Source organism: Molothrus aeneus, chromosome 6 (genome assembly GCF_037042795.1).
Source record: "Molothrus aeneus isolate 106 chromosome 6, BPBGC_Maene_1.0, whole genome shotgun sequence".
Lineage (NCBI taxonomy): Eukaryota > Metazoa > Chordata > Aves > Passeriformes > Icteridae > Molothrus > Molothrus aeneus.
This window is the reverse complement of record NC_089651.1, coordinates 54,176,684-54,243,667: the sequence shown is the minus strand read 5'-3', so window position 1 is coordinate 54,243,667 and position 66,984 is coordinate 54,176,684. Positions and strand designations below refer to the sequence as shown.

Below are 66,984 nucleotides of genomic sequence, written 5' to 3'. Positions count from 1 at the left end.
TGCAAGTAAAATTAACCCTTTGAACGAGAACTGAGGTGAGTGTGAAGAAGATGCTTGGCACCTATGTGAGGCTGCTCAAGTTTTGGGCTGGATTTCTGGAAGCCCAAGAGTGGATACTGCACACCTTGAGCTTCAGATATTCATCTTTTCCCCAGCCAGACCAAGAGAGCTGATGTCACAGACATGTTTTATGAAAAATCCTTTCCTTAGGACTTTTTCTCCTGAGAAGCTGAGAGGCCTCAGGAACAAAATGTAAGCAATGGTTATCTGCTGCTGTGGAATGCAACAGGTGCATCTGTGATTGGTCTCATGTGATTGTTTCTAATTAATGGCCAATCACAGCCCAGCTGGCTCAGACTCTCAGACACAAGCATTTGTTATGATTCCAATTCCTTTCTTTCCTTTCAAGCCTTCTGATGAAATCCTTTCTTCTATTCTTTTAGTATAGTTTTAATGTAATATATGTCATAAAATAATAAATCAAGCCTTTTGAAACATGGAGTCAGAGAGATCCTCATCTCTTCCCTCTTCCTGGGACCCCTGTGAACACCACCACAAGCTGAGAGGGCAGAGCTGGTGGGACCAGCCCCAGCCTGGAAGCTGTTTCAGGCATATCCTGTAACAGGATGGTCCAGTGCTGGTGCAATGCTGGACCATCCCCTTTGCTTCCCAGCACCCAGTGATGTGCAGCAGCTTCCAAGCCTCAAGCTGGGCTTACACCAACCTGCTCAGAGTGGTGGAGCTTAATAGGTTTTGTACCCAAAGATTTCCTCTTCCTTGGGAAGATCTGCTTTCCAGAACCTACCAAAACCCCTTCAGATTTTGTGAAAATACAAGCCTTTAAAAATAGCTCAACTCCTCACCTAGGCAGAGACCCACTTGAAGTCATAAGCTATTTTTTAAAACCTTGACCATAATCTCTGAAAGGATGCTGCCTTCTGCATAACCCAGGCAGTCCTGGCAGGTCTGTGGGGTGGAAGCTGTGCCTGTGCACACGAGCTGTGTGTGGCACTGTGTGACAGGGTCACAGTGGCCCTGCAAGAGTGAACTGGCTCACTCCTCACTCATGCATCAGCAGCAAAACTGGGAGCTCAGTGCTGGTGGCAGGACCTTTATCAGCAGTGATGAATGGCAGGGGGGATTTTCATCTCTTTGATTAATTTTGCTGGGCTGACAGAAAGATCACATCTCGGCTCTTGTGCCCGGAGATTGAGTGAGGGAAGGTCTGGATGAACCAACTTTACTTCTGCAATCCCAAAACCTCAAGCCCACACAGCTCCTGCATGCCTGAGGGTGGGAAGTGCTGGTGGGCTTGGGGAAGCAACACTTGTGCTGTCAGGCTGGGAAGAGAAACAGTGATGGGTCAGAAGTCATTGTGTTTGTAAAGGAAACACTGAGGCAGGAACAATCCATTTGCTTACAGGAAGAATATCCCTCCCTTCTGTGGATGTTTGGAAAATAAAGGCAGGGTGAATTTGACCTGTTTTTTGATATTTACTGCCTTGAGAGATGGAGGTTTGCCATCCAGGGCTGCTGTGGCTGTTGTGTGGCTGGGGAGGAGGGAGTCAGACTGCAGCAGTCTGGAGAGTGTCACAAGTGCCACAGGGGGCATGAACCTTCCTGGACAGAGGCTCAGGGTGAGCGTTTTGAGCAGATGGAGCTTTTCCTTTGCTTATCACCTCTTTCTTTCTGCCATGGTTCATTCATTCTCCTCACCTCTCCCCCAACACTGCTTCTGAGCATCTCTGTCCTCAGTGACCTGGGTCACCTATACAGGGCAATTCCTTGGTTTTCTTTCTGTCAAAAGCAGTTATTCCTGACTTAGCTGATTCCTCTCTCCCCCTCATGCCCTCCTGTATAGCCACAATAAGGATCTGGATACCTTATCTTGAGATAGCTACCTACAGTCTGAGTCTGAACATTTTTTTATTAGAGCAATGCAAATCTAATGTTGCTTCACTGCTCAAGAGAAAACTCATTCCTACCTCCCCTTACAGCACTGTGATCTACTTCCTCATGCTCCAAGGGCATAATATGTGATATTTCAGCTGTGACCATGAACTCAGCAGATGAAGGGACCTCCAGCAGTCCCAAAAGCACAGAATCTTTTTCCCCACATTACTGTTACAAACAGTGCAGCATGATAAGCAAAAGGGTGGAATATGCTGATTTTTTCTCCAGTCCCATGGGATGTTATAGTCTCCCTATGGGTCCTGAGATACTGAGTTATCTTGCACTTAATCCATTATTAGACTGTGGAGTCCCAGGCACAAATCCTAAAGAGGGCAGCAGAATCGAACCCAGACCTTTGTCTATGGCTGGCCAAAGTAGTGCTGGTGCTGCTGAAGCAATGCTGGTGCTGCTAATTGAATGTGCTTTATGTACAGGAGCAGTTCAGCTCACACCCAGAACATGCTGCACATCCTTTGGTGATGTACAAACCGACTGGGACAATTTACAATGGTGATTTTTCCACTGACGGGTGAATTAATGCTCTCTATTATAGGCATTTAATCAATGCCAGCTCCCTAAGTCTCTGAACAGGCCACCAAGATGGAAGATTGATTGGCCTGAATGCATCATATATAAAACAGGGATACTTCATAAGAGCATAAATGAGGTGTTTGTTTCCCAAAGCCACAAAGACAGCTCTGTGGTGGGGAGTGTTGACAGCCACTTGCTGAGACACAATGAAGGGACAAGACCTGGGTTTAATGTGGGGGTTTTTGTCTTGATTTTGTCTTGGGTTTTTTCAAAGCAAGGCTGAAATTGCCTAGAGATGGGGAGGAAGATCCTTCCAGCTGTGCACATAGGCAGGGCTGTTTGCTTGGAAGGGATCCTGGTGATCCCTGCACTGCCTCTGTGGCTGATGGAGCTGCTGCTCCCAGATGCTGCTGACCTTTGCAGCAAAGTTCGCAGTTAATCACAAAGTGCTGAATTTTGGCTTCATATTTACACAAGCAGCCAAAACTTCAGAGGAGTTGGTCCTCCAACCGCTTTTCAATGTCATTTTTCATTTTATTCAGAGCAATATAAAGATTTCTTCTTAACTCAGCCAGGAGGCTTAGCCTCATTTCCAAGCTGTGGTTTGGATACCCAGGGGTGTGGAAAGGATATTCCTGGGATCTTGGGAATCCTGGGTCTGTCTGAGTGTGCCCATGCTCTTAACTGGGACAAATCCCAAATAAAATATATGAACACAGGTCCCCCTGAAAGATGTATTAAATGTCTGCTTGTATCTCACATGAGAAATGGGTTAAAGCACACAGAGGGTCAGTTTGCTTTACTTCTAACCTTTACAAAGTCATCAAGTTGAAGAACTAAGCACTGATTTGATTTGGAAACTGAGACTCATCCTAAATCAATGGGATAAAGTATACCTTTTATTAATATGGCTAAACACACCCCTAGCTGCATAAGTTAAAGGGGAACACATAAATTGATGGTCACTGTCAGGATCCTGAACCCCAACTGCCCGTGAGGCTTGGGAGGCTCAGACACTTAAACCTTAATCATGCTTAAAATGGGATTTAACTGTCCATGTACCTTAAAATTACATTTCCTTTGGCTTCTGTCAGGTCTGTGAGCCTATGATTAGAAAATCAGTCTAACTTCACAGCTGGAAAGATTGTCACCATACTCCTCCCAAGTAGATGGCCAGGGCCACTCAGTTTCTGATGGAAAGACAGAGAGCTCAATAAATAAAACTTGGCATATTGAAACTTCATGACTTTACTTCCTCAGAGTATTTTGGATACACCACTGAAAAAAGCCTAAAACAGGAGTTTGTGGTAATGTTTCTGGGGCAGCAGGGAAGCAGTAGCATCCTTTTAATGCATTCTGACTCTTTGTGCTCCAGAGCTCAGTCCAGGGATCAGCACAGGTTTTTATCCTTAGTTCTGAAAAGTTCTGCTTTGTGAGCTGGTTTATCTGCTCAATAAGACACACAAGGGTATCATTTGAAGCCCAATAAATTCATACTTCCCACATTCAGTGGCACATGGTCCTTAGGCTCCCAGTTAAGAACTCACAAGCATGAGGTGCTGTGCTGTAAGTCACACTCTTTCACAGCTCCTGAATTAATTACAAAGCACTAAAAATGTGAAATAACAAAAATAATTACTGTAATAAACTAATGAAGTGAAATATGTTTTGCTGAAATTAAAGAAGTTGAGAAATCCAAACATTACCCTGTGTGGGGGGACTAATTACAGTGTGAGGTATGGGATGGTAATGATGACTTCTGCTGTACTGCTCTGCTTCTGAGGTCAGATCCTAATTGTACGAGGAATAAAAAAAAAAATGCTTGTTTGTGTAACACTTCCAACGAGTTTATTTGTCTCTGTGAAATCTGAAATCCCTCACTGCTGTGGGATATCAGCCTAGGTGGATTGGACTTCAGTGGTCCCTGTGGATCCCTTCCGTCTCAGGATCTTCTAAAATTTTAGGATTTTATGATTCTGTTTACAGTGAGCCAGACCTGGGAAACAGCAGAGACTACATACAAAGTCTCCTGTTGTGTGGGGAGAGGGAGATGCTGAAGGGACTGGAGCATTTCTCTTATGGGGAAAGGCTGAGGGAGCTGGGCCTGTCCAGCCTGGAGAGGAGATGGCTGAGAGGGAACCTCATTGATGTCTGTCAGTACCTGAAGGGAGGTGCCAGAGCATGGACCAGGCTCTGCTCTGTGGTGCCCAGCAACAGGGCAAGAGGCAAGGGGCAGAAACTGATGCCCAGGAACTCCCACCTGAATATGAGGAAGAACTTTCCTGTGCAGGTGACTGTGGATGGGAACAGACTGCCCAAAGAGGGTGTGCAGTCTCCTTCACTGGAGAGATCCCTGAACTGTCTGGACACAATCCTGTGCCATGTGCTCTGGGATGACCCTGCTTGAGCAGAGAGGCTGGACCAGATGACCTCCTGTAGTCCCCTCCAACCTGACCCAGGCTGTGATTCTGTGATTCTGCATCACCACTCCAGCACTCTCAGCTGTCTCATCCTCTTCTGTTGTGTCCTTGGAGTGAGCCATGTGCTGTGGATGTGGATCTGAGCCATGTGCTGTGGATGTGGATCCAAGCTCTGCAGTGACAGTGGCCATGGGGCACCGTGTAGGACCATTCCCAAGTCACTTGCAGCACGTGTTGCACGTGCCATCTCTGTCACTGTAAGGCCACAGGAGGGGCTCCATGCAGAGAGCCACCATCCACCTTGCAAGGACCTCCTCCTGCAGCAGCCATGTGGAGCTTGTGAGCTGGTCAGTGCTGTTACATGGACTTGAATGGGAAATATTCATCTGTGTTGGAGACAGTGATGATTTCTATATGAGAAGCATGAAATGCAGTTTCCTTCTGTCTTTTAGTCCTTTGTTTTGTGAGGGAGACACCTATGAGAGCTGTTTTGTTCCACACCTCATACTCCTGCAAAGGCTGGAGAGCTGGCAAAAGGAGGGAATGGGAAATATGGCTGTGTATGCAAAGACAGCATGGACACCCAGGCACCTGAAATGCTTTTATTTGTTTGGGTTTTTTGGTTTATTTTGCTTTTTGTTTGTTTGTGTTTGTTGTTGTTATTGTTTTGGTTTTATTTGGGTTTTTTCTCCATGAAAAACAGGCTTTAATACATCAGTCTCATGCATTTGACTTCTAAAAATCATTGTTTAGACTTCTGAAATTGGCAACAAAATAGCATGCTTGGTGTCTCTTCTGCATGCACTGGATGTATTATAAAAGTCATAAGGACAGCAATTTTCTCTGATAATGCAGTCAGGCAGAGTCAGATTTGCCTTGTTGACAGTAGCTAACATAAATTGGATCTGTAACATACATAAATGTTGTCTTTAAAATCCTAAAAAAATCCTGTCTTTAAAACCACACTTAGAAGTTCCTGTGGCATCAACCTGTTTGTTAAAATTGCATTTGGAGCAATATCCCCATGGATCCCCAGTAAAAAATCCAAAATTTACAGCACTGTGGAAATAAGCAGCTCTATAGGACTGTGGCCTTAACTGGCAAAACACCAAGAGCAGAAATAGTGCCATTGTCTGCCCTCTGACAGACCCACTGCAGCAGTGCTTGGTAATTTTTAATACTGCTTTTCATGGATATTAAACTTTTTTCTATAGATTTTTTGTGTTTTTAAGTGTCACACATGATCTCAGCTGTCAGGGCCCAGTTCATCCACCACAGGGAGAACTTGTGCTTTTCCCTCGGTGTTACCTGGCTATAAAATGGCATCTGGGCATGGCAGCTACTCACTAATCTGTGAAACCAAGAATGAGAATTGTGTTTAATGGGCCTGTTCAGAAATCCTGCAGTCAGGATTTCACAGTGTCTGGGGTTGCTGCTGATTGTGGGCTGCCATGCAGGGAACTGTGATTTGAAAAGGTGCCCAATTGTTGTTAGGATTGGCTCTTGCTATTATTCTTGTTTGTAAAAATACATTTACAGTAAGACCAGGCATTTTAATTGGTATTTTAAAATGCCAGTTAAGGGAAAAGCCTCAGAGTTTTGCCCTGCTCTCATTCTTCATCACTGGAGTTAAAAGAAGTTAAAGCCACCAATGGCTATACCAGGTTTCAGCACAGGACTGGGTTAATGAGAAAGCAAATGTTTGATAGCACTAATGCCCTGGTAAACTCCATGAGCACATCTCTGCTAAACCTGGGCTGGGGGGAGCAGGATTCAATCTGTGTCTGGTTTCCATCCCTGCTCACATGCACCCTCTGAATGCCTGCAACAGTGAGTCTTCACTGCAAAATAAATCTGCCTGTAGTTTGTGCTTAATTCCACTGTCCCTTACAGTCTGGGCATGGGTTCATTGAGGAGACAGAACACTGACTTATTCCCACCCATGGTACCCAGGACTCAGTGAAAGGAAAGATTTTGTAAATATTGCAGAGGCTTTTATGGAATCTCCCCATCAATCACATGCCTTACCTGGGTTTACTTTGCAGAAGTCTTTGACCTGGATGCTTTCTGAAGCTTCCAATAGAGTAAAACTGTGGAGTACGAAAAAAAAACCCTTGGGGACCAAGAGTGTCTCTCCAAATGTCCTAGAATCTTCAAATGGTGTGGGTTGGAAGGGAGGTTGAAGGTTTTAATTCCAGCCTGCTCTGCCATGTCCAGGGACACCTCATACCTGACCAGGTTCCTCAAAGCCCCATCCACCCTGACCTTGAGTATTTCCAGGGATGGGGCATCCAAAGCTTCTCTAGGAAAAATCTGCCACTTGCTCACCACCCTTACAGCAAAGAATTTTTTCCTACTATCTAATCTAAACCTACTCTCTTTCAGTTTAAAACCATTACCTCTTGTCCTATCACTCCATGTCCTTGGCAAAAGTCTGTCTCTGGTTGTTTTTTAGCCCCTCCAGGTATTGGAAGGCTGCTAGAAGTGCCACCTTGGAGGAGGCAGCCCTGGTGCAGATGTGTCCAGCTGTGTGTTCTTGGGGAGGTGCTGAAGGAGAGGTCCAGGTGTAGCTAACAGCATTTGCCCAAAACTGCAGATTGTCCTTTAGGGTCATGTTAGAGGCTGGCACTTGCCCTTGCACAGATAAAAAGAAATTTCTTGTTTAGGATTATCAGATTTCCAGCTACTCTGCAGAAACAGCTGTCAGCAAGTCTGTGGCAGCAGATGCTGGGATGTATTCAGTGTGCTCTGGGCTAATCTGCTGCTCTGCCCTCCCCAGTTACAGTCGTTTTTTGCTATCACAGGAGGAAGCTTGGACAAATACTGTGATAAGAATGTGCATCAAAGTTGCCTGGGTCCTTCCAGAGAGAGGGGCCTTAGGCAGATACTCACTTTTCCAGTCAATTGACTCTATTTAAAGAGTTCTGTCAAGACAATCCATGCTTTGTTTTCCCACTACTCCACGGGCATTGTCAGGGTAGATTGCCTCAAAAGAGCAGGAAAGAAACCTGGGGGGGACAGAGGCTGCTTAGAGGTGACAGCAAAAGGATCACACAGCCTGAACTGCACTCCAGTAATCTCCAGCTACCTGGGCCTCCAGCTTGCTGGCAGATTGGTGTAAATTGTGGCATAACTTGCAAATATACCATCTTTTTGTATGTGCATTATGCTTTTGGGTGTATGAGAAAGGATCTGCCAGCCAATCCACAGGGCTAGCTGCTCCTGAAATCCTTTGGCATCCCAGTTGGAATTTTAAATACAAAAACTGTGAATACTCAGCCACTAAAACTCAGACTCAGAAGAAGCACCTAATGTTGTCCAGTTTTATGTGGCTTTCTCAGCAGCAGTTCTGGTTTGAGCACATCTCCCAGTTCAGGCTTTGAAAGTTAAAAAAGTCACCATTTGTAAGGGCATCTTCTCTCCTTCCTATCTGGAAATATACAGAGCTGGCCTTGCTGAGAGAAACTCACAGGTGGTCTTTGGGACTAATGCCCCCTTGGACATGATGCCCTTTTGTTTCTCTGTGAGATGAATGTAATTCCTGACTGAAATCATACAAGGACAAACCCAACACCATTTCTGCTTGCTGACCTGTAACCACAGCATTGGCACAGTCTGAATTTCAGAACAGACCACCTTAGAAACCTCAGATTATTTTTATATCTGTATTTTTTTTAATAAAAGCCAAAATGAGCAGAAAGAAAAGTAGTTATGGATCTTCACTCAAATTAATGTCCTGTATTGTGGGAAACCCAGCCATTAGAGAACTGACATGACAGATGTGAAATCAGAAGCAAAAATGAAGCTGGTTCCTGGATTTTCTCTGTCCAGTAAAGACTCAGGAAAAGTTGCTTGACATGTGGCCTTAATGTCTGTGTCTTCCTCAGAGCTGTCATGCAAAGTCACAGTGAATGGAAAGAAGATATTGAAGAAAAATGTTGTTCATATGTTCATATAATCTATCTAAAAACAAGATGAGTGATGTCTTAAAAATGTTTCTGTGCCTGTAGACAGAGTCAAGGTTACTTGCTTAGATACAACATTCACATTGCTGACTTTTTTTGGCAAGAAAAATTCACTTGTTTGTGGTGATGATGTAACTGGATTTAGAAAAATATTGTAGCAAAACACAAACCAGAGAAGGAAAGGCTGTGTTTATATTGCACTGCATTTTGTGGTCAGTTATTATTAAAGGCAAATGCACATTTTGAAAAGCAGTTCAGGTCTCTCAAAAGAATCATCTGTGTGAGCTGACAGGAAAGGTTTACAGAGCAGCATTTCACCGTGTTTTCATTGTGTCTGGTGAGGATGCTGTGCAAATTCATTGTTTGCCTTGATCTGGAAAGACCTGCCCCTGGAGAGGAAGAGGAGGAAGCAAGACACAATAACTATGGTTTCTGAGAAACTTTGCAAGGAAATTAAACAATAACAGAGTAGAAGATCAACAGTTCTAGGTAAACAAAATGTCAATATGTTGATTTTACATATGTGGGAATTTTCATCTGTATGTTATAAAGGTCCCACAGCTAATGCTGTGATTTGTTTTCTCCTTTCAAATCAAGGTAAAGATTAGCTGTAGTGTCTGTGGAAGGAATTGATCAGAATTCCCATATTAAATACAAAAATATGATTCTCATGGTGACAGTCTGGATAGAAAGTTAATTTCTTTTCAATTTCCATGTGCAAACATACCAACATGATTATTTTTCTTTCAGCAACACCTGGGATAAGTCTATACCACAGAGCAAAGCTGTTGGCTACCCCAAAACAAACTCCTTTGCTTTTTGGTGTAAGTACTGCACTTCTGCTGACTCTTGCAGTTTTTTCCCCACATTCATTCATGTTTTCCTTGATTCTAATGTTTTCAGCTCGAGTGGAAAACAAAAAATCTGTAGTTTCAGTTTCTACCCCCTTCCTGCCTTGTGATCACTGTGGCCAAAATGGTGATTTCCTGCTTGGTTTCTACCCTGGTAGAATTTAGGACTGGAAAAATAGTTTTGCTGAGGCCATAAACAGATGTTGCTCTGCTGCAGCAGGGTTGTCATGGTCCTGACCACCTCCTGTTTCAGAGATGGGCATTGAGTTGCAATCCCATCCCTCTAGGATAGGATGTGAGCCTCCAACAAATGATCATCCCAGCTCATGAATGCACAGAGTGCTCATAAAATCAGGGCTGGAATTCCTAAATTGGCCATAGGTGGTCCCCAGACTGTTGTAATGTGCTGGTCTGTCTGCTGTCATGGATGCACTCTCTGAACCTCTCTCTCCCCCCTGGCCAGACAATCACTTCTTCCAGGATCCACAGAGCAGCACTTACACTGAAATTTGTTCTATTTCATTCTGTTAAGTTCACTCGATGCTCTCTCTTGCACAGAATGCAAGATTACCCTGTAGAATAAAATAAAGGAATTAATTGACATTTTAATTAATTGCAAGTTTTAATTAATATTCACCAGAGTGACAAGTGTTCTGGAATGCAAAACAGGAGTAATTTCTGAGGAAAAGGGGAAAAGGCCCAGCAGTTTCTGTTCAGGTTAAATGAAGACCTTGTAGCTGAATATATATGAGGTATCTGCTGACTCCATTCAACACCTGAAGTTCACTCATTTTGAAACAGCACAGACAGATCTGTGTTAACGATACCAGGGCTGTGAGCAGGGCTCAGGGATGGAGGACACTGAGTAGAAAGCATGACCTGTAACTTGACCAGCTCCATGTTTAATGCTCTTGGTTGAGCTCAGGCACCACAGACAGCGAGGTCAGGGAATGGACATGGCAGATGTCAGGTCCATTCCCTGTCTTCTCCCCACTTTTTGCAGCCTGCCTTCTCCCATGGGCTGAAGTTGCTCCAGGTAGGAACCCACAGGACACCTGGAGCCTGTCAATGACTCTGCAGGAGCTGAGGCTGTCATAAAGTGTTGCAGGGATGTGCTGTGTTTTATTTGCATAGTGAGGATCCCTTTCCTGAATTGCTATAAAAACTGGCCTGTAATTTTCTCCCAGGCACGAACTATAGCCTTCGACAAAGCTGTGAAAGATGGGATCCTTTTACTCACTGTAGGTAAAGAGGGGTAATGTAAATTATCCCTCTATATAACTTAATATTCACTTTGAAATGCAGTTTCTTTGTCAGCAATACTCCCCTGATTTCAAGGGATTTTGTGCCTACAGCCTGTGACTTTAAAGGATGGGACAGGATGTAGATGTACTACAGGCAGGGTCAAATGTTTGACAAAATAAAGAAACCAATCTTTTTCTCTTTTTGCCCCCAGATTTTAAGCAGCTGTAGATCTTCCTGGAAAGAGATGAACTAAGAGCAGTGAAGAGCTCCCCATTCTGCCTTTGCAGCATAAATATCTGGACCTTTTGCAGAGATAATAGAGTATTCCCCAAAATTATCTTACTGCTAAAACACAGTTCTTAGCTCATTTGACTTCACAGCAGATTTGAAATCATGAAGGTGGAAAAGACTTTGTGTTCCTTGGCTGTTCTCTGAAACAGAAATTTCCCTTCCCCAATGGAAGGCATGATCACACATCACATCAGGCTGGCCCAATTATTCATTTTCATAATAAGAGACCTCTCTCTCCTTCCTCTGTCCTCACCTCTACCTGCAGCAGACCTGGTCTGCAGGCCTGACCCTTGCACGAGCCAATGCAGCTTTTTTGCTGCATTCATTTTCTGCCAGGATGGTGAATTCACTCAGTCCCACAAGGAAAACCACCCCAGTCACAAAGAAGAAGAACACATAGCTGGGAGAATGGGAGAAAGAAGACATATAAGATGCAATGACCATTAGAATCAGACTGAGATACTCTAACATTTTATCTGGAAAAACTCTCCTGGGTTGCAAATGATCTGTTGGAGCACCAGAGCAGTCCTGGCAGAGGCTGAGCCGGCTCCTTCGGAGGGCTGAACCTGCTCCTTTGTTCAGTCATGCTCTCTCATTGATGGTGGTGATACCTTCCAAGATGCCAGGGAATTGTCCCAGTCCTCTGGTGACCTCTGGGTGATAAGAACCCCCTTTGTTTTGAGTTAGGTCTACACTCAAGTGCTTTGGATTCTGCTGGGAGGAACCTGGGGACCATCCTTGGGTTTCTCTGTTGTTGGTTGTGTGGTGTAACAGGAGAGGAGGAGTAGCTGGAGTGGGATTTCTCTGTCCACCTGGCAGCTAAGCTGTAGGTTACACTCTGAGGCAAAGAAGACTTCTTGGCTCTCCCACTGTGAGGAAAAGATTAAGCTGAAATCACTGAGGAAGGGAACAAGGTAAACAGTCACCAAACCTGATCTTTTGGCCACTACAGCACTCCGGAAATCGAGAAAACCAACTGACTTCAGGATGAGAGTGCAGTTCCCTCTGTGCATCATCTATGCAAAACCAGACCCTAAACAGCAAAAGAATTTACTGTAATCCCATCTTTGCCAATTAAGTGTCTTCTGCTTCTAAATGGAAAGAAACTTCAATGTTAATTTTAAAATATTGCTGGCATTTATCATAGTAATTACTTTAGCCATGTAAAACTCCAGACACCATAAATACTGTTGATACTATAGATTAAAAGCTCCCAAGGCACGTGTTACTGATGCTACAAAATGCACAAGGAGACAAGGATATTCTCCAAGCTCAGCATTTGTTGGACTCTTGCAAAGCCATTTGAGCACACAGTTGCCTCATCAGATTTCTGAAAATGACTGATGTTCCCTGTCAGAAGCCATCCATCTTTATCAGTGACTGTATTTTGGAGGAGCACACCTGGGCAAACACACTCACGAGCTCTGATATGAACACATGCTTCACTGCAATTACATTTTCCAATCAGTAACTTTTAAAGATGGGAAAAGTTTATTTCAGGGACACTGAATTGTCATGATCTTCACTTTCCAAATTCTCAGGCTCTAAAAATCAGATCTCTTTGATCTTTTGTAGGTATTGTGGGTATAGAACCCATAAATGAATCATTCAGAATTGCAAATCAGCTCAGAAAATGTCCATCCTAATCTACTGCTCTGGACCTCTGCACCAAAAGGCAATGAATGGTGTCTGTGTAAGGAGGAAAAGAAGAGTCTTTATCAGACACATTGCTCCAGGGAACAGGCTTGGAAAGCTGGAGAGGGTGAGAATTTAGGCATATCAGCAGTCAGCTGTAATCTGGTACCAAATCAAACTGTGAGGTACTTGAAACCAGAAATTGGCCAAGTTTACAGAGGTAAAGTGTGACCATTTTTGTAACAATCTGATGGGAATATTATTTATAACACTACTGATTATAGGCACATCTGACAGAGAAACTTTGCTGCCTTTCTGTGAATATTACTAAAGGGTAATGTCTCCAAAGAAGTGAAAGTGGTTTCTGTTAATTTGCCTGTGGTCTCTCCCTATAGAGACCCTGCCCCTTCAGCAGGTGGTGGCACTGACAAAGGGGTTTTGGGGTTATGCTTCCAGCAGGTTTTCCTGCTGACAGGAGGAGGCTGAGTGGAGCCTGCATGAAGCAGGAGCTGGCTGAGCCCTTGGAAGCAGCAAGATACATGCACAGTGATGTGTATTGAGTAAAACACACATTTATCACTCCATTGCTTTTTATTAATAGGAGGAAAGATACTAAAAAATAACTCAACCCCAAGACACAGAATGGAGATAAAGCTGTTTTATAGCAGCTGAAAGCATGTGGAAAAATTGTTGCATAGCTGGAACTTATTTGGCACTAGGGAAAATATTTGTTGAGCTGCCAGTAAAACTGCAGAAGAGGAAATGCTTATAAGAAGGGATCCAAACAAGCACTGAGCTTTCTTCCCTTGAAAATCAAGGTCAAATAGAGCATTTGAAATCATTAGAAATAAGTGAAAGAACAGGTCATATTGTCACTGGGAATGACTCAGACAACAATTGGAAGTACAATGTGTTTGCTGTGGTAATCACATTTGTAAGGACCCAAAAACTTTCTGCCACCTATGGAACAGCCCAGGGTTTATTTCTTGAGCATTCTGATTGGCTTAGCTTGGGCAGAGTTTCCCAAAATTCGGCTTGTGTGGCCTGAGGGGTGAGCTCTGCCTGCAGTACTGTCACTCTTGCTGATGCTCAGCCCAAGGGGAGATTTCCCTGCCCATCTCCCTCCACCCAGGAGATGTGGCAGCATGCTCTGGCACAGACCTGGCCAGCTGCTGCAATGCAGGGCATTGAACACTGTCTGGCTAATCTGGCTGCTTTAAAGGATGCATCTTCTGCTGAAGAAAACTGCATCCAATTTGCTTTCATATGGAAGCATTGGCTCAACATAAGCACTTTGTGTCCTGTGGCTGCAGTGGTTTTTTCCTAAATATAAGATACAAACCCAGCTGCTCAGAACATTGATATAGAAAGTATTCAGTGGCAGTAAGAAATCCCAGGCAGTCAGTGCACTAGAAAGTTTAATGTTGTAGGCTGCTTTTGATTTTCACTAGAGTTACATTGGGGATTTTTCAGATGACAAGCTGACTTCAGGAACAGAAAAAAAGCTCTGTATATTTTGGCATTATTTGAAACCTTCTTTTATTTTGTATTGCATTTCATACAAGAGAAATAGGGGGTTTCTTTGTTGTTTTCAAAGCAAAATACGCATTTTGCTCGGTTTCTATGGGCTCTAACTAAGAGTCTTCTGTGATCATCTTTTGCAGCCAGTGTGTTGCTGGTTTTTTAAGAACTTGTGGTCATTATGGAAGATAAATGACAGTCCTTGGAGCCCATGGCTGAAGCACACATTAGTCACTAGTAAATGATGTATAAAAAATATTCAGCTTGCAAAAAGATAATGGTGGTTCCTATTTGAAAATGCAGAAAAATGCACATATCTGGAGCACAAAAGTGTCTCATCAATATCTCTGTGAGTAGAAAACTAACCTGTCAAGAAGAAAATGTTGAAAAGATGGGGATATTTATGCACTTGCAGCACTGATCGTAATGATCTAAAGGACTATTAAAGCAAACTTAAAACATTAGATACTGGGAGTAGACCACATAATTGTTTTTTTCCATGCAGCCTAGGAATGCTCTAAAAAAACTCAGTAAGGAATTGCTCATTCCACATCTTTGACCTCCAGTGATCCTGCCTTTCTCCATTTCATTGTTATCTGTAAATTTAATAGCCCTTCCTGATCTGACCTTTTACTAACAGCAAAGTCCTTCACCCCCTGCAGTGCTGGAGCTCAGGACTGGGGCAGGGAGGGAGCCCAGGTGTCAGGAGCCTGTCTTGGTGAGACAGCCACAGGGCAGGGCTGTGGTGGCCTCATGGCTGCCCTGTTCCCTGGCCCTCTTCCCCCAGATGGCATCTCCCAGATGAGACATCAGCCCTGCATCACACAGAAAATCTCATTGCTTTCCCAGAAAAGGGCAATTCTGCCTTTTCCCCTGGTGGGGAATTTGGTGCATCTTTCCCAGTGTAGGGCTCCAGCCCCAGGCTGGGCTTGGCACCAGGCTGGGCTGAGTGAGTCACATCACAGGGCCAGGGGTTGGGGTGTGGTGGGAGGGGGAGCTGCCTGCCAAGTGGGGGCAATCCACTTTTAGCCAGTGCTTTAAATCCTTGTGGACCTGTTCTTCTCACCTGCCACTCCTGTCTCTGTAATCCAGCTTAAGGGAGAACCTTTTCTTTGTGGGTTACCAGTAGGGTTGAACTGGCTTGCTGGTGTTGCTGTTGGTGCTGCTGGCAGACCCTACTTGATCCACTCATCTAAAAACCCCAAATATTGATGTATATCTATAAATTACCCAGCTTGATTTTCTGCTGGTTGTGTGAGATCAGCAAGAGATCCTCCCTGGAGCAGGAGAATGGGAGGAAAGGAGAAATGGGGCAGACACTGCAGGACCACCCCTTCCCAAGTCAGTGAACCACTGATGCAGCCCATCTGTGCTTTTAAACTATTGCTTACCCACTTGGAGGGCTGGGACTCAGACCTAGATGGAAAAGTCAATCAATCAGGTTAATTTTAATTTTCTTTTTCATTAGTAACTACAAAATCTGCAGAAAAATGAGAAAAATGCCAAAAATGAGAAAAACTCCTTCACAAGAGGCCTTTCTGTATGGGCAATGCTCTCTTGTCACTCTGTGCCTCTACTGACTGATCTCAGAGATATTCACCTTTAGCTCCTTCCTGACACTCCCTGCTGTAAAGGAGGTGATACAACACCATAACCTGAAGGGTTATATATTCCTCCTTTTACAGGAAAAGCCTGTAGGGTGCAAAAGAAAAATCCTTCTGTGGCTCTGGACATCAGTAAATGATGTGTGTCAGTCAGTCAGGTGCTGCCCAACTGCTCAGAACAGGAGCTGGGGTCTCTCAGCTGTGTTTGAGGAGTCTGTCACAGCTGTCCTGTTGCAGCAGAGATAGCACTGACTCTCTCTGAGTGCTTCTCTTCATCCTTTACAGCTGAAAAGGCTCCCAGAGCTTTGAAATTTTGATCCTCAGCCCTTTTTTTCCAACTTTTATAACCCATGGAAACGAGGAGATATTCTGTGTGAAGGGGAGCTTGCAGAATTCATCTTTCTCCTGCCAAAGGTGCCCTGTGTGGTCTGCACTGGGGGGGTTGAAGCTTTAACTCTCAGCAGAGCTGGAAGAAGCTCTTTGGCATCACACAGCAAAACAACAAATTGAACCTGCCCACCCTCTGACCTGTGCAGCTCTGCTGGAATGAGAAGCAGTCAAATTCAGCATGCTGCAACTTTATTATTAGAAAACAGAAAGAAATCTCTTTAGCAACACGTTATTTACTTCAGAAATAACCTTGAGTTGTCAGCTGGAGAGAAATATGCTCCTTTTCTGTATCCATTTCACATTTCCCTGGCTTCCAAGGTTCAAATCTGAGGCAGTTTCTGCTGCTGTGGGAGAAACAACAGCCTGTGCTGAGTGCCTGGTAAAGGTATTTATAGGTGTTCATTTAGAGTCAAAGAAAGTGCTGTGGCATTATGTTTTCTAGACACAAAGAACAGCTCCATGTTTTCAGCTAAAATGTTTTTCATTTGAAATGAAGACAGCATCATAAAAAGTACAAAATCCAACTCACACTGAGGAAGCTTGCAGAGCATTTTTCTTGTGAGCTCTGCTGCAGGAACAATGACAGCAAAATTGTTTCTTTGCCAGGAGTACAGGAAGACACTTTAGGAACTCAGTCCCCAGCCAGCAAAGGTACTTAGCTCATGGCTGCTCATTAGAGCAGGTTGGAAAAGCTACTTGCTGTCATCCATGACATTGCTGTTTTGAAAGAGTGGGTAACAAAATACCCTGAAGTTTTCACTGAAAATGGGGAAGGTGGGAGGGATTCTGGAAGTGCCATCCTCTTGTTCATATCTCTTCCCCTCCTCTGTCTCCCTGCTGCCACACTGCTGGGGTACCTGGGGTGGAAATAACCTTCCAGGCTGCCTTACTTTGCATGAAAGGTTTTATATTTGTGCCCTGCATCCTACAGAGTAAGGAAGATTTATACAAAGAAAAGGAGAGTAGAAAAACAACTAAATAGACTGGAACCTGCCTGGATTGCCTTATGTAAAACAAACAAAACCCCATATGTGTCAATTGGGAATATTTTAATTTTAATGCATCCTTATGTGGTTTGAGTAAAGTCAACACAAGCAGCTGACTGTGGAGATTAAAAAACTTATAAAACACAAACCTCAGCCAGCAGAAATCATCACAGAATTATTTTAAATGCTTCATATGTGGGGCTGAAGTGCACCCATGAACTGTTGTGGAGAAAATAAAATAACTGTGAGGCAGGATGCTGGGGGAAGCCTAGTAAGGTTTTATAGCCTCTCTCTATGGCCAATATGATTTTATGAGCTAAATTTTCTATTGCACGTCTCAACAAGTTGCCCCTTAGCCACTGGCAGTCCTTATAGCTTATATATTTTTCTCTCTTTCCACTTTCTTCCCCTCTAAGGAAGAGAAAATGTGACCTCTGAACAGTTTAGTTGAGAATACAACTTTTGGGGTGCTGGGAGGCAGCCTTTTGATGGCCAAGGAAATGCACTGGGAGAAGAGACTTTACTGAGCCTTGTGGCCCTTTCCAGTCCTGGTGAATCTCTCCTGGAAGTGCTTGGAAGGGAAGAACAAACTGTGCCCTAAAGGAACTGTATGGGACCAATCTTCCCACTCTTCACTAGATACACTGGGGAAAGTCAAGGTTTCTGAGCTCAGGCAAATGGCTTCTAACCTATGATCATTGCCTGGAAATTAAAAGGTTACAAGACAGACAGTGACTTTTGGAAAATAATGTCCTGTAAAATACTAAAAATTTGAGCTAATTAAAGCTACATCATCCTTTGGGAATGGGTCATTTGTATGTTTGTTCCAAGACTAAATTTGGATTTTTGTGGATGCCTGCCAGCAGTGATGAGTAGGTTATATATTTGTTTTAAAACATCTCCAGGATTTCAGCTTACAAATGGAAATGGAGAAAAGAGGCAGATTTTACTGGAATAAATAAAACCCTGTGGTCTAATGTGTCATTTGAATAAATTACATTAATTACATAATATATTGGACATTTTTTGTGCTGGGTTTTGACAGGGTTGGCCTCCAAATTATAAACTACACTGGAGAAGTTATCACTAGATTGAAGACCCTAAGTCACATCAGCAAAGTAACATTACCAGCATCACATTTTTGTTAATTTCTGGTGCAAAGTCAAACAAAGCAGTAAAATTGCAGCATGACAGGGGAAAGAAAGGCAGTGGGAACAGCCTCTGCAGTACTCACAGTGTGAATTTAGAAAAATACCTTTGGGGAGGTGGGAGGTGTTTGCCATGCCAGGTAATTCTTCTCCCAGTGGTCAGGAATTGACACAAGAGCAATGAAGTGCAGGGTGTTTTCATTCAGTCAAACAGCTTCTCACTCAATGCTCTCAGCTTTCAGGCATCCCATTCCTCCCTCCTCAGAGGCAGCACAGACCCTGCCATGGAGCAGGCAATGGCATCCAACTCCTCCCTCACACTGCCTGGATCACTGGAACATTGCTCCTTTAGGTCCTTCTCTTTATTTCTTTCCAAAAAAAGTGTCCACAACCTTAAATCCTGAATCACTTTAGCAAAACAAGAAGGAAGGTGAGGCTGCCTTGGTTTGAAGCTGCTCTCCTGGTGCACTGTGAGGAGAAGATGGAAGATCATTCAGTGAGAGCATCCTTGTCGCAGACATCTTTCATGAAAAATCCTTTCTTAGGATTTTTCCTTGTGAGAAGCTGCAGTTTCAGGAACCAAAGTAAACAATGGTTATCTGCTGCTGTGGAATGCAACAGATGGATCCGTGATTGGTCTCCTGTGGGTGTTTGGATTTCTTGACCACTCATGGCAGAGCTGGCTCTTGCTCTGTCCGAGACACAGATCTTTGTTATTCATTCTTTTCTATTCTTAGCTTAGCTAGCATCTGAAGAAACCCTTCCTTTCTATTGCTTTTTAGTATAGTCTTAATGTAACATATATCATAAAATAATAAATCAAGCCTTCTGATCATGGAGTCAACATTCTCGTCTCTTCTTCATCCTGAAAACCCTTGTGACCACAGTCACACATCCTCACCCACAGAGCTCCCAGAGAGGCTGAACCAGAGAATCCTAATTGCAAAATGTCATCAAATATCCCCTGAGGTGGATAAACAGTGGATATCCACTGTTTTATGCTTGCCATCTCTTCAGAGTTGCCTGCCCCCCTCCTGGCAGCAGAGGGGTGATGGTGCTGAGAGCTGGCATGTGCTGAAGGCCTTGCCATGGGATAAATAAAATATTCACGTGTTTGAGAGATGTATTTCCCTCATACTTGGGTGCTGCAGGTCAGAGCTTCTTCTCAGTGGTGAGGCACAAATCCCAAACAGCTGCCTTGCCTGTGAAAGTGTGTGTCAGATTCTTTTTGCATCAGTGTGAGAAGTACCAGGGAATCTGATGCCTTCTACAAACTGTTTGGAAGCTGTTGGTTCAGGAGGAGAACCATTGCCAGGCTTTAGGGATTGCTATTTATACATGTATTTTAAACAGCAGTTGTTCTCGGAAAATCTGATTTAAAAATAGCATTATGCCTTTGTATTCCTCTGACTTCCAGATGAGATGCTCTGTGTTCCCAAGGATTTGTTTGGGTTTACTCCTCTCTAAGTGCCAACACTAGAAATTCAATCTCAGTTCTGAGAGCGAACTACATCCTTGTCTTCTCACTTGTCCTCACCAGTAATAAAAACCTAAAGATCAAAGCCTGCCCTTGGTGACATCTCTGCAACCTCTTTATTTGCAGTGATCAGCTCTCAGTTGGAATCCTGTCAACACTTCTGTCCTGGGGGCCTGAGGAAGGCCAGGACCCAGATTGCTCCTTGTGTTTTGTCTTCCTTGACAGCAAAAGAAAACCAAATGCAAGGCAATTTCAAAAGGACAGGGATGGGGATGTGATTACATGTGATTACGTGTGCTATCACCTGACTGTTACTGGGTGTAGTATTGTGTCAGTGTTGTTCATTTGCTGAGAAGGTGCTGATTTTAAGGAAAAATTTTGCATTTCAGTGCACCTGGACTGACAAGTGCCAAAGTTGATGTTCCCAACAATTGTCTCTTAAGGCCAGGGAGCAGAGGAAACGAACTCTGAAGCCTCCAATCCATGGCTTTAAACCTGAGGAATTGAAAGGCCAGTGACACTCCCTCAGGCTGCAGCTCCTTCTCTCCCCTCACACCACTTCCCTGGCCCCAAAAGGACACCCTGATACTGTTGAGGCAGGGATGGGAACAAAAGACTCCAGCCTTCAGAAGGTGAACCAGAAGTTTTAGTGAAAAGTAGCACATCTTTTTATGATGCAACACGCCGAGGTGAGACTTGATTGGTCTCAAAGTAAAAACCTCTCACACTATTGGTGAACTATGAATAGCACACTCTGGAGAATCATATCTATCAACAATGGTTACAGAAAGAAAGAAAATAATTGTTTTAATTCTTTTCTCTAAGTTTCCCAGGCTCGGCCTGGGAGAAATTATCTTTGTTCTTCCTTTGACTGAACTGAGAATATCCACACACCCCTGTGGTGGTGTTTGCAGGGGGCTCAGGAAGAGGGAAGAGACGAGAATGTTGACTCCATGTTTCAGAAGGCTTGATTTATTATTTTATGTTATATATTATATTAAAACTATACTAAAAGAATAGAAGAAAGGATTTCATCAGAAAGCTAGCTAAGAATAGAAAAGGAATGATAACAAAATCCCGTGACTGACTGAGACAGTCTGGTGAGCTGTGCTTGGCCATTAATGGACTGTGATTGGCCATTAATTAGAAACAACCACATGAGACCAATCCCAGATGCACCTGTTGCATTCCACAGCAGCAGATAACCATTGATTACATTTTGCTCCTGAGGCCTCTCAGCTCCTCAGGAGAAAAAATCTTAAGGAAAGGATTTTTCTTAAAACATGTCTGTGACACACCCCCACAGAAAACAGACTGAGACACCCCATTACACAAGCTGCTCAAGCAGTTCATGAGCATTTCAGACATGACATGCTCAAATTTAATAACTTATTGAAACAGGTCCTGCTGGCATCCAGGTTGTGCTTTCTGCCCTGGAGGTGGCAGGGAGGGCTTGCAGTGCCCCGTGGCTCTGAGCCATGCCTGGAGAGCCTTGCAGCTCACAGGGCTGCCCATGCTGTGCTGGCTGCAGGTTCCAGCCCTCATCTTGCTGGCACCAAAGCTGTGCCCAGCCTGAGACGTGAATTGAATCTTGTTGGGAGCTAATGGAGTGAGGAATTTGACACACCTTTCCCTTCTCTCTAGATGGGAGCCATATGGCTCCTGACTCTTGCAGCGTTCCTCAGACTGAAGATGAATGAGCATTAACATATGTTCCCTGGAGTAATTAAAAATGTGATCATAAGCAGAGTCTGACTCACTGAAGGCAGATTGTTGTTATCAGGGAAAAACTGAAGTCAGGGCAGTGCTTCAGAGGTGAGCACCTACCTGGGGTCCCAGGTGCAGGTAAGGGTGCAGGAGTTTGCATTCAGCATTGGTAATGAGGAAAAAGGGAGGAGATGGGAAACAGGAGGGAGATGTGTTTGATGTAAAACCCATTGGCTTAAAGCACTCTCAAGGAAATTTGAATTAAAGCATTTCAAGGGTTTGAGCAGACGTGGCTGCTGCAGCTTAGCTTGGTGAGGCAACTCACTGAACCAGAGGAATTTAGTTCTGTGCCCAAGTCCTAAGAAATTCCAGTTGCTGAAAAGGGCAAAATTTGAGGGATGTTTGAGAGTTTCCCTGGAATGCACCTGAGGACTGGAGACAGAGAGGCAATCTCTAAGGCTGGGGGAAGAGGTTTTATGTGTCTCTGAAAAGAGCTGTATTCCACAGCCTGGCTCTACCAGCAATAGAGACACAGAAATATCCAAGGGAAATTCAAGTAACCCATCATGGAAAGCTCTCTGAAAAAGGAAGAAGTTTCCTGTTTTCCATCTCTCCTGAGAGAAAGAAGTGACTGAGTGTGAGGAGAAACCAAAATAGTCAATGGCTTAAACACTGTTAAGATCATTGGAAGACTTCAGAGCAGAGGACAAATTTTAGGAAACCAAATTATGAAAGGCTAATCTGAACCCAAGGAGATGTTTGGCAGTGCTGGGTTAATGGTTGGACTTCATGAATTTAGAGATCTTTCCCAACCTAAACTGTTCCATGATTCTGTGAAGGTGGTGGGAAAACTAATAATATCAAATGTAGGAGAATTTCACCTCAGGAAATACAATATTAATAAGGGTATAGGGTATTTTAAAGGTTTTAAAGTGAAAATTTTCAGTTGGTGTTCATGAATGTTACAGAACAGATGTTCTTCAGCTGATTCAAGGTTCTCCTTGCTTATCACTGGGAAATTATAGACAACGTGTGTTGACTTCTTCAAATTAATGAGATATGTTAACAGGAAAAAAATAAAAAAAGAAAGAAACAGGCTATTAAAACCAAGTTAACATCAATAACACCCCCATGATCGACCATATCTCTCTGAATTCAGTGCTGGATCTGAGGGCACCAGCTACTTTATTTCCTGTTTTAGAGAGCAGACATTTTTATTTAAATTACTTTTGTAGAGAATTTCCAAATGTATCATAGGTCAAAAGGCAAGCAGAATAAAAGGGAAATTTTATATAAATCATTTATTGCAAATACTTTGCTTAGTGAATGATGAACCAGAATAACAGAATGGATTTAGATCTTCTGCCCCTCTAGGTCGTGATTTATTACTGCCTGCAGGTCCTTTACCATTCTTCACCCACTCATGTCTCCATAAAATGTCTTGAAAAAAAAGTGAATAATATCCCAAGTCCTGTTGTCCAGGGACTGTCAAATGGGTGGAGAAAAAAATGCATCAAAATGTAAACTCCACTCTGCAATGTAATGGTAGGGCATGATTTGCATAAATATTGTTTGCAAAGAGCAATTAGCACTTCATTTACATTCAGTGAAGTAGCAATTTGCACATTTTCAGGAAACAATTTCTTTACCCATATGTGCAAATTTTGTGCACTGCAATTGACACGCTAATAAAAAGATCTTAATAGACCAATTTTTTTTTATTTTATATCACAGTGTTCTGAAATATTGATTCACTCTCCTGAAATATTGATTCAGTGGGCTATTTGTAAAAACAGAAAAATGCAGATTTGAATTTTTAAAACTTGCTTTCTAGAAAAAAAATCAGAATTAATTTCAGATGTGTGCAATCTTCATGCTCTTTAAGTGGTATTTTAATGGGTATCTTTGTCAGAGAAATATAATAAGCATTATTAAAAAGCATTAGCAAATTCAGTCTCCTAATCTGCAATAACAATGAGTATATTTGCATATTGCAGTATGGAAATAATACAGTCCATTTCCTAGTGTCGATATCAAACTCAATTCTTCATTAAATGTTAATAAAAATATTTCACATTTATATAGCATTTTCTCCAGAATGAAGAAACTTCCTAATTAAGAGACAAATTTCATACTTACAGCAAATGCAGAGAATTTTTATAAATAACAAAAATTTACTTGGGAGTTGGACAGGAAAAGAGCAGCCCAGTGAGTTCAGCCAGCTGTTCTCAATGGGCATTTCTGGCCTCTGCAGCAGGAGAAATTGATGTTAAGTGATTTATTTAGACCTCCTGCAGCTGTGTCACTAACAATTGCTCTTTTTGTTTAGTTTCCTTCACTGCTTTGTCATTTCTCCTATGAGATGCACATTTGGGGAGAGGTAGGGATTGGGGTTGGGTTGTGCTGTGCTTGGTAGCTTTTGGAGGAGAGAAATCTTTTGGGCCAAGGTTGCTGATATCTGGAACATTGCATTTTTCCATTCTCAATCCGAGTTTCCTGGATTTTGGAGGTTGTTCAGTTGCCCTTTCTGGAAGGGTAAGCATGAGGACACAGCAGCAGAGGATGCAGATGTTCATGGTTCTCCCTGCCAAACAGGCTGGACACAGGCTGCCCCTGCTCTGCAAGCCAACATGTCCTGGATGGCAGGTCCTAGCAGGAGACCCTCAAATGGAAATATTTTCTAAATTGGCCCTAGTTATGAGTTCAGGCAGTCAAATGCTCAAAATTCTGCCTGTTACTCTTCAGAGGCAATGCAAGTGAAACATCCAAAACATCACAGGGCACCTTTGAAAACCTTCCTCATAGTGTGCATTTAAATAAAAGGCATCATGTATCAATCTTTGAACAATCACAAGGAAAATGAATAGCAAATATGACAACAAACAGCAAAGCCCCCACTAAATCCCAGTTTTATGTGCTTATTAAAGCAATTGTTACAATAATGATCTTGTATTCTTTGCCTTTTCATCTCTGGCACAAGAGAAGGGATCATTATGGTTGCACCCAGGAGTGTGACATCCAGATCTATTTTGAGGTCTCATTATTGTTGGTGTTGTCTTTTTACTTCACAAATCACATATTTCTATTTCATCTCCTGTGTCAGGTATTCAAAGCTCTGCTTTGATCAGTGTAAATTGCATGTGCCCCTCACATAAGGTGGGACCTCTGTTTGAACTTACTAAGTAGTTAATTTTGAGATCTCACGTGAATCTCTGATTTACTCATCATTGGTTTACTCTCTTTTTATTTAACCTTTTTTTCCTTCTTTTTCTGTTTTTTCCTATTTTTCTTCTTCTTCCTCTTATTCTTCTTTGTCTCATTTTTATTTTTAGTATCCTACAGAATCTCTGAGGCCTTTGGCAATATTAGCCCCTAATACAGCTGTGTCCCAGCCATGCAGTAGCTTCTGGGGTGCTCAGGACTTACCCAAGCAGTGGGTGTTTTCCTCCCTGTACAGATTTTAAACTAAAAGTCCAGCACATCATTTTCTACATTACAGTCAAAAAACACCCTAATGAGAAGGGGAATAAATTCCTGAACCTTTAATGTTTCTATAGCCTCAGTGGGACCACATTTTGCAAATGTTTCATAACACTACAAGAGAGGCTAATGATAAGAAAGCAGTAATGACACAAGAAATTTAGGTGTCCTCTGACCTTCAGAAAGCCCATGGGTTTATTGTTTGCAAAACAAATAGATGTATCCAATTTTCTGTTGATTAAGAATAACTAAATCCAGTGACAGCAACTGATCCATGAGCAGGAATGGCTGTGGCCAGCCTGTGTAGGTAGCTGGCAGGTACCTGGGGCTTGGGCTGAAAGATGGAAACTGATCTCTGCAAAACCACCTGGATTATGTGGTTTCATCTGCTGAGTTGAAAACTGCACCAAGCCAAGAATGTGATGATCTGGGGCTCTTTTAAAAAAAAAAAAATCCCCTTCTTTCACAGTAGCCTTGAGAGATGATGTTCCAGGTCAGACCTCCTGCTGGCTGTTTTTAGGTTGGTACCAGCGCCTTCAGCTGAGAAGCTGAGCTGAGGAACGTCTGTCTCCATCTCACATATGAGCAATGTGCCTAGTGAAGCCGCAATAAAAGACAGAGCTGTTTGAGGGCCACACCCATCTGATTTCCCACAAAGTCTTTGTATCTGGTGTTTGACTGGGGCTGGCTCTCAGTTTTCCCAGCTACCTGCCCAATGTGCATTTTGGTGGTGGGACTGAAGCTGACAGTCTTTAGGATGCTGAGTGTGGGCTGTGACATGATTGTGTGGTAAAGAAGCCACAAGACCCTTGTACTTTACCCTTTAGCTATGGCTCTAGAATCAGTTTAAATCTAGTTTTCCCCATTATAGCTGCATTGCCCCATCTACAACCACTAGAAAAAACACATTTTAATGTTTTGGGTTTTTTCTTGCTGTCTCATCAGAAGTAAACAGTCACCATGACTGTTAAGTCCTGGAGACAGAAATTCCTCCTGTCTCCAGGAATTAAGGATGTGCTTCTGTCCTGATTTATTCACTTTTGAGACAGAGTTTAATTTTGCAAAATGTCTCTCTCCTCAGCCTTTGCATTTATTTTTGGCAGGAGCAGTTGCCTGCGGCAGGAGCACCAAAGACTGGCTCAGTGTTAATAGTTGTCAGGGAAAATGAAGAGGCTATTTCTCACAGCAGACTTTCACCCTGCATGACAAATGCTGGTATGAGCAGATTAAAAATCAGTGCATGGTACAATATGTCACACATAAAGCAGCTCCATGTTATTAATTGGCATGCTACCCATTAGCTGCCCTCAGTATCTGCTTCTGTGAGTGGAACAGGAGCTGGTGAAATCAGGTGGGTCAGAACCTCCTCTGGTATAGAGTTGTGCAGCAGTGATGGAATAATTGAGGTGTGTCACAGACATCTTCTATGAAAAATCCTTTCCTTAGGATTTTTCCTCCTGAGAAGCTGAGAGACCTCAGGAACAAAATGCAAACAGTGATTATCTGCTGCTCTGGAATGCAACAGGTGGAGCTGTGATTGGTCCATGTTGGTTGTTTTTGATTGATGGCCAATCACAGTCAGCTGGCTTGGACTCTCTGTCCGAGACAGAAGCTTTTGTTATCATTCTTTCTTTTTCTTTTCTTAGCTAGCCTTCTGATGAAATCCTTTCTTCTATTCTTTTAGTATAGTTTTAATATAATATATATCATAAAATAATAAATCAAGCCTTCTGAAACATGGAGTCAGATCCTCATCTCTTCCCTCATCCTGGGACCCCTGTGAATGCAGTCACAGAGGTGTTCTGATTTGTAGCACCCCGTTGCTTGAATAAGGTTTGAGATGCTTTTTTCCCCCCTAAAATGTTATTCAACCTGCATTTTATTAGAATGAACAGCAGAGATACTCTGTGATATGTGTTCCCCTGAACCCTAAACCCTTTTTAACCACAATGGGTCATTTAAAACCATGATGTGATTTAGAGAGGGTTTTTTTCCTCTTTTCTGCTGTTTTTTGTGACAGATTAATTATTGATCTTGAAAATTTCCTAAGGAAGTTACTCAGTCTTAGGATACAAATTAGTTGCTACACACAAAAATGGGTTTACAAAGCAAACCAAATCAGCAAAGGCTGAAGTTCATTTTCCAACTCATATTAGGGCTGGGAATTGTTTCAGTAATCTTCAGGAAAAAAACAAAAACCTGAACATAATTTTCAACAGGTTCAGAGTTGGAGTAGCAGTGTTGCAAGTGCTGGGCACCCCCTACACCAGACTTGGGGCCAGCCTCCCTTCTGCAAAGTTTCCATCACAAGCAGAGGCCTCAGGATAAAACACCTTGGAGGTCTTCCTGAAAATTGCTCCTAGACTTCTGCATGCTGGGAGGGTTACCCTGGTTAAAGACACTTTTCTGTGAGGAGTGTGAGGGGGGATCAGGGACAGCCCAAGGGACTCTGTAGCCTTTTGTGTGGCTGGTGAGGCACAGCCTTGCCTGCCCCTTCTGCTCAGCGCCCCTCAGAGCAGGCAGGGACATTGGAAAGGGGCCAGCACAGCCTTTTACCAGGAGAAATAGTGCCTTCCAGAGATTGCACAGGCAGAAAACAGCAGTTCAGATAGAGCAGGGTCCTGCAACAAACCTTGGTGCAGCACACAGGGAGCTCTTGGGTGTGAATGTCTGCAGGTACACAAGGCACAAGCTCTGAGGAGTATTAAGCAGCCACAGGGCTGCTCAGATACTCAAGACCTCAGTGACTGCTTGACTTGTGGTTATGGTGACATTGTAGTCCTTGGCAGTCACAGGTTAAGCTGCAGATGTAGGATGTTGATGTCATATGTAATGACCCCATTTAATCTGAAGTGGGGCAGAGTTGTATTTACCCTCAGGCTGGGTTTTATTGCTTGGACACTGTGGGTTCCTAATTTGCTGATCTCTCTTCTGTCATCTTTTTTTTCCCCCTCCCTTTCATTGCTTTTATTCTTTTAAATAGTCTCCAACTCTCCCTTGCTTTTCTAACACCTCCTTGGTGCCAGAAGAAAATTCACATTCACTCCTGAAGCCTGTTTTTCTGATGCACTCTTCACCTGTGCAGAATGTAGGATCAGAACCTTACTAGAGATTGTCCTACCCTTGTCATTACCTCTATCATCCTCCAGAAAGGACAGCAGAGGCAGCATGACCAACTCATGTGCCTTTTTGGGGCCACGTTCCTGTCACAGCTCTCACAGGAGTCTGACATGCACAAGTCACACAGAGATTTGCATTAAAGATGCTCTGAAAATCTCAAGCACCCTTTTTTATTATTATTACTATTATTTTATTTAATTTTTAAAATTTATGTCTTAGCCACAGCCTGGGCTTGTTCAGTTCAGAATGTGAATGTGTTTGTTTTTCCTTGGCTATCAAAATAGAGAGGTTATTCTATCTGGACACATTCATGATAGTCAGTTGTTTCCTGATAACTGCTCCATTAACATCTGTCAGCATGGCAGCCTCTGCTCATAACCTCCTCACAGACCAGACAGCTTTCCTAGCAGAAGGGACACACTTACAAGAAAATAAAAGGCAAAATGTCAGCATGTTCCCAAATGAGATGCCCTGGGAGATTCATGACACAGTGGTAGCTGTGAAGAAATGCAGATGTGACAGGTGGCTGACAGTTTGGTACTTTGTCTGTAATCCTTCTGAACTAGTGGCAGAGATTTTCTTAAATACAGTGATTACCATGAGAACCTCTCCCTAAAAGTGTTGTTTGCATCAACAATCATAAGACAATAAGTGACAGGCCTGGGGTCCTTTCCATTAGTTTCAGAGGACAAATACCAGAGGTCAAGACTTTTGGAATAATAATAATAATAATAATAATAATAATAAACAACATCAGCAGCAATGGATTAATACAATAATAAAACAGACCAGTGAGCCTGAATAAAACAGAATAGAGTCCAAATAAAACAGACTCCAAAGCCTGGGGCAAACTGCATTTGCTAAACCATTTGGTAAAATGGGCTGAGGCAGATATTTGAGCTAAAGTAAATCAGGCAGAAGTTGCCTTTGAGTGATTGAAGGACTGGCTCAAAAGCAGCCATTTGGACTGCCCAGAATACAGACTTATTGCTCCCTGGGCATCCTTCTGCAGAGGAACTGCTGTGGCTCTGTGTTTCTCTCCAGAAACAAGCAGTGCATTACTGGTAGCAAGGTGGTAGCCACCTTCTAGACATGCTCCTGCTATTTTTCTTGGCCCACAGAAATGATACATCCAAGGTAGAGTAAATATAAAAACAAATAAAACTGCTCTCAAAAATGTTTTGTCCCAATAATTAATTCCTCAGCAAATTTTCTCATCATAAAACACGTCCTAATGAGCTACCAGGAGGAGAGGAAATTCATCACTTACCTCACAAATATCAACTTGAGAGCACTGCTCATGTCAGATGGCATAATTAATGACTTGAGAGGGAGCATGGAGCAGCACAGCCAAAACCACCATCCCCATCAGTCATTCCACATCATGTTACTTGATCTACAGAGGATTAGCCAGGCAGCTAGAAGGAGATATGGGGCTGAAGGGAATGCAGGCAAACGTGGTATATCTAATCTTGATTTATCCTGGTTGGCTTCCTGCTTATCACTGAGGTGCCACGGCAGTTGGTTGTGCATTGTGTTTTATTTTTGTGGCTTTTCTTATTTTCCCAGAGAAATAAGATTTACAGACTTTGAACTTCACCCTCCCTGAGGGTGAAGCCATCTTCAGCCCCCTGTCAGAACATGGTCCTCTTGGGGTTCAGCTCCTGTTCAGCAGGTCTGGGGGGGTGCACAGAGCAGGTGAGACCTCTCTGTGCTGTGGTGAGAGGGGATGCTGTGGTCAAGGGGGTGTTCATGGTGGGCTGCAGCAGGAACACATCTCAACTGCTCTTCCTGTGGTGGCACCACCAGAGCTGGGGCAATGTGCAGCCTCCTCTCATCATGTCCATCTCTTGTCTCAGTGCTGTGCAGCTGCAAGAACTGCCCCACTGCTTCCTGCAGGTGTCTGCTCTGGGGGCAGGTCCCTCCTGAGGACATTCACTGGAGCCAGGGTGTGGGGGATGCTTTGGAGGTGCAGCTCTCCCCACTTGGATGGGAAAGCTGAGACACCAGGCTGGTGCTGCCAGTGCTGTCAGGAGAGCCTGAAATGGCCAAAGGGGGTCAGACCAAGGGGTGATCTCCCTGGGGATCCCATCTCCAAGGCTGCCAGGAGCAGGTGCTTGCTTTAGGGAAGAATAGAGGATTCTGGAGATGTAGAGGGATCATTTTGTGACTCCACCTCCCCAGCAAACTGCTGTGAGGGAATCCTGAGCTGAAGGTTACTTCCCCAGCTCTGCATTTCTCAGGTCCTTGTGGAATTCTTTTTACCATTAATTTATCTAATATCTTTTGGCACCAGCATTTATTTTTTGCCCTCTGCAGTGTCCTGTGATGTGTACCACAGAAAAATTATATGAAGGGAGAAAAATGTGCATCTTTTCCTGTGTTTCAAAGTTTCTGCCTGGCCTGTATATGTGGTGGTGTTTGTAGGGGTCTCAGGACTAGGGAAGAGATGAGAATTTGACTCTATGTTCAGAAGGTTGATTTATTATTTTATTATATATATTATATTAAAATATATTAAAACTATACTAAAATAATAGAAGAAAGGATTTCATCAGAAAGCTTGAAAGGAAAGAAAAAGAATGGAATGATCATAAAATCTTGTGACTGTCCAGCGAGTCTGAGACAGCTGGATGTGATTGGCTAATAATTAAAAACAACCACATCAGACTAATCAAAGATTTTCTTGTTGCATTCCACAGCATCAGATAATTGTTGTTTACATTTTGTTCCTGAGGCTTCTTAGCTTCTCAGGAGAAAAAATCCTAAGGAAAGGATTTTTCATAAAACATGTCTGTGACAAGTATATCTCATGTTCTCCATTCCCTGTGATAAAAGAATGAATGAATGAATGAATCATCATTCACCTTGCCTTTCTCCCTCACTTTCACCACGCTGAGAGAAGTAAGCCTATCAAATTTACTCCACTGAAATAACTCAATGTTTCTGAAACCAAGCCTAGCAGGATTTTTTTAGGATTTACATGAGAGAAGAGTATGAGAAATCCAGGCAGCTCCAAAGTGAAGGCTGACAGGTTTTATCTCCATCCCTTTGCTCACTCCAGTGTGTGCTCACTGCTTAAAACCAAGCTCCAGTAGCTGTCAGGCTGCAAAGTGCAGCTGTTGTACGTGTCTGCTCACATTTGTAAATGCCTGGCTGTGTTTTCTGAAACTCTCCAATAAATGCTCACTTGAGTTAGTTCATCAGCCAAGACAACTTTATCTGCTCTAGAAGTGACCCCACATTCCCCTGTGCAAGCACCCTCGTGCAGCAGAGCCCTGTGGCTGCTGCTGGCAAGATCTGAGCACTGGGCTTGCCCCAGGCAAAGAGCCCTTGGCATCTCCTGGCCCCTTCTCTGGGTTCCGGTGTAAGCAATAACTGGGCTTTTATGTGGTGCTGACCTCCCAAGGTAAGTTCAGAAAACATTATCTGACAAATCTGATGTGTCACATTTCAAAGAAAAGAGTTTCCCACCTCAATCCAGGTCTGATTTCTTTACAGGTGAAGGATAAAACCCTTTGGGAAACAAGCACTTCTTGGAAGCAAGGTTAAGAGCAATATACTTTCCTCCTTACCAATAGACTGAAATATCTTTTCTGTTAGGAATGCACATCTATCCCCACAGGGCCAGGTCAGTGCTCTATAACTCATCTTACAAAACTGAAATACAATTTTTTGATGATCAGAGCTGGGTAAGGATCAGAAAACTGGCCTGACACATTTCATTTGTACTGAAAAAAGGTTTTATTGAAGAGATGTGGCATTCACAAAGAAATGCTTCCCCTGCACAGATAGAGGGAGATTTCAAGATAATATGCATTATAGATGATTTGTAATGAAACTGTGAATTAATGTCTTCTCTGAGAATTCCCCCAGTGCCCTCCTCTGTATCTGGACTGTATCTGTAACCTCTTACCAGCACACAGAAATAATTGTTTGGTTGCCCAATGGAAACATCAGCCTGAATTCCCATGTGCACTATGTTTGGGATCTCTGTCCCTCATCTGCTTCTCTAAACACTTCCTGGGAAGTGGCACAGTGATAAAATGAGTGGAAACAGCCCTGGGATTAAGAAGTGATTTGAGACCTGCAGCTGATCTCAGACTGGATGTGGTTGGGAAATTAGATTAGGAAATTACCTGGAACTGGACATTAATTGTGGTGTCTTGTGCTGGAGAGAGGATTCATGCCAAGATGGAAAAATGAAATTGGGATTGTGGGGAAACTATAACTTGAGGTCAGTTGAATTTGGATTTTTGTGCCAGAGTGATCTGAGCCCAACTCACATTCCCCTCTCTGATGCCTTTTGCTTTCTGGCATCCTGGCCTTGCAGTTTTGGGCCCTGCAGCAGAGGGGGTGTTCTGGTGTCTTCCCAAGCATGGTGTGGGGCAGGGAGCTGCTCAGCCCCAGGAATAAAATCCCATCTGTTCCTGCCATGTATTGGACAGCAATGTCCCATTGCTGTGCTGGTCTGTCTCAGCTTGATGCCCAGCAGGAACTTGCTTAAGGTAATTTTCTTCCAGCCCTGTTCCACCTGCCAGCCAGGGAATAACAGAGCTGATCCCAGCCCCAGGCAGCCCCTAAATGACACCAAGGCTCATGAAAAGTTATTCCAGTTCTGGTGAGCCTTTGCTCCCCTTGCAATACCTTGGTAGGGGGGCGACAGCCTGGGCTAGGAACAAAACCACTGGGTCTGTAGGGGCTGGGGTGGCTGTGGGCTGTGCACCCTGTCTATTATTGCCACCATCTGAGGCTGCTGGCCAGAGTTTTAGAAACTTGGGTCAAAATTTCCTGGGATCCAGCAGCTAGGATGAGGCCAGTCAGCTGGTTTTGGGTATTTGTGTGTGTGTGTGTGTGTGTGTGTGTGTGTGTGTGTGTGTGTGTGTGTGTGATGGCATCAACAGGGCAATCATCAGTGTCCTGTGTCATTTGGGGGATCCCTCACCGGCGGTCCCCGGCCGTGCTGGAGATACACGGGCTGATTTAACCCCCTGGGCGCCAGAGGGTAGCGACAGCCAGATTTTCCCGAAGAGAAAACACAACAGCTCTTCCTCTCCCTCTCCCCTCTTCCCCTACAAGCCCTGAAGCCATTCACAGGGGCAGCTCGAGCTGCGGGCGAGAGAGCAGCCGTGTCCGGAGGACCGCACTGCAATCCATTGCATTGCACTGCGCATCCTCCTTCTCTCCCCACCGCCTACTGCTGCAGCCTGCCTTCCTCCCTCCATCCCTCCATCCTCTCCGCTTCCCACCTCACATTGCTCCCTCGTGTATCCCTCCTCCTGCATCCCTCCCTCCTACATCGCTCCCTCCTGTAGCGCTCTCTCCTGCATCCCTCCCTCCTGCATCCCTCCTCCTGCATCCCTCCCTCCTCCATCCCTCCTCCTGCATCCCTCCCTCCTACATCGTTCCCTCCTGCATCCCTCTCTCCACTCCTCCCTCCTCCATCCCTCCCTCCTACATCGCTCCCTCCTGTATCGCGCTCTCTCTGCATCCCTCCCTCCTCCATCCCTCCCTCCTCCTTTCCTCCTCCTGCATCCCTCTCTCCACCCCTCCCTCCCTCTGCCTGCGCAGAGCCGCGGACATGGCGCTCAGCAATTTCCTCTTCGCTCAGTGCATCTGCTATTTCCTGGCCTTTCTCTTCAGCTTCATCGTGGTTGTGCCACTCTCCGAGAATGGCAACGACTTCCACGGCCGCTGCCTGCTCTTCACCGAGGGCATGTGGCTCAACGCCAACCTGACGGTGGAGCGGCAGCGCTTCACGGTGCAGGAGTGGGGGCCCGAGGCCGCCTGCCGCTTCAGCATCTTCACCGGGCTCCTGTCCCTGCTGCTGGCCACAGTGCAGGCCTGGAGGACCCTCTTCTTCCTCTGCAAAGGGCACGAGGAGTGAGTATCCCTGGGGATCAGCCCATCCCTGCCACAGGCTGGGGCACGTGGGAGCAGGCTGGGGGTGAGGCGCTGGGCTTGGCACCATCCAGGTCATCGGGCTCGCCAGAGGGGTTTGGGGAGAGCTGGTGTACCACCCGTGTCTGTCTGTCTGTCTGTCTGTCACACACCAGGCCGTGTCCAGGGCCCTCTCCAGACGGTGCACCTGTGGGGTGGGGGGGTCAGATCCACTGCTGTGCCCCCACTGCCCCTTGGCAGTCCAGTGTGGGCACTCAGCTGCAGTGGGCGTGGAAGGATTCGGGGGCTGTGGGGTGATGCTGGAGGCTGGGGCTCGCAGGGGCCTGGTCCCACTACACATCCATGCCAAAGGAGGCCCTCCCCAGGAGTGCACTGGGCCTGGGAAGAACCTTGAAACAACATGGTTGTGTGGGGGGGGGCAGAAGGGAGAAGTTGGTGCCTCCCCTCTCTTTTTGGTGCTGCTTTTGCTGTGTACATGGCAGCTACTGCAGACAACAACTATTGCTTGGTTACTGCATGAGAGCAGCACTGAGCGCTCCTGCAGCAGCTCAGGGTGGCACTGGCTGCTGGCTCCTGGGCTCACACAAACCAAGGGGCAATCCCTTCCTGCAGCAGCTCAGGGTGGCACTGGCTGCTGGCTTCTGGGCTCACACAAACCAAGGGACATCCTCTAGCAGTGTGGGGAAGGATTCCACAGCATCCCACCCCAGCAGGGGTAGTCAGAGGCCTGGTGGGCCAGGCAGCAGCTCAGGAGCACTGTGATGTTCTGTGCTTGCCTCTCTGGTGGCCTGGGAGGGCAGAGACCCTGGTGCAGGTAACACAGGTGCTGCAGGGCCAGGTGTAGAAAATGCACTGGTGGCTGTCTAAACTAGGAAAATATTTTTCCCATGGTTTAGGAGCCATGCCAAGGGTTAATCACTCCTGTCTAGGTCTATTTGGACTAGAGGTTTCTTGAGTAAGGGGCTGTTACATCTGGGCTTGGCAACCTTGGAGACTGGGTAGCAGTGTTGTCTTTCTGGCTCTTTCCAAGCACTCTCAACCTGTCTCATAAACATGCTGCAGTAAGTGAGGACCAGAAACTTATTCCATATTAAAACATACCTTACACTAAATACAACCACAGAGTTCTTAATATCTTTGAATTCAGCTTCCTCAGGTGATCCAGTATCTGTAGAGGGTTAATTGAATCTCAGTGCTTTGCAGGTCAGAACTAGCTAATTTTTAGAAGAAACCAGCAGTGAAAACCTTGTAATGGTGACATTTGGATCAGATGTTTGGCCTGCTTCCCAAAGTGGCTGTTATCTTCAAAACTGTTGGGCAGGCCCCTGAAAAGTGTCCCTTTAGGAGCTCCTTCAGGCTCCTTTGGGAGTTGTATAACTGTGTTCATAGCTGCTCCAGGCAAGAAAGGCAGAAGGCTCTGGGGTGGTGGGGAGCAAAGATGGAGCAAGTTGGGACGATGAGATACGCACAGAAGACCACAGGAGGGTACAACATGGCAAGATGCTTGGGAACAGCAGTTTCTTGGTAAGAAGGAAGGTCTGTCCTGTTCCACATCAGCCACCATGTAAAAAGCAGGCAGGGCTCATGCTGTCCTGATTTTGGGCAGCCATTTGTTAATGGTTCAAATGGGTGTAAAACCATTTCTGTTTGGATGGAGAGATAAATGTGAGCTCCTCACCACCCATGATAATTGTCTGTTCTGATTGGAGGTAGTTGAGGAAGAGCCAGAATGTCCTAACTGATGATCCTATCAAGAGGATCACTGCTCCTGGGCCAGCTCCAGGGTGAGCCAGCCAAGGCAGTCAGGGTTGTTTGGCACCCTTTCCATCTTTCATGTCCAATGGCTTTGAATGATTGCTGACATGCAATCTAGCAGTTATGACTGCTAAAAAACCTTGAAAGGGTCTCAGCACCCCTTGCCTCAGCTCAGCTGAAGGGTAGAGGTACAACTCAGATACTTCATTGCTAGGATTGCAAAGCAACTTCAGGTGTAAACATTCATTATTAAAGGGCATTCACTCAATCTGCAATGCATAGCTTGAAGTTCTAATCTAAGGAGGAAAAATCAGGTAATCTAAAGATCCAAATAAGCAGTCTGTCACGATGCCCTGGCAGTGGTGATGGTTTCTCTTGCCAGATGCAAATCAGGTGCAAGGCTGAGCCCTGCTTTGTCAGTGGAAAGTCAGATCCTGGACCATGGAACCTCTCTTGCTGCAGGGTAGGAAATAGAGGGACAACTGGAGACCCTGGGCTGTGATGACCCACTCAACAGTCCTGGTAACTGCTCCTTTTCTAGAGCTGTTACTTATTCTGGTTCCAGGTCTGTTTTATTCTGTGAACAGCTCAAGTCTTTTCTGCCTCCCAGGGCCAGCATTCCATGCTAAGGTGCACACAGAGGATATGATCTGATTTCAGCAATGCTTGAGTTGAAATCCAGGCTAGGTGTGAAGTCAGGGCAGAGAACATGCAGAATTCTGGAATCTCAAAGCAGCTCTCACTGTATGGGTGACCCCAGCACCCAGCAAAGCTGAGCTGATCTACTTCACCAAGCCCAGCTAAGCCAGAGCAGGATTCAGCTTATTGCTCATCCAGAAGTCAGGTGTCCTGGCATCCAGCATCCATTACAGTCTATAGGGGCACTTCTTGAAAGTGATTTATTTCACTTTTCTATCAGTCTTGGGGTGGGACAACTGTCACTTTGAAGAGAGCCTAGACAGTCCCTCTAAGGCCTCATCAACCCAGGAGCAAACATCCTAACTCTGCTGATAATTGCTTCCTCATCTCATTTTAAAGAAGTTCTCCTGAGGTCACAAATGTATAGTGTATAACCTGTAGAAATTAGGATTGTCCAGCCCAGAACCTTCCAGGACTCAGGCACTCATTTAAAAAGCCTCTTGGCTTTTCATTTGATGAGCAACCAGGGAAAAGAAATGACTGAGGTTTTTTTTTTTTCTTCTCTGGGGTAAGTAGATTCATTCTATCACCAGCACAATGAGTGGCACTGGTGAGAAATTTGTCATATTCATCTTTACCACACACTGAATAGGATGACCTGCCTCCTGGAGCTGCCAGTCTTTCCCCAACCTGGAGCAAATGTCCAGTTTTTACATAATGTGGCATTCCAAGGTGTCCTATTCTAAACAGCCACTTAGAGAAGTTTCAAGTAGAGAAGGCCTTTGCCGGGTGACTGGGATTAGAAACTTTTCACAGCTAAAATTCAGGTGAGGTGTGAAAGAGTGAAAATGAGAGAGTGATTCCACGGCCTTATGGGAAATCTGTGAGCATCCCACCCATCCCACTCCAAACACTGCATATACTGAGGGCAGGCCCTGGTGGGGCAGATTTAATGGGGCTAAGTTGATATTCAGCTGGCAGACACAGCATACTGACACCAAAGCCAGAGAAATCTTGGGAGAATCTGGCCTGCTCTGCAAATTGCCCGTAAAACTGAGATTCGTGTCCTATGATGCCAGTACCTTGTGTTACATTGCTTAAAGTGATTATAGCTATCAGTTCTGTGTTTTTTATTTTTAGTTTCCCTCTTCTAAGCAATTTTTGTCCCAATTATCACTTAAGTCATGAAATAATTTTAGCTGCAGTTACTACATAATTTGAGCTAATGACATTTATTTTAACAATGGTGATTTTCATCATTACAGCTAATGAAAGCCACATTGTGTGTGAACAATCACCACTCATTATATAAAGCCACATCTTCTTATGGTTAAAAAAGAAATCAAAATCAAAAGCATTTGCAAGCGAAGGTAGTGTGACTCAAAATCAAGCCCATAGTGTTTCAATGTATTAGGTGTTCTTAATTAAAGATGTGTTTTAAATGGAAACTGATATCTTTGTGCCCACTCTGTGCTGCTTACAGAGACTGCTGATGTTGTGTTTCAGCTGTTTATGAGTTACATTTTTCTTCCCTTTTATTACAGCTCTTTCTTTTACGCCTTCCTGAATCTGCTGATCAGCGCCTTTGTGGTGTTCATCACATTTATTGCCAGCACTATAGTGAGTGTAGGATTTAACATGTGGTGTGATGCAATTACTGAAAAAGGAAGCATGCCAAATAGGTTAGTATTGAAGAATACATTTTATTCCTTTTATTTTTTTCATATAGGCACAATTGAGCTGTGCTGTTACAAAGTGTAGTTATTACACGCAAGGTGAGCAAGGGGGAGAAGGCATCTGTAATATGAAAATCCAGAGTTTTTTCATGTGGAACAAAACATAGCAAATCAAACTTCTTTTTTGTTTGTTTATTTAGAATGCCACAAAGAAAAGTGTGTTTCCATCGTATTTTGTGGTCATGATCACATGAAAAACAAATCAATTTTGTTAAATATTTTTTTATTTCCAAAGGAATGCTAGATTTAGAGTTTTTCTAAGAATGGGGGAAGTGTGGCCTTGTGAGCAGGGCAGGGGGCTGGGGGCCAGGGCTTCTGGCTTGCAGTCTTGGTTCTGCCCCCAACCCACTGTGTGACACCAGGCAAGTCATTTATCCTGCCTGTGCCACAACTCATCATCAGACAAAACATTTGGGGTAGAGTTCCTTGCCTTGTAGTGATGCTCTGGATGCCTTGAGAGCCACAGGATGGGAAGCACTTTGTAAGTGTAAAGTACAGATGGCTGATTCTTTGTTACAGTCACAAAATGTACAGCTCCTAAAATGGTCCCCTGTATCCCACGATGCTTATGCTCCTTATGGGGAACATGATAAGTCGAGGAAGATTCACTCCTGTCAAACAAATAATGATGGAGAGGAAATTGTGACATTTTATGTCATATGATATTGAATAAATGTACTACTTAAAGCATACATTTATGTTGCTGCACATTGTCATATGTTGTAAAATGCCATAGTGAATGTTCTGTTTAGGGCTGCAACGATTAATCGAATTACTCGAATATTCGGTTAAAAATTCAATTACAAAAAGCATCTAATCGAATATTCGGGTAAGAACCCAAGATGACCGACAGCACTGAAAAGGAGAGAGAAGAGGCTGCAGAAATCAACCAAGAGGTAGAATGACAACCTCAAAATCCTGGGATACTTTTCACACCAGTAATGGTCCAAGTTATTTGTAAAATCTGTAGGCAGCCCCTATCTTACCATCAGTATCGTCTCCTTGCTGGAGCATCCGAAACAAAAACACAATTCCTTCTTCTGAGGCTTTTCCTGATGAAGTCAAAAGGTAACAGAGGATCATACACTTTGTTTCATTGAGGGGTGAAACAACCAACCTGGGGTGATGCCAGGGGCAAATCTGTGGGAGGCGAGGGGGCAGTGGGAAAGAGGGGTTTAAGGATGCTGTTCATAATAACTATTACAATTCCACTTATGAAGGATTTGTGTTATCATTTACATGATTTTTTTTTTGTAAAAGAAAGCAATTTAGAGAAGATCAGCAAGCAACCTGATGATTGCAATAACTTAATTATCCTCTGATAGAATGTGCCATTGTGACTGTTCAAAATATATTTAATATGTTGTTTCATTTTGTATTTGGTTTGCCTAGAATATTTTAAATTTTTTTCTTTTGTTTTTCCCTTCCAAATGCCTTTCTGGGTAGCTGTGAAGAGTTGCAGGATATAGATCTTGAGCTGAACTTGGAAAACTCTGCTTTCTATGACCAATTTGCTATTGCACAGGTAGGTCAGACTAAGTCATGGTTCTATTCCAGTTAATTTGCCATTTGCTTATTGTCCTGGGATTACTGGAGCTGAACTACCATTCTCAGAAATCAATGGGAATGTTTCCACTGACTTCAGTAAGTGCTGAATCAGAATGATAGTGATGGGCACATTTGCCTTTTAAATTTAAAACAGACAGTTTTGAATACAGATATGTCAAAGCTTCACCCTACCACTGATCTTGTTAATCATGACAGAAAATTCATTGTTCATCCAAAGGATCAGGTCTGAAAAAGTTGCAGCAATCTGGTGTCCAGCAATCTCATCATTACTGTTCAAAATAATTTCTGACCTGCACCACGTTGTGGGGTTCCTAGTTTTGCCTTCCTTGACTTTGACTGAGATCACCTAAGCTATATAAATATCAGACCCTTGAAAATAAGCAAAGATTTATTCATTCAGATAGGGCTGGTTTCTGATGAACCCATGAGAATTAGACCTCTAAGGCTGTCAAACCTTTCTATTGAATATTCTAGCTCTAAGTCAATGATCAGCCAGTGAACACTGGGACATGAGCACATAGTAATTTTGCAGGGATGACAGGCACATCCCTGCAGGGCTTCACCCTTACAAAAGCTTATGTTGTCCCACATGGGAAGAGGCATGGAACATTTCTTGAAGGTAACCCTGCCTCTTGGGTGTCAGCAAGCTTTTTGTCTTTTTTGCCAATATTGGCATCTAGATGCCCAGCTCAGGCATAACTGCATTTAGGAATGAAATATGCCATAAAAGTGACTCCTTTACCTGAAGAACCCAGGACCTCCCTGGATTTGGCATGACTCCATGGGTTTTGGTCCAGCTGAGGTTTGCATAACCACATGGACAGCTGACTTTGTTTTCACAATACTGTCCTGACCTCTTTATGATTTCTTTCCTTCTCCAGTTTGGTCTCTGGGCTGCCTGGCTGACCTGGCTGGCAATTACCATCCTGGCTTTCCTGAAGGTTTATCACAACTACAGACAGGAGGATCTGCTAGACAGCCTGATCCATGAGAAGGAGCTGCTGCTAGGAAGATCCCCTTCACGATCCTCTTTGCAAGATGACAAAAGTGGCATGATCTAAAGTGTAAGCAAATTTCCAGGGCAGGATCTAGATTTTATTTTTCAGTAATGTGAGCTGAAGCTGAGTCAGGGTATTGAGTGTGTGAGATCTTTTCTTTTCCTGAAATGAAACGTAATTGTGAATTACACACTTCCCCCATGAGAAATTGTTGGCAGAAATACTGATACTAAAATAAAGAGAATGAACTGCCCTATGTGCCTGTGGCACAGCAAACTTTCTGTCCTGTGCAGGCAAAATTTGTAACCTGCCCTTGTCAGCAGAGCTCCCACGTGCCATGGCTGGCTTTTGGGACAGGGGCCATTTCTGAGGACTGAGCTGGCAAGACCAGGCTACAGCATCCAGGCTATTTCTTCAAACTATTCTTCAACAATAGATGTAACTGGAGCTGCATTCAGTCTCTCCTCTCTCCCTCTCCTCCCTTTTGCCAGTGGAGCTGCCCCTTGTTGTGGTTTTATCCTGGGAAGCTGCAGCTCTGGATGGGGTGCAGGCTCTCGCTGTCTCTGCTTTTGCTGTGTATGGATGCAGTGCTGACAAACATGTTGCTCCTGCTCTGATTTTATTTCAAACATAGAGACCTGTGCTCCAGACTTGATATTTAATGTTGGACAGTGTTAATGAATTCCATGAAACCTGTGTATTATTATAGCACCTGTCAAAAACTGTGTGTAATATGGAAGGATGACAGAGAACATTTCTTTCTGGTTGTGGTTTTGTTTCTTCTTAGATTTTGGCATGAGCAGCATTTATTATGACTCCTGAAGTGAACTGTAGCTAGAAATTGCTGAAGCTTGCATACTAAGAAATTAAGCTGAATAGATAGTGTTAATGCTTGTGCATTTATAAATGTAACTTGATCCCTAACATTGTATACTATTCTGTTTTGAATATTAGAATTTATTTGTGATATTTATTTCATATAGGATTTACAAAATTACTGTAAGCATTTGCATTGTAGGTTTCTATATATAAGCATAGCAAGGAGTTCAAACAGCTGAGTTATTTTATTGATAGTTCAGTGCTGAATGGGTCCATTCTCCCCACTCATGGGCAGGAGTTCCAGGGCAGATAAATTTTGCTGTGAAAAGGATGAAGAATTGCTGTTTACACAAAGCTCACTGGTGACTGTGTTGCTGATTTCATTTTTGCTTGGCCAGTGCTTCAACAAATCAGGTGGATTGTTGAGATCAGAGGTAGCTCTGATAATTAAGAGGGGTCACTCAGAGGAGTGTGGGATTTGCATGGCAGAGAAGTAAAGCTGAGCTAGGATTAAGCATTTATCCCCAGGTACACATTGCACAGAAGACCCCAAATCAGCAGAAAACTTAAGCAAACAACTAAGTTTGGACTGAAGATTTTTTTGGGAGTACACTGACGCTGCCTGTGATACCTGTGTTTGAGTTGAGACTAATTTTATTGTAACAGAAGTGCAAACCACACATGATTATATGACCTGGTAAATCAGAATGAGGGGAGAGAGGACAGCAGGCTTCTCCCACATCAGAGCTCAAGCCTGGGGTTAGCACAACTGTGCAGATTTACTGTTGTGTTCTAGGGACTCTCTGATGCTTAGTTAAGTACCAGCTTAAGCATTTCATTGAAACAGAATTTGATGTCATGACAAGTCCCTCAATTATTAAGCGTTTTAGGGCATAAAATCTGACATTGTATTTAACTGCCAAAATATTCTCATAGGCTTAGAGAAAAAACCCTCCATGGGCTCTAAGCAGTAATCCAGCCCTGTGAACATTGCTTACAGCCCCAGCTGAACATTGCTTATGGCCACAGCTCTCTGTAGAGAGGCCTTGTCCTTCACCATGATTTCTGCCCACAAGAGAATTCAATTCCTCTGAAAGCTTTGCAGCAGTGGCTTTTTTTGTAGTTGGGAGTTGACATCAGAGGAGGACTCCTGGAGAGGGAATCAGAGACCAAGTTAATTAATGCCAATTTAAAATTCAGATATCAGGACTGTTAGAGTGCCTTTTTTTTTTATTCATTTGGTCTAATAATTTGGATATTAAGAAAAGTCTCTTCACTGAAAGGGCTGTCAAGCACTTGAACAGGCTGCTCAGGAAAGTGGTGGAGTCAGCATCCCTGGGTGTATTTAAAGGAAAGGTGGGTGTGGCACTGAGGGACATGGTTTAGTGGTGGCCTTTGCAGTGCCAGGTTAATGGTTTGACTGCATGATCCTAGAGGCCTTTTTCAATCTAAATTACTCTGTCTCTAGTAGGAGATATACTCTTGCAAGTACTTGAGTCCCTTGCTGGGGAATGACCTTCTTCATATCCTGAAGAAGAGCTTGGGTCTTGTAAGTTAGCCTGTTTCCCCAGTTTCCCCATTTTCTCCAGCTGTAAAAGGCAGTCTCACTTTCACTCAGCAGTGATGTCTCTTCCCACAAATTACTTCAGTGCATGCCTTACTCCTTGTGTGGAACCATGATGCTGCTTTGTATAATATATTTTATGTATATGCCAAATTAGGCTTAGGCTGAAGTGAGGTGTGTGTTGGGACCGCTGTTCCTGGTGTTGCCTGAGGGTTTGAAGAACCACGAGGCAGAAGATAACAAGTGTCCTCTTGTGGTTCTTTCTCTGAGGTACCAGGGCCCAAGCCTTGTCTCTGGCTCTGAAAGAGAGGATGCTGCTTGTGGGTGAGGCTGTCTGGAGCTCATGGTCTCTTCTACCTCTCCTGTCTCAAAGTCTTTTTCCTCCTTTCCACTTCCATGAGAAGCAGCAAACACTGGTCCTGGGTTTGGAGTTGCCATGCAAAATGGAAAGAGGCTGAAGCTCTCCTATGAGTCCCATGTGAATGGGGCTGTTTTTCACAGCTTTCCCATGCCAGTCTGTTTTTCACAGCTTCCCCACCTTGGCCAGGTGAGGTGAGGCAGGTACTCCCTGGCAAGCATCAGTGATGCTTAAAAGCAGAGCTGTTTTTGATGGAAGCCCCTGTGTGAGTCAGAAGGCAGAGCATGTAGTGAGAAGCTTTCTGGCTGACCCAAAGGGAGGAAGGGTATCCTGCAACTCCCAGTTTTTGGACACACTTGGTGTTTTTTATTTGCACTAAGTTTTCTGTAACCTCTTCTCCTAAAGCTTAGGCACTCAGGCCAAGCTGGTGATGCCAAGCTGGAAATGGGTAAGAATTGTGGTGTAATTCATGCACACACACATACCTACCTGTGGTATAATTTATGCACACATACATTATACCTACCTGTGGCATAATTTATGCACACACACATACCTACCTGTGCTCTCTCTCATGCACTTCTCTCTTCTGTACATTTCTGACGCCTGATTTTAGTCACCCATTGCCCACCAGCAATCGTGGGGCAGAATCAAATTTTGCATTTCTGTGACATTTCAATACCTTTAATTTGCCATGTCTAAAGGCAGGGAACACTCTAGGAAGAGTTGTATTCAAAGAACTAGAACACTGTATGGTACTTATACTGTATTTATTTATTTATTGTCACATAGTGCAAGGGGGAAAAGCTTTGTGGCCTTTCCAAGACACTGGGCTGTTGCCACACTATTATTCTGTTATACCAAATATATTCTCTGGCTACCATCTGTGGTTTAATTCCCCACCAACTCCCTGCCAGCAGTCCTCATTGGGCTAGGAGAATCTGAGCTAACAAGTGTCATCTGAGCTTTTAGATCAATGCTGTTTATTATTATTTTTTTATAATGGAGAAAAAACTGGTGCCATCTTTTGGAACAGAACTTCGTCATGAGTGCATTTATGCTCAAAACATCTTATACCACTAACTCATGAGGCATCTTTCAGCTGGGAAATTTCAGTGGGAATCACAAAAATAAGAGCATGATGATTTACTGTAAAAACTGAAGGACACATTTGTACTATAGCAGCGATTCTATGGCCCCTTAAAAAAGGAGGTGTTATAAAAACCAGGGATGGATGATTGAGTGTACAGACCTTGTCATGAAAGCATTCTCTGTGTATGTACAATGTACACAGATAAATGCCAGTTCCACTGCTCTTCTGTGATGTGGATATAGGCTCTTCTCAAAGCAGCTTTGGCTGGAGTAGTTGTTAGAATGCCTTAAATTTCTACACTTCCTTTTACTCAGCAATGGGACTCGTGCAATGACAATTGTTATTATGATACCCAGAGATGGAATTGATGTGGGCAGAGTAGGAAAGCACTGGCCAATGCATAACCTGCCAAAGGCTGAGATGAGTTTCTAATGCAGGTTTGCAGGTGTTTTAATTCCTCCCCTTTATCTGAGTAACATCCTGCTGCTAGAATAAATTAGTCCAGTTAGGAACAGAGTCAGATTTCCCTTCAAGGCCTTCACTCCCCAGTATGGAACACTGCTGATTTAACCTGTGTGGTGTTCAGGATGGAAGCAGAGTTGCAAGGAAGAGGAGCTCACACTTTACAGTCATGTTGAACACAAACCTGGCATTGGGTGTGTGTGGGTTTTGTCATCTCCCTTTTTCAAAGCCTTCTCAAACATATTGCACGTAAAATCACTTTTACCATTTAAATTATTACTTTAGCAAAAGCCCAGACAGTAATTTTTACTGGAAAGACTGACAGTATTTTGTGAAAAACCAATCTGGACTATGACAAAACTTTTGAGTTTTTTCTGTATCCTTGAGTGAATGAGCATCCTGGCTGTGTCCAGATCCTAAGTCTGTGCCTCAGACCATTTCCTTTGCTGATGGAAAGAGCCCATTTTTATCTCTTGGAATGTTTGCTTTGGAGACCACAAATATCCTTTCCTTCTGGTTAGGCAATCCGGGAAAAGAGGAAGGCTTTACCTGCAGTGACAAAATGCTAATGTAACTTCATAAGCGCAGAAGTTGTTTTCAAACTATTTCTATTCATGGCACTAGTACCTTGAAATACATGTTTCTATTTTTGTCCTCCATAAGAAGGAGGAATACTGTCCTGAGTTGTATTTTAGTACTCACATATCTGCACCTAAATGTTTTTTAATGGATTTTTTAAATGACAAAATTCAACTCTGTGATTTATGAAGTTAAGAACTGCATAGAAAACAGGACTTTGATGCTCGCCTGATGTTGAAGGGAACTGCACTCTCTCAGAAAAACTATTTGTTTCTGAACAAACAGGAGGTTAGAACAGAATTTACTTAGGATATTGCAAGTACTGCTTATTTCAGTGCAGGCACTTTATGAATGTCTTTCCATCCTGTTGTTAGGAAGAGTATTAGCATAGCCATGTTTTCTCTTTAGTTTTTTTTGTCCATGCCAAAGAGTGTAATTGAACTGCTATTGCAAACATAGATGAATCTGAATGTATTCACCCCAGTGCTTAAAGATCTCTACCTCTCACAGCTGCCATAACTGCTTGAACTGTCATTGCACACAGTAGAGAAAAAAACCTGAACCCATGTGAGAGTCTAAATCCTATTTCCATAGACAGCTAAAGGATTTAGGATTTAATGCTTATTAGCTTGCTGTAAAATCCTCTTTGCTAAAAACCAGGCATAAGTACCTGAGAAGTGCTGTGTGAATAGCACTTTGCATTGGTCAAATAATGATATCATTTTAGTTTGGGATTTTTAAATTTATTTTTTTCTCACCAAAATAAAAAGACAACAACAGCAATTCATTACACGTGAAAGGTTATCCTTGATCCCCCTTGAATCCTTCTGCTGGAGCTCTTCTACTTGGCTTGAAATTCCTAAATAAGAATTATTTAAAGTGCTGGCTCTGGTGTTTATCAAGGAGATAAACTACTTGGAAGCAAGAGCTGCTCTCTGAAATAGCTGGAATTTTTTTGTATGTGGTGGAAACCCAACATGAGAAGGTTTTGTTCCCTCTTGCCACTTGATTGTGTTGTAAAGTGAGGGTTGAGCCAACCTGCCAGGAGGTGAGAATGATGATTTGTAAGTACTGTTGGCATCTTGGATGATTTCTCACACAAGTGGGTAAACTGTCCTGAGACTAAACTACTCTTCATCTCCTCCTTATTTTCTCCTTGTTTTCCCCTAGATTTGGGCAAATTTGACTCCACTGTGAATACAGACTCTGAAGTGTACTTATGAATGTGAGAAAAATTGCAGTCACTATGGAAAATTTTGTCAAAAAAATAACAAAAGCAGTCAATGATTTTCCCTGTTCTCATTCAGCCTCTCTGGATCGTGCCACTGAACCCTTCCCTTTACATAAGCCAGGCCTGATTTGGGTGATGTGTTGCCCTGGGAGGTTTCCAAGGCTGGTGCCACCAGTCTCTCCAGGAACCTGGTGGAATTAAATGAGTGCTATGTTAAACCATAAAAAAACTGTTTGAAAATTGTCATGGTATCCCGCATTACACAGTCCAGAACTCTTCACCCCATCTCTCCTGCAGCAGAGAGAATTATTTCTCCCAATTAACACTGTGAAGTCCAACAGTTTGTGTCTGAAACACAGCACATCTTCCTGGAACACACAGGATCTGGGTTGCATCAGTGATTCCATTCCACTTTCTAGGCTGCTGCAACACTTTTAGCCATGGTTGTTGAAGCAGGGTCCAGGCATTTGACTTCATAAGCTGCTGGCAGCCTCCTTATTAAACCACATTCTTTGAGAGCAGCAGGCAGCCCCTTTGCTCAGTGGTGCTGAGAAGCTCTGTACTCAACAGAATCCTTCTGGAGGGGACCACTCCACTGGGGTCCACAGCCAGTGCACACTGATGGTATCAGAGCAATTCTGGTCAAACACAGTCTAATTAAAACAGCCCAAGCTACACAACTGAGAAGTCAATATATTGTGATCTGAAATACACTCCAGAGTGGTTTTTGAATGCTTATAACCAAAACAAAAATAACAAAACACCCCAACAGTTCCACTGAAGTTTCCTCCCTCTTCATCCTTTAATCTTCAAAAACATTCCTGCAAATTTCAGAGAGTATTTTATTGCTATCAGGCTGATTGGGTCTTATTTCTCACATCTCTTCATGACAGAGACAAGGACAGCTGAGGTGTGCAGAACAGTGGCATCAGTCTGAACAGAAATAGTTAATGAAGAGTCAGTGCATTTCCTGTGAGGGATTTCAGCTTTTGGGCTGTGACATGAGGGAGTGGTATTGACACTGATTTCAGCCTCTGCTTGGCCTGCTCAGCCCCTACCTGCTCGTGTGGCCTCACAAATTACAGAGCATCCTCTTGAGGCATGTGCTGACCCAAAGTCAGCTTCTGGAGAGAGCCACCTGTGCCAGCTGTGCAGGAATCTGCTGTAAAGGTGCTGACATTGCCACCAGGTTTGGAGGAAAGCAGATCCAGATACTCTGCTGCCCTTTGCCCAGTGCAGCTCTTGACTTGCCCAGGGAAGGATTGGCTGTTCCCAAATATCTGTAGAGTTGGCATTTGTGAGGACAGCTCATTAGCACCCATAGTTTTAAAAGGTTTAGTGGTTTTGTGTGGTACCACCTGCAAAGATCTGAAGCAGATCTTTATTGCTTATGAGTGCAGAGCCTGAAAGCATTTCAGCCTCTCTGAAATATGTATTCTCTGATGTATGAATTCATGACCTCCTGTCTCTTACAGCCACCTGGGAAAAGCTTTATAAGAGTCTAGATTATCTAATTTTCAATGTCCTAAAATTTTTTTAATGCTGCTTAAGAGGTTCCTACAGTGGGTATTTGGGGAGAAAACAGAACACTTTTTCATAATTTGTTTAACCACTGAAAGCAGTTGAGGAGCAGATCCCTCACCAGTGTACATAGATTATCCTGTGAGCAGCCACACCAGTCCACACAAGCTGAGGGTAGAGCCTGGCCTGTTTTGAATATTATCTCTGTTTATTTGTATGGTCTTTTGCAGTGTAATGACTGCTTCAATTGCATGTGTTTGACAAAACCAGAAAGGGAGTGAGGTTTATTATTGTTTTGATACAGTCTCAAAAGGGAAGCTTTTTACTAGCATTTTAATACAGCCCTTTGTAAACACCCAGCAAAGAAAAATGCTGAATCCAATCCTTCTGCTAGTGCAGTCACTGACTTTCCTGTGGCTTTAGTAGGAGCTGGACTGGGTTCAGTGTATGTGGTACTCTCCAGCATTACTGATAAAGAGTTAATGTGTTTTATATATTGATGCTTTTTGCTGAACAGTGCATCGGCTTTTTATGATTTGGTGAAATATAAAAATAAATTATTTGAAAATTCATTGTTTCTGTGCCTGTTCTTTGAAGGTGAGTTTAAATTGTTACAATGTAAGATAAAAGTGTGTTCTCAAAGTCAGTGGCAGAGTCTTTGTAGTCATTCCCCAGCCTCTCCATGCCACAACTTGTGTAGTCAAGGGTATGCCCAGCCATCCTCAGCTGCCTGAGCCCTTTTGGCATCCCCTTCCAACAGTTCACCCTAATGCCATTGGAGACAAGGAGAAAAGGGTCCTGTGTCAACACGCAGCTGGTTTGTTACCAAATGTAAGGGGAGACCACAGGCTGCATGGACAGGCCATTTTTCCAAATGCCAGCTGGTTAATTTCCCTCATGTAGCATCAGTCTTTCTCTTCAGAGGTGGGCATAAAGGTTCCCAACAGCTATCTTGGAGCAAAGAATTAACAAGAAACAAGTCCACACTATTATTTTATAGGTTCCTGAGTTATTCCTTGAGGGCAGCTGGTAACACCCATTTATAGTCATAAGCTGCCAGCTCTTCTGCTTGTTTCTAAGTGGCAAAAGGCAGAAATGACAATTACAATTGCTGCTATGGGCTCATTTCCAGACTATCAGGGTTGAAGGAGATGAAGGGAAGGAAGGGGACTCGAGGCACTCTTTGGGACTGCCTTTCACTGGTGCTAATGCAGAGTGCATCAAAAGGTTAATGCAAAACCATCCAGTGTCATCTCTGTGTGTCTTTTTCTATCTCCTCTGATCCTGTGGGTGTGGATAGTGCTGCTGCAATCAGATGCTGTCGATGTGCTTGAAGAGGGTGTTGGCAGCTGCCCTCCATCCGTTCACACTGTAGGAATGTGCTGAACACTGTCAAAACAACACTTACCCTTCTGCTGTGCTCTGCTTGTTTCTGCTGTGTGTTAGTTACATACTCCCTGCATCAGGGAATTTAAGCAGCACTTCTACCCCGTCTAGGGACTGCCATTAGTCCATTGTCATGCACAGACACCTGCTGGTCTCCCCTGCCCTTTGTCTCCTGCCACCCTGACACTGCTCCTGGGAATGCCTCCTACCACTGTCTGCTTCAAAAACTGCCCACGGGCCCTGTCCTACATCACTCCCTCTTTCAGCCCTCTATGTCTAAAACACAGCCCTTTACAATTCATATATTTGCAGTACAATTACATTCATTATACAATTGCCCAGAGCTGGTTGGCTGCAGCACTTTTGACTTCTGAAGCAATTCACCATGCTGGCTCCAGTGTGAATTCGGGTGAGCATCTCCACTTTTTGCAATAAATTATGTATTCTCTCTCCTTTTTATTCTCTATTGGGAAATTCTCAGGAGTTGTACCGAAGGAAAATATTACCCAGCATGGCCAGCAAGGGGATTATTACCCAACACAGATAATTTTATTTAACTTTAGAGAGCCAAACTCATAAAGGTGTCACACCCAGAGAAAAAACCATTGAACAAGAATAAGGAGAAATCGCATCCAGCTCACAGTGATGAGGATAAAGCTGTGATGGCTAAAGAATGAAGGGGCAGAGAGGGAAAGGGGGTTGTGTGTGCTTAAGCAGTGTGGGTGAATGGAAAAAGAGCTTCACTGTGAGAAGGAAATAAAAGAGGTAAGTCCACAGCAGTATGTGGACTGATGTTGTGCAGCAGTAAAGAAGTGCAGACACATGAGCTGGAATTTTTCTCCTATTCCCAGTCATGTTGACCCACTTCATTCACTCCCACATGCAATGGCTTTCTTAGCTTCAGTTTCTTCACCTACAAGATGTCACTGCTCTGCCAGAAACAGGTTTTGGCTTTCATTTATTTCAAACCTTCTGGCTTCAAGGCAATTTTAGTTTGGCTTTCTGCTGCCTGCCAAGTATCTGATTGAGCACAGTAAACAATCCTGACCCAGGAGACCTTTTAAAGCCATGGTGAGACCTCAACCGTGGTCTCAAGATAACTTGAGAGCTGCCTTTTCCCATGCCCAAAACAGTCCCAAACAGAGCCAACACAAAAGCCAAAAATAACTGTTCCTCTGCTGAATATCCGTGACAGCCCAGATGTGATAGCAGTTCTCCCTCACACCAATAAATTGTGCCCCAACAAGAAGAATGTGGACATTTTCCTTTTGCAGCATGCTCAGTGTAAAAGTGGTCCTCTCTCCATGCCCTGGGGAGCTGTGCAGGAAGGTGAGCACATGGATGGTCCTCACACCACCTCCACATTTTCCCTCACAGTCCTAAGAGGAGTCAGTCCAGAGCCAGAAAGAATCACCACTGATTTGCCAAAGAGTTTCAACATGGACATTAAAAAGATCACAAACATTCAAAAAATGCAAACAGAAGTCGAAATCACCCCCCTGCCCCATGCAGGTACCAATCTAAACCTTTTCCCCAGAGATTCACCAGCACACAGGTTTAAAACCTTTCTTCTTTATTACCTCAACAGCAGGACTGAGGCAGGGTAGAGGGGAGGGAAGCAGGGGTGGGACTCACCCTTTGAGCTGGGGTACCTGAGAGATCTGCACACAACTCCTGGGGCAAACCCTGCTCCTGCAGCACCCTCTGCTTCCCAGGCCAGCTGTGTCCAATGCCTGCCTGTGGCTTTGACAGCTTAGGAGAGGCAGGAGAGCACCCACTGAAGGCACTTCTTTATGTCTTGGGCTGAAATGTTTCTGACTTGTCCTCAATCAAGCTGCTGCCCCCTCTTCTCCTGAGAAAAGGTTGCAGGTTTTGTTCCTGTTTATCCTCTCCTGGTTAAAGTTCTTGGGCTGCTTGGGAGAAGGTTGTTGGGGCAGATGTATGGCCCTCTGTTAAAAAAATAACTAGAAATAAAGCACCATTTTTGCTTTTTGATGGTTGCAATGGCAGGGTGAATACAAGCCAAGGTCTTGCAGACATCTCTTTGTCTTCTCTGCAGTGTTTTCCCCTCCCCTTTTTTTCCCTTTTTCTTTTACTTACAATTTCTGATGTCAATCTTACCATACAAAATAAACTCAAGCACACATCAGGTGCTAGCTGAGCAGAATCTAAGATCTAAAAAGCTGGTTGTGCTGGTTCTTTGAAGCTCAAGAACTTGCAGTCATTTGTTGTCCTCTCAGATACCCAGAACACCGTTTTCACATGATCTCCATTAAAAGGACTTCTCCTTTCAGAGAAATGCATAGTATGGTGGAACAATGATAAAGGAACTGTGCATCCAACACCTTCATAAGTAGTCCATATTATCATGATATAAGGCCTTGGATACTCAGGCATAACCTCTGTCTGAATACAAGCACTATCATAAATCTTGCATGTCAGCCTGTGGGGTTTATGGACTGAATCAAACCCAGAGGATTAAACTACTGTTTTGATGATTAACCTGGGTTTCAATGCTGCTATTTATTATGTTAGGCAAATAAACTATTTTCTGTTTAAATGAGTTTCCATGTTCTTTTCCACACCTGGGAGTCAAGTGAAGCATTAAGAACCAGCTTCTGCCCGTGGATGAATAAAATTCGTGAAAGGAAACAAGAAAACCATTTGCTGGGATTTTACTAATAATCATTTCAGATGTATAAATATAGCAGCTTGCCGAGCCTTTGGCCACCAGAGCAGTGTCTGTGCAATAGCTCAGCTTTATTTTAGCCTTTGCAGAGTAATTCTTTGGAGACTTGAGGAGAAAGAGGTTTGGTATCTTAAGTCTTGACCCGAGACTCACAAGACTTTTCTTCTGAGTTCGCTGCTGCCTGCACGGATCAATGTATTCCTCTCTCTGCTTTTGCTCCTCATATCAGCAGCTTATAAACTCTGGATAACCAAATCCAGATACTTGTTTGCTGTTCAGGGTGATATAGCATGAGTTTGGTGGGACTTCAAGGCATTGGTATGAATGTCCATTGATGTGAAACAAAGAAAAACAACAAAGAAGGAAAAAGGAGAACAAGTGTTTGCTGGATGGTGCACAGCAGGGGTGATTTCCTTGCTCTTTGAGGTGGATGCTCGTGTGTTCCTTGCATGTGGCTGCAGTAGGCTGGGAGCTTTGCATTGATGTTTCTTAGCAGTGTCAGGCTGGAGGATGCTGCTACTGCCTCAGAAACCAAGTCCAGCACCTCTGAGCAACGTGTCTTAGGTGAAGAAAGAAGATGACAAGTCGGGATTGAAATTCCTCCAGGACTGTGACATCCTGCTTCATGCTGGTGTAGTAGAGACTCACAGCAAGGATCAGCACTGCACAAAACAAGAGCCACAGGAGCACAGGCAACCCAGACGATGTCCTGTCATCTGCTGAATGGTGATGAGAAGAAAAAAAGGAAGCAGCATTATTTTAGTGCCATCTTAAACACTTCCCAGATTTGATCCCCTGCTGATGCCTTTGTCCCAGTTTTGTGGCAGCAGCAGGGTACAGAGGGCTCTGGTTGTGAGCATTTCTGTAGGCATCAGTTAAGTGATAGTGAGTCACACCTCCTGATGGAAGGTGGTGAGCATGAAAGATATCATCTAATGGAGCATTTAAAGAGTTTAATTACATACAATAAGAACAGGATTAGCATAGCTAATGCATGATCTCAACTTTCCCTACAGCAATTATTTTTTATACCTTTACCCTAAATGTTAAGTTGAATGATAGGAGAATATGAAGCTACTTGGTCTAATTATTTAATGTTCACAAATGCCCCATAAAAGACAGAAGCTATAGATTTCTGTCCTTTTCCCTGGTAAGTCAGCTTGTTTGGGACTCCTGCTAATTATGGGAAGAACCCAAACATGACTCCATTAACTAAGAGGCATGTTCAGAAAGCTCTGGCAGTTTGAACCACTCTCAGAGTGCTATGTGTGCTAATTACACCACAAGATCCTCTGCACTTGCTCTTCAGCAAGAGCATACTGTAAAGATTTTTCCTGCCTTCAAAATATTTTTCAAACATTTTTAAAGGTTGGGCACAGCACACATGTGGAAATCAGAAGGCTGCATTCAGCCTGCAGACAGCTGTGTCCCAGTCCTTGCCTGTGTGTATCCATCCCTGGGCCTTGGGGATCCAGTTTTGATTCAGCCCTGGCTGCTCTGTCTGACTGCATGGCCATTGCACACTCGGCACTATTTCATAAAGCACTTAAAGTATTAAACATGCAGTATAAAGCCAAAGTCATGCCTGAATAAAACCCATAGTGTGCAGCTATTTTCCTGCCATATGCACATAATCAATAAAGAGATAAAAATGTGGAGTGTATTATTATGGGTAAAGGGCCAACATTAGCTGTAACATATTTAAATTAGCTTCTACCACGAGCCCTGGAATACACACCAGTCAATTAAACTGTCACACAGATGTACAGAGAGGAAGGTAAAAGTCATAAAACCAAGCCAGAAACACATAATAATGTATCAAAAAGTGTATGGGGAAAAGGTAAAATGTTAATAGGCAGTCATTTTATAGCTAACCAGAAACCAAATCAATGTCCCATAATAGACCTGAGTGAATTATTTGCAGCAAGTAATTTATTCATTTGAATTTAGCCCTTCTTTCTGTTTTCAAATTATCCATGTGCAGGCTTCAGATTTTATAAATTTGTTTATTTGGCATTATTCTGTGCAGGGTTGATATGAAGGTGTTTAGCCAGGGAATTGCTCACCACTTTCTGGTTTAGCAGATTTGTGAGTTGGTGTTTCCCTCTTGAGATTCCCCATACCACAGGCTACAGCCCCTGACTGGGTGCCCCACCTGCCTTTTCCAACGTGGGCCTTGGCTGATGAGCACACATGGGAATAGGAAAACCTTCCTGTGGAAGCTGAACAGCTTTTCACATCAACCCTTTCATATGAAGTGCTTGTAACCTGTTTCAACTTTTAAAAAGTTACTTTCCATGTGAAATTTCTGGGAGATCTCATATGTAAACTTGGGCTTTCCTTATATCCTCTCAGTTATGAAATATGTTCTATCTATGAACAGAAGAAAATAATGCAGAAGAGTAATTCCACTTGCAAAATTGTGATGAGTTAAGCTTACAACAGCTTCAGCCCATAGTTTAGGTGTTGAAAATCAAATTTGCTTTTCTAGATTACAATTAGAAATTTAATGCTTAAATTTGTTAGTTAAATTGCCTGTTGGAAGAGCACAGACCTGTGCCCAGTCTCATAGCAACTCATCTGAGAAGAGCACTGGACCTGAATACAGGAGATTTTGTTTCAATTCTTGCCTTGGGTACACATTTCTATCATGCCCTGAAGAATATTTGATCTTTGCCTTTCCCCCAGGCCCTTTTCTGGCTGTACTACCTTAAATTCCAGCCCAATAACAGCCTTAGATGATGCCACCATTGTCATGAGCACACAGCCCCCATTCCTGGACAAGAGCAATAGCTGAGGGATCTGGGGACATCTCCCTGAGAGGATTTTTGTCCTCCCCAAACTACAGCTCTGTGTGTGTATATAATACATGTGTATAGGTACCCCTCTCCCCTTCACTGATTACAGCAGGGGCTGCATGCTGTCCAGGGCCTCTAGAAATGATCACCATCATCAGAATATCCACATACACTCATTTGCCTGGGGGTCTGTGAAGGTGCCAGACCTCAAAAAAAAATCAGAAAAAACCTGATTATTTTTATTATTTCTACCCTGCTGATAGCATATAAATGAATTGTCTCTTCCCCTCATACAAAACTCAGCAGGGAGAACTATTGTTTAGCTTGGGGTGCTTTCCCTGCATATCTTAGTGAGAAACCTGTACCTATTCGAATGTCATAAAATATATTAATTATATTTAAATTAAAAATAGCTTCAGGGATTTAATTTTTGTTTCCACTATTTGTCTTACTAGATGTCTTGTTTAAAATTGCACCAGACCTCATCAGCACCTTGTGCTGCTTATGCTGAGAAGAAAAAGCAACAACCACTGACAACACAAGCTGCTGTGCATATGGAGGATATATTTGCACAGTGCATCCCACCAGCTGCAAAAGCAAACTCAGGTTAATGCTATGGATGGCTCACAGTTATAATGTGAAAAATTCAACTTACCCACTACGTAGTCACAGCAGGAAATTACTAGAAAACAAAATGAAAATGCTCTTACTTGCCTGGAAAGGTCTCTTGGCAGTGAGTGAACGAGAAAAGCCAGGACCAAGCAGTGTATCTGAAATTGCCTGTCACCTTGGAGATGCTGGGCAACCTCTTACACCACTTTTGGCTCTGGGTGAGGACCTACCCAATCCATGCAAACATGCAGATGCAGGTGCACTTCAGGAAAGTGAGGAAAAATTATTGTGTGAGAGAATTCAGAGGCAGGATGGCTGCTGTTGCAGAGAGGTCAGGAAACAGCTCTGCTGAAAGCCCTCCCTACTCCACATAATTCCTAGAAAGGAAAGGATTTAGACCAGCAGGCTGAAAGAATGAGAGTTAAGAAAGCACTGTCAGGCTAACTTTCATCAACAATATCCTGGAAATGTGTCTGCTTGGCAGCCAGGCCCAGACACAATCCAGGATGAAAAGTCCTGGATTGGAAATGGAAAAATTTCAGTGGTGCCAGAAACCTTCATTTTACCAGCCTTAATGTGAGTAATATTGTGTGGACAAACAGCAAATAAACTAAATCACAGACTGTTTGCAACACAGAATACTAATTATGGGTTGGAACATTTCTCATGTCTCCATGAAAGAGTCTCAGAGTTTTCTCCATGCCTGCAGCTCCCTGCATGAGTTCCAGTGTGGCTTTGCTGAAGTCAGAGCCAGGGGGAGACCAGCCTGGCCCCCTGGGCTGCCTGCAGGATTCCCTGTGCTGATGTGGGGCATGGACTCTGGCAGAGAGCTGAGGGAGTTATTAATTCCCTCCAGAATCCTGCTCTTGAGCAGTCAGATGAGCTTTGAGGAATTTAAGGCTGACTCCCTGAGTCTCTCCAGGAGTTCAGTTTTGGTGGGAAAGCCCAGGCCATGTCAACAAGCTTATCAAGAAACAGCTTCCCCTCCATGCATCAGGAGGCATCCCAAACGATGCATTGCCTAACAAATGAGAGTTCTGTTTATAGACACAGCAGATGCCAAGCCTTATTTTCAGAAGCTGTAGCAGTCCAAACAGGTGGCTGACAGAAATGTTACCATTCTGCCACTTATGTTTTGACCAACTGACATATCAAACTCACATAAGTTTAGTTCTCTACCAATAAATACCATTTTCTTGGTTGGATGGGTTTGGGAAAGTCAGAAGGTAACACCAATTATTATTTGGTATGGCATAAGTGCAGAAATGTAAACTGGATCCTTGTGCCAGACCTCTGCTGAAGGTCACTCCCAACTGACCTAATTGCAATATTTTGGTTCATGAATGAAAAGACCAGAGGTTTTGTTAGCTGTGTCAGTCCTTGGGTGCCTCTGTTGGCAGAAGTTATTACATCCTGGCTGCTAGGCTCAGACCTCTGCTGTTGTATTCTGTGGCATCCTAGTTACACACAGTGACATAATTATGTTTAAATTTGGTCTGAGTGGAAACATTGCTCTGGGGAAGCCCTGGGGCCCAGCCAGGCCCAGGGTGTACAATGACCCCTGTGGGGGCTGACTCAGGAGTCACTGTGACAGCAGCTGAGGGTGAGGCAGCAGTCTGTCCATCCTAGGGCAGGCAGGCAAATGGACCAGATGCAGTTCTGCAGAGCACAGAGCAAGAATCATCCATCCTCTGCTCTGTGCTGAGCTGAAAATTACAAATTATCAGAGGGGGAAGCTGATGCAGACAGACAGAGTGGATGTTAAAAGCTGGAAAGATCATGCCAAAATTCCCGATAGCTTGAGCATACCATGTTCAATGACTTCTTCTGGCTCACGAAATCGAACCCTTCGCTCTGCTCTCCGCTTCTCCCCCACAGCTTGGTCCACAGGTGGCCTTTTCCTCAGTATGGAAGGAGGAGAGCTGCTGTCATCTGTCTAAAGAGTTGATCAAAACACAAAACACGTGACCACTCAAACAGGGTGAAGCATCTGGGTGAAGTTTTGATCTTTGGTGGATGTGTTACCGTGTCCCTCGAAGGACATGATATATAACACATCTGCTTGGACAGACCACTGTCATATTTACAGCCAAACAAAAGGGATATTCCTACATTGCCATAGATCTGCAGTACTCTAAAGCTGTATTCTAAGGGAAAAGGATAGTTAAAGAAATGGACAGCAAAATTTTCAAAAAGGGTTTCTCTAAATTGTAACAAATATTTGCTGAAGGTGGCTGCCCAACAGCCTTGGGCTGCTCTTAGAAGAACATAAATGTGATATGAAATATATGAACCATATCATTTGGAGCACCTTTGAAATGTTCTGAGCTAAGCAGTTCCATTCAGAATGCAGCATTATCATTTCAACAACTGGGACTATGAAGCTGACTTGGGTTTGGACACTCCTGATAGGTACAAGAAGGTAATTTATTTGAATTTCAATATAACAATTATGATGTTGCTCTGACTTTTGCTTTGGAAACCACATTTAGTCTTTGACAACAGAATCATAATGCTGTGGATTCTTTGAAATTACAAGAAACAGAGCTGCAATAATAGAAATAACTCACTGTTCTGCATGGGAATGCTCCCACAGTCAGCTGCCCAAATTGAATCCAAAGAACCTTGATTCAGACACCCACTGCCCTCTGGCAGTAGAGAGCAGATGGCAATTTTTCTGCTTTTCAAAGTGAGGGGTAGAGATTCTTAGCATTTTATTTTTAAGACTGAAGTAATCTTTAGCCCTTTCCATCTCTCCCCTCTGTTCCTCTGCTAGGTAAACGTTATTATTTCTTCTACATTTCTCTCTGCTCTCTTTTCCCCCACTTTGTTTATTGTTCCCCCACTCAGTGAATGCATGCTCCTAACTTCAATTCTTCTCCTTGCTTTAATCTTTCTACTCCTCAATTATCCACTCTTATCCTTTTTTGACCCAAATGCCATTGCCTTTCCTCCTTGTTGGATGCTTTCCCCATGGTCACCATTTTACACATCCACTCCTTGGGCTGCAGAAGCAGGATTAGATCCCAGTGACTGCAATCTGGGGGTGTCAGACCCCAAAATAAAGGGAATAAATAGGTTTTCTTACACATCACATTCTGGATAACCTCAAAAGACATATTACATAGCCAGCAGGAATTGCCATAGGGTGAGGAATGTCTTTGATCCCTTCTCCTGAGAGATTCATAAAACCAATCTCATCACTGATAAGGATGCTTTCTCTGATCCTGGGGTCATATCACCTCTGTCTCATGACTGGGGACAGTGTGTGTTGGAGTTCTGTGTTTTTCATTCAGCATCTAAGAATCTGGAAGCCCCATTCAGGTTATGGAATACCTGGATTTCACTTCTTTCTGAGTCCAAAGAAATACAAAGCTACATCTTATATACACGCCCTCATCATTGGGGTTATGGTGCACACACAGGAGCAGGGAATCTCTGTCTCTGCCACTGGAGCTGTCTTGTTTGGCCTTGAATAATTAAATATTCATTGAGCTAAAGAAAGAAAGAAAGAATGACTTTACAGCCTTGTGTTTGGGTGCTCCCTTGGGGGTGGCAGAAGCCTGCTCCTATCCTTGCTCCAATGAATACTTAATATGTGATACTTAAATATTCATTGGAGTGGTCACTGGGAACAGGGTCTCTCATCTGCCAGGTGAACACCCCAATCCCTCTGCAACAGCCACACACACACTTACTCACATAATGAATATTTGATTATTCTGTGTAAAATGAAACAGGTTTAGGGAGACACAGCCTAGCTCAGGCTGGGGGTGGTTATAGCTATAAGGGCTTCTCCTGTGGCACAACCAAGGAAACTGAACCTTTGAAGAGATTTATAGCTCAAAGTGCAGCTGTTGCCCATATGAGCTTTTCCAAACACTTAGCAGAGACTTCACATCAGAAGAGAAAAACATGAAACAACTGGCTGGTTGGATAGCACCTAGCCAAGGAAGACCTTAAAAAGGAAGTGATTTCATGATATTCACTACTTTAATAGCTTACAGAAATCAAAGCTACACATTGTCAGAACGAACAAAACACTGCCCCCTCAGACAGAAAACTGGTGTTAGCATACTGTGACGAGAGCTGGAAACCTACCAAAGTGATAGCTGGGCAATTGTATGACCCTAAAAACAACCCATTTGTAAAAAGCTGCAGGCACTGCACTCAGGGACTTCATCCCCCATGAGAAGATGACTTACCTGTAGCTCTTTGGCACTAGGATCAGGAAGTGAGGCTGGACATATTTGGGACATGTACTCTGGATGCCAACATGAAGCCTCCCACATGAAGCTTTGGATGGAAAGCCTCTTGCCCAGAAACTGAGAAGGAGCAGGGAAAAGCTTCAGGAGCCCCCTGAGCAAGGGGACGGAGCCGGCAGCGGTTCCGCGCAGACTGGAGCGGAGAGGAGGATGAGGAGGGGGAAGAAGAGTTTGTGTCCTTTGTACCAGGGCTGGCGTGGGAAGGATGAGATGTACTCAGGAGCCAAAAATAGCACCCAGTGATAATACTGGCTGTGCAGCTGGAAGCAGGGCTGTTCTGGCAGCAGGAGAGGGACTGAATGGAGCAAGTCACAGATAAACACCTACGTGTTTGTTCTGCCTGAATGTGAATTGGGGGTGGGTTTTTAATAGCAATTGCTGCGTTTCTGTGATCATGTTAGTTTCCTTTCCAGAATCCATTCCCAATCACAAAAATCTCTCAAGTGGGATTGCTTTTAATCCTTCTTCCATTCAAAATATGTGGGTAAAGTCACCAGCAAATTATATAAATATAGTGGGATGACAGATATCTCCCTCCAGAACAGTTATGGCCTCACTTTATATGTTTTACAAATTAAATCCATTATTATAGTAATAAAGTGGGATTTAAACATTTGACATTTCTACTCATATTATAATAAGATTATTGATAGAAAGAGAGGTGATTTACTGTTCAAGAGGCTTTAACAGTCCCTTGTCAAATGCTGAAGGCTCAGCATCATCAAATATACAATTTCTAGTTAGAAATACCTGCCATGATTGCTGAAATATACTGGTTTGTTGTCCCTGCAAGCACAAGCTTGTGCCTTTTTTTTTTTTTTTTTTTTTTTTTTTTTTTTTTTTTTTTTTTTTTGTTCTTTTCCAGGAGCTATTTATTTGCAGTGCCATGTGTAATGTACATGGTTTGGTTTTATAGCAGGTGGTTGGATGGATATTTCCATGTCATGTTCAGGCTGGCCCTTGCTCTGCAGGGCAGAGAGGGTGGCAAGATGCTCATACTGACACTGGGAACCAGAGGGCACAGCTGCTCTCTGGGCTTCACTACTTACTCCCTTCCTTTCAGGGGTCTGGGGAATGGGTGAGTAGATGAAAAGGGTTGGGATCCTCCCGCAGAGAAAACTGGGCCAGAGCAGCAGAAGAGGCTTCTGTGGCTGCTGTGGGGTCAGCAAACCCCTCAGGACTTGCTGCCCTCCTGCAGCTCAGCCTCTGCATGGGTGCACTGTCCTCAAGCCTGCCCTTAGTGACATCAGCATCCACGTGGAGAGGAATAGATTGTGCTGGTCTGGGGCTCTCCACTGAATGCACCATATCTAAAAGTCCCCTGCAGAGAGTTACCTTACCTTCTCTTTCCTGTGCATTGGGGTGATGGAGGGCTTTTCCTCATGCTGAAACCAGCTCACAGCTGCAGGCTTTGTGAAATCCCCTTCTCTGCTGTGTCCTGCAAGTGTTCCACAGAAGTTATTTCAGGAAACCTAGGATGGCTTTTGGTGGGGAAAGGACGGTCTTTAAAATTTTGTTCATAGTAGATCCTAGACAGGAAGGTGACAAAACCTGTCAAACCATGGTCCCTGGCTTCTGTAGCTCCTCCTTCCTCCAGTTGTGATAATCACTTACTACTAATTCATGTAAAAAGGAATTTACCTGCCTGCCTTGGCCAGCAAAACTGATGAAGGTGGGATTAGGGAAGTCAAACTCTAGTCCTCATCTAGCTTTGACTTTGTCGATGGGAATTGTCTCATTTATTTTTATTAGTGTAATCCAGCAAGGCACATGAGGATGTCTTGTGCAGCCTCTTATTCCTGCAGAGTGGGGCAGTGCACTTGTCAGCTTTTAGATCTGAATGAAAAACCTTGTTCATGTCTTCTTCACTGAACCTGGCTTTGTTCAAAGAAAGGTTTTACAGTTTTCTAAGTATTTGGTCAAAGATATTTTGGTAATTAAAAAAAAACCAAAAAAAAAACCCCAAAAAACCCAAAAAACCACCCAAACCCCCACCAGAAATGGACATATGGAGACAAAATTTATAATTTTTCATGCCAGAAACTCTTCATGCCAAAATTTCTTTTCAGTTCTAGATTCCCCTTAAATGTAAACATTTTTTTTTTGTTCATTTGATTGAAAAATAATTGGGCAGCTTATAAATGTTTTCATGAAAGATTGCTATTTGAATGCCAGGGATGATAACTTCATAGTGGCATTCTCACTTTTATCTCAAGATGTGCTAATTATATTGATAGTAATGGTTGTAAATGCTTGAATAATTAGTAGTTACCTGAGCACTCAAGTTTCAGTGGATAAAGATGCCAGGAGTTCAAATCTCATGACAGGGACAGTTCCATTCGTACTAAGTGCTTTTGATTGTAGTTTAACAACCTAAAATTGGATATATGTTAGGAATAAAACACAGCCCAATGCTTAAAGTAAAAGAATCCAGGAAAATAACTTCTCTAGCTTCTGAAATCACTGGTAATAAATAATAGTTACTATAGTGGGATGATTTCTGCATTAGAAGCTGTAAGAATTTCCTTTAATATTGCCCTTCTTTTTAAAGTAATTTTTCATCTAAGATTTGATCTCATTTCATGCAAAGGACATCAGAAACAAAGCTGGACAAATAATTCATAAATGAATTATTTAGCTTGTGAGTGTCACCTCTATTTCTTTCAGCTAATTGTTCACAAATAGATAGTGACTTTTGTCAATGCATTCATTATTCAGATTTATTCAGTGGATAATTGCTGGGAGTAATTCTTTGTCTGTAGATTGCTTGGAATCATTTTGCTGTGAACATTTAATAGTAAAAATCTATCCAGGCTTTCAGAAAAAGACAAACTAAAATTATCTATAACTACTGATGTAGCCCTTAAACATGAACAATATAATGCAGTCTTAAAGAGCAACACCAACATTTTAATCAAGAAATCCACAACTCCCCATGCTACATAGGAGAGAAAGAAAAATCATTTCAAAAGAAAAATCATTTCAGCTCTCTGTGTAGCACTGACATTGAATGGTGCACATTGTATATGCAAATAAGTTTTTACAAGAAAAGGGTTGCTTAAGTGTTTGCTCAGCAGAAAAACAAAACATGCCTAAACAAAACATGATTGACTTCCCAGAGAATAAATATGAACAGTCCACACAAAGGAATTAACTGCACAGCCAGTATTTTTTCTGCAATACCTCAGTGGAAGATGTCTAGGAAATAAACATAACATGATAAAACAATTTTACACTCAGAGGATAGCCGTGTAACCATATGAACTCTTTTTCCATTTCCTTCTGTGGGAATAAATATTTTAGACAAGCAAAGTACTTTGTAAATGATGCCTTTGTGGGGATTCATCTGGCCTGGTTCAATTATTCTGAAACCTAGCAATTTTCTCATATCATTGAATCTGCTTTTATTGCAAATAGGGTCATAGAAATAGTCACTCATTGCAATAATGGACTTTGTTTATCTTAACTATTAACACTTGCAGTAGGTTTACACACACACACACACACGTATATATTCAATATTTATGGATATGCACAGTGCATATATATTAATAATGAAGTAACTTTATCTCCAACAATCTGAAAACAAAATCACGTAATCCCATACAGTGTGGGGTGCAGTGGTAACTGGAAGCAGCATATCAGGATAACAGAACAGAAAAGGAATAAATAAATTAGAGGGGAGTCTTCCATATCTTCCTCAACTTCCAGGGTGTCAATTGAGCCTTTGTTCAGTATTCCACCTTTCGCGGTTCTGTGTACTCTTGATTAATAATTTAGAGATGCACCTTTTGGAAGCAGGGTAAGTTTTGTGTTTGCCAAGAGTGATTTTCCACCAGTCAGGGAGTACATCAGGAAATAAAACAGCAAATTGCCCCACAGAGTATAATTAGCTGTTGCCTCCTTCCTTTTTCTGCCTCTGGAGAAACAGATTTACTGCTGAGAGTTCTGGGACACCCATGAGATATCATACAGCACCATTTCTTCTCCTCAACCTCCCAGTAAAGAAAGCACTGTGTAAATCCCAGCCTCAAGACAAAACTCAGCTCTTTGGACTGCATGTTTCCATTCCACATCCAGATTGATCATTAATCTGTTCTCTGTTGGTCAATCCAAATTGGGGCTTTTTTGTGGAGTTGGTGGAAAAAAAAAAAATCAACAGCAAAGCATAATGGAAACAGAGCACTGGATGGGAAGATGATCTGGTAACTCTTGGTGTGTGTAGCCAGCAAGGATGAAAGGAATCAGTTTTGCTTCCTGTATATCTGTTAGTTCCTGAGATAGCCAGAGAGCTGTGAATCCAGGAGTGTTTTTTCCCAAGGAAGTGCAGTTGGGGTCAGTGCAAAGTGCAGCACCAGCAATCCCTGTGGTGCTCCATGAAGGACCCACAGCATTACCCTCCCAGTGGGACCTTTTTGCCCTTTAGTTATTACTGCTCTGTGCTGGAAGTGTTCATGGTCACACAGATCTGTAAGTACCCCTTTGATGGAGGTGGCCAGACCTGGGCCATTCACCCAGGACCCGTGGGCCTGGACAGCTGACCTCTGTAAAAATTGGGTTGGGGTGGTGGTGCTGCATGTGGCCATCTGACCCATCACAGCAGAACTCAGTTCTGAAGGCAGAGTCATGGCCCTATTTGCAGATGTAGCATCTCAGGATTGTTTTGGTTGGAAAAGATCTTTAAGGTCAGTGAGTCCAACTGTTAACCCAGCCCTGCCAAGGCCACCACTAAACCACATCCCCAAGTGCCACATCTAAAGGTCTTTTAAATACCTCCAGGGACCGCGACCCAACAGCTTTCCTGGGCAGTCTGTTCTAGTGCTTGACAACCCTTTTGGTGAAGAAATTTTTCCTTATATCCAATCTAAACCTCCCCTGGTGAAATCTGAGGCCTTTTCCTCTTGTTCTATTTCTTGTTAATTAGGAGAAGAGGCCAACACCCCCCACCTACAATCTTTGTCCAGGTAGTTGTAGGGAGCGAGACCGTTTCCCCTGAGCCTAATTTTCTCCAGTCAAAACTGGAGCTGCTTCCTCATAAATCTTGTGCTCCAGACGCCTCCTCAGCTCCATTGTCCTTCTCTGGATCTGTTCCAGCACCTCAATGCCTTTCTTGTAGTGAGTGGCCTAAAACTGAAAGCAGGATTCAAGGTGTAGCCTCACCAGCACTGAGTACAGGGGGACCATGTAGCAAATTCTTCAAAGTGATGATCATGTTCCTGGAGCTGTGACACCAGTTTAAAATCCACATTGTGCACAGGTTTTTCCTTGTTTTAAACTGGGCTCTTTTCTAAGACAAAGATAGAAGCATGGAGCAGAACTGTTGCAGGGTATTGCATTATGGTGAGAACATCCCTGCTGCAGGGCAGAGCAAACTCTGCTCTATTTGGACTGACTGGAAGAGATTTAACTCTGTTGAGGAATTTGGTCTCAATTTATCCCTGGCATGAGTTCATTGACTTATAAAAGGCATGAATCTGTCTCCATTTCTTAAAATTGCCTCTCTTATTCATGTGTCTTTTCGGGTAGATGTTGCAAATAACCACAGAGGATTTGTGATGATGTATAGTAAACATAGAAGAATTTCTGGCTGCTGAAATGAACTTTCTAAATAATTACAGAATGATTCCACATCCATTTCATAATTAGACTCCTGAGATTGCAGCCAAGCTATTATTTGTGATTCAACATGCATTTTTATTTTAGACATGTCCCACAGCCATTAGGTTTATTCCACCTGAGATTTTATAATTTGTTCTGATCATCCTGTCACTGGGACCTAAAATGTAAAATACGTATTGATCGAGTAAGAGTTACCAAGGAACAAAATGCTAATTTCTGCTGTTGGCTCACTGATTTCAAATCAGTCAGTCCTGTTGATGTGGGATGTGGGAGATGGACAGGGCTGGAGTGAATGAGGTCGTTCTGAGTCAGCTTTTGTTACACACTCTTTGTATTTCAGGAACAAAAACTAGTGGAACAGTAACTTCTGCCCAAAGCATTTGGGCTGCTGTTGATGGCAGGGCTGCCATCAGCCATGAGATGAATTAAGAGAAACCCACTGCCAGCAGGAGGACATCTGAGGTGGAATAAAGGAGAAAAGGCATGCAAAGAAAACCCCTTAGAAACAGGGAAAGTGGAATTATCTTCAGGAGTTCTATTTTAGCAGTAATCACTCTGTGCTTGATGTTGTGTTCACTGGGGCTTCCTGCCCACGTTCCTTGGTGAGATTTGACCTGAGGAGAAGTCCAGCTAGGATGACTGCAGGTTACAGCCTCAAAAGGGGATTAGTAGTTTTGTCTTAATCCCTGGTATCAAAAGACTCCAATTGACTTCTGTGAGCCACTGTGCCTCCCCTAAAAAGGATTTTAGAAACCTTGCAGCCATTAGTGCCAAACTGGCCCTGAGAGGGGCAACAAGCAGGGCTGACAGCAATGGGAAGGGATGGAGCCAAGGGAATCACAAAGCACCAAGACACAGGCAACTACATAACATGATTTGAGGGCACTGATGTAAATGCACTTGAGGTCCATTTGTAGTGTCACCTTGGAAGAGGATTAGATTAGATTAATGACATGAAAGAACAGAAGAATGGAGAAAAGAGCAGATTGAAGTGTAACAAAAGCCCAAATGAGTAAAAAACCCCTGTGAATTGGAAAGCATTTGGATGATGATATTGTATGATAAA

At 43.4% G+C, this 66,984-nt stretch overlaps 2 protein-coding genes across 2 annotated transcripts; one reads left to right on the top strand and one right to left on the bottom strand.

The window, feature by feature from the left end:
- Positions 1–33,478: 33,478 nt before the first annotated feature.
- Positions 33,479–49,121, top strand: TMEM179 (transmembrane protein 179). Its single transcript, XM_066552984.1, has 4 exons — positions 33,479–34,207; positions 38,164–38,301; positions 39,802–39,880; positions 40,806–49,121. The coding sequence occupies exons 1-4, from the start codon at positions 33,906–33,908 to the stop codon at positions 40,983–40,985; spliced, it is 699 nt and encodes a 232-aa protein (XP_066409081.1). The 5' UTR covers positions 33,479–33,905; the 3' UTR covers positions 40,986–49,121.
- Positions 49,122–53,140: 4,019 nt separating this feature from the next.
- Positions 53,141–60,326, bottom strand: C6H14orf180 (chromosome 6 C14orf180 homolog). Its single transcript, XM_066552601.1, has 4 exons — positions 60,240–60,326; positions 57,844–57,970; positions 56,078–56,104; positions 53,141–53,343 (listed from the first exon to the last, which is right to left on the bottom strand). Exons 1-4 carry the CDS (start codon positions 60,324–60,326, stop codon positions 53,141–53,143), a joined length of 444 nt encoding a protein of 147 aa, XP_066408698.1.
- Positions 60,327–66,984: the final 6,658 nt, after the last annotated feature.

Excerpts from the sequence above, each read along its gene's own strand:
- TMEM179 (XM_066552984.1), top strand. The coding sequence starts at position 33,906 with ATGGCGCTCAGCAATTTCCTCTTCGCTCAGTGCATCTGCTATTTCCTG. Across the intron at positions 34,208-38,163 it reads CTCTGCAAAGGGCACGAGGA|CTCTTTCTTTTACGCCTTCC; the intron begins GTGAGTATCCCT and ends CTTTTATTACAG. Across the intron at positions 39,881-40,805 it reads ACCAATTTGCTATTGCACAG|TTTGGTCTCTGGGCTGCCTG; the intron begins GTAGGTCAGACT and ends TTCCTTCTCCAG.
- C6H14orf180 (XM_066552601.1), bottom strand. The coding sequence starts at position 60,326 with ATGTGGGAGGCTTCATGTTGGCATCCAGAGTACATGTCCCAAATATGT. Across the intron at positions 57,971-60,239 it reads CTAGTGCCAAAGAGCTACAG|ACAGATGACAGCAGCTCTCC; the intron begins GTAAGTCATCTT and ends TCAACTCTTTAG. Across the intron at positions 56,105-57,843 it reads AGAAGAAGTCATTGAACATG|TAATTTCCTGCTGTGACTAC; the intron begins GTATGCTCAAGC and ends TTTGTTTTCTAG.